The following is a 72,089-nucleotide window of genomic DNA, read 5'->3' as shown; positions in this document are numbered from 1 at the left end:
ACTAGGCTTTGTTGCTGTCTGTATACAATTCTTACCTAAGAGAAGACATTTTTCCCAGACTGCTGGAAAATAGCACATCTAAAAATATTTAAACAAAGATGAAGATGTCAGGGACATCAAGTCCTACTGCACTACTATTCGTGCTTGACAAAGCATTCGAGAGAATGCTAGTGCATAGAAAAGCATCGGAGGGATTGGCATCCCAAGACAGTATGGCTTTAAACAAGGCAGATCGGCCGAAAATGCCTTCTCTGGTGTGCTGAGATGTGGCAAGTACAGCATGATTAAAAACGTGCTTGGTGTATTTGTCAATCTACAAATGTACTTTCTATGGTAGAAAAGTGTTGACAAGATTGAGAAAAATGAAATGCCCTGGAAATCTGTACAAGATGTAGAGCTATTTCTCAGACAGAAAAATGTTAGTAAGAAAATCACCTCCTTAAGACGAAAGGTGGGAGTACCACAGGTTGCTTTTCGGCCCTGTGATCTGGAATATTGTTTTGAGATCTTGAATGATAACTGGGCCAACGTTGAGATTACAGTTTGCGCAGATTGATGTTCCTGATTTATGGTGATTCAAGCTTGCCTTGGAAGAGCTGGGTGGCAGAAATCCTACTGCGAATATGGGGTGATCCCAATGTACAACACGCAGGTAAGTATCTGGGAATTATCAGATGGAAAACTGTTTGGTTCCCCATGCAAAGACCAGCGTGAGAAAATAAAGATCTATGGTCGAATTAGGAGTAATACATTGTGAATGAGGCTTAAGGGAAAGGCCCTTAAACTAAAGGGCCTGTGAGATAATCTTGTATTTGGAATTATTTTAAACGGATAGGCTAATTGCAGGTGTAACCACAGGTGTTCTTTTGAGGTAGAACGCTGATTAACTGTCAATGGGACAGTACGGACTTAAAACGGAACTATTAAAGTATGTCAGTGAAAGACTAGTCTTGTTTACTTAAAATTGTAGTAATTCTGCAATAATGGCCGTAAGGATAAGTTGGAGATGGAAAAAACGCGCTCCCCCCGATTTGCTCCTTAAACTCTGTATCGATTTATAATTCGTGGTATGGTAAAGATAAAAGGTGGATATTTCAGAATTGACTGCAGAACGCTTCTGCCAGAATTTCGAAGCTTCAGGGTAATGGAAGGTAACTTAAGCTACAAAAGTGACCGATCCAGGGATGCAGTTGAAAATTGCAGGGCGGCTAGGTCTGGCGAAGAGCTAGCAAAAAGGATTAAAAGAATGGCCATTAAGGAAAGTCAATGAAAACAGTTCCACCACCAACGTTGTACGTCTGGGGAAGGATGACTTGAACATACAGGACGCGTCAAGGACAACGTCGAGAGCGAATTAGAATAAAGATGCAGAAAGAAATTGGAGATTGGTCAAAAAAGAGTGAATAAAAGGGAGAAACAATACTAAGCAATTCAGGGAGAAATTGAGGTGTGATGAAGTGGAGAGAAAGATTTGAGGGAATGAGAAAAGGGCCACAGCAGTTCAGTGGGTAAGTAGTAGTAAAAGTATGGGAAAGGTTAAGAAATGTTAGGAGGGAAAGTGTTTAGGTGTAAAGTGAGGAGAAGCGATGCTAGTAAGTCTAAATGGATGGCCAGAGGAATTTTGCCGAAGCAAGAGCTTTGTTTTATTGAGACAACTAAAGAATGCAGAACATAGCTTACCCGACTTCCCTAAACTCCAGAGATGTACGCCTACTTGGGCCAGTAAGCCAAAAGACCATGAAAGGCAGCCGCGTAGAAAAGACCAAAAGCGAAGGATCGCAAACAGGAGGAAGTCCCTAGTAATGAATGTGCAGAAATCAAAGTATGAATAGGACTGATGGACTTAACTGCATCGAGAGACATGTTTCTGATTCAAAAGCATTGAGAACAAAGGTTAAGTTTTGTTTACAAAAAGGAATTTTAGGAAGAGTGGGATTTAAGTTCTAATTTAATGTTGATGTGGTCAAGGTTATTTAATGGTACATATTTATTTAACTCTTACATTATGCAAATGAATTTTCCAGGATTCAAGGAGAGCTCAGCATGTGAGGATATGCTCAGGTCGAAAGGAATATGCATAAGTGCTCATTATATTACGTATAGCAATGTGTGAGCAAGAAAAATTAATGTTGGTAGTTTAGCCTGAGGTCATTAAAGTATAAGGTTATGAATAACCTGTCTTAAAGGATTGAATAGATATTTGCAATACCTTTTCAATCAAGAAATACGGTGTTCGATGGCCATCTAATACTGGGCTTTCTCCAAAAAAGCTAACGAAATGTTTTACCCTCCCATATTTTGGACACTAATACACCCATTACTTTGAAATTCTATTTCTCTTCTGATTAAAATATACCGAACCTCGAAGCAGATCACTTTCAGGAGAATTGTTCCATCGGTGATCTTTCAAATACTGTATCCGATGACTGTCCAGAATGCCAAGCAACACTAGTCTTTCTTCAAAGAAAGCAGGTCAATGAAATGCTTTGTGCACACGGACTTAAACCAATCCTTTACTTTGAAAAGCGATTATCTTTTCTCCACAGATAATATTATTTCGATCATGATTTTAAAAAATCATAAGCCTCTTACCAGGTATCACGTTCACAACAATCTTGTTTCATCAAAGTGATCTCATTCGAATACGATGTTCAATGGCCAAGCAATACTGATCTACACAAAGTTAGAATTTTTATATTCTTTACTTTGAACATACTCTTGTCCATATATTCTAATATTTCAGTTAAGAAAATCTCCTAAAAGGCACTATCAGAACAATTTGTTCCATCAAAGTGATCTCATTCGAATGCGGTATTCGATGAATTGTCCAGAATACAAATTTCCATTGCCTTGTCCATGTACAAGGCAATGAATAGACCTCAATCTTGAGTCCTACAAACGGGTCGGGAGGCTTTCATTTTATGATGATCTGCTTGTAGAGATGAGCAATAAGATTAGTGATGGAAACTAAAAGGTGATCGCATCAAAAAAGTTGCAGTTCTTGAAATTAAGATCTGAAGACAAGACATCTGAGATGTTTAAGGCCTTGAATGAATTGAGCAAGCTCATTGCTGATGGAATTCCTTGCTCAGACTACACATGGAGCGTACATTCAAACTGTGGAAGGATGGTTGCAGAATACATCTTCTGCCAGCGGGTTTCTTATTGTTGGAACAATCTTCCAACTGCTCTGGAAGTGGTAGTTTGAATAAAATTCAAGGAAGAATTAAACTATTGAAGGGACTGGAAGGTGATGGGAAACGTTTTCGCAAGGTTTAGTGGCTTTTTCTTGTATCATCTGCCGCTAATACAAGGTCGTAGTCTGAAAAGTTGAACTGGAGAAGCTGTACTTCGGGTTCATCATTCTAATGCACTATTACAAACATAAGAATAAGGGAATGAACAAACATTCGTCCAGATAATATTTGGAGTTATCTAACTTCAATCTTTGTGGCCATATAAACAGCACTAAAATGACTATCTTGAGCATGATTTTTCAGGTTCTTCCTGAATGGATTTACAAGAGATGGAAGAATGATCAACACCATATTGCGTAAAAGTATATGGCCCTTCTTCAGCGAGATTAGTTTCCAAAACAACTTAGATGAAAGTTTTTATTCAATTTTTCTGAAAAAGCATTTTTAAAAGGCTATGCTCTTCAAAGATGTTTTGACCTTATGAAGGAGATTGGGATAGTGCTTAAAGATTTGAGCCAATCGAAATGAAGGCAGAATCAAAGATCCTGGAAGCTACTTTCAGAGTACAGGGGTAAATGCAAGTCTAAAAATCCTATGACAGCTGCAAGTTCCTCGAGTCCGTTCCTTTCAACTGTTCGAAATATTAGTGGCAAAAACTAAGTATTTGTGGCTCTATTAGAAGCAAGAGATCAGTTGCAAAATTGGACACGGAACAAAATAGCTTTTGTTCAACCCCCGTTAGGAAGATTAAATCCTTATTGCAAATGAAGCACGAGGCCTAAGGACTCTTTGGGATTAAATTGCCCTCATTCCAATGAGATGTTCAGAGATATTCCATTCGAATTAGGCAGACAATATTGGCTTTCTACAAAAGGTTACTTTTTTACACTTCGCACATTGAGCAGTAAACCACCCATTTGTCTTGAACAATGCATGACTTGTTCATTTAGAAGTCGCCATATCTGTTTAACTAATAACATTCTGAACCTCAACAATTGGTATCATTTCCACGTACGTTTAAAAAACTAGATCCTGTCATTAATCGACAACTTCACCCAATCAGATTCTTGCAGCAGTTACATATGGTATGGATCATGATATTCCGTTGTGGGCACAGATTTTGGTTAGTTATTCATAGCAACTTGTAGAATATTTCTACGACTTCTTACAAAAACATTCAAACTGCATTTCTGGATAGCTATAAAAATTCTACAATTCAGTTTACATGCTTTATTTAATATTCGCATATTAATACAACTACACCGATTTAACTCTCCATAGAAGTTGGCCTTGTAGAGAAAATAAAAAGTTCAATTTCGAATTGAAATTGAGTTCTAGACCGCAAGGAACAATAAATATTGCTTTTGGACTTTCCACGGCCAAATGAACCTCAAGTATAAAATTTGAGGATGAAGTCAGCGCTTGAATATCATTCAAATAGTCATTGAAAGTTGCTGCTGTAGACAAAAAGGAATAGTTGAGTGGGAGAAGAGTTTACCAATTGACTATCTTTGTGGAGTAATCTTATTAGTCAGTGATTTGATAATATCACCATCTTGGGATAGAATACTTGTACCTGCGATGGTTGAACTGGATCACAAGGAAGCCTTTACAATCTTTGGCTGTACTGTTTTCAAACCTGAACATATCACCATGGAAACAATCTTTAAATGGAATATAATTAGTCAGCTGTTTACACTTTGAATACCTCTGACGAGGAACATTCTATGCAGCAAGAAGAGAAATTACAAGTTCAGTATCTACTGAAATGCACTTCAAAGCCTATCATGCATGTTCACCTCTAATACTTAAATTCTGCAACATCCTTGAAATAGACCTAAGTAAAGTGTTTTGAAAAGAAATACAGAAAACAAATCTTGGTTGAAATCTTCTCCATGCTTAAATTATGACGCAGCAAGTGATTCCAGAAACTAGTCTGATCATCTCTAAAAACCTGAAACCTTACGTCGGCGGCTGCCAATTCCAGGACATCTAATGAAGTTAGTCCTATGCAGCATCTATGATAGCAGGGAGAAAGCGATTATCCACCTTAAAAGGCAAGGAATAGGCTTCATCTTGAGTCCTACAAACGGTCCGAAATCTTTCATTTTAGGATGATCTGCTTGCAGAGGTGAGCAACGAGATTAGTGATGGAAACTAAAGGGCGATCTCATCAAAAGCTTGTTCTTGAAATTAAGATCTGAAAACTAGGCGTCTGAGATGTTTAAGGCTTTGAATAAATTGAGCAAACTAACTGCTAATGGAATTCCTTGCTCATACTACACATGGAGCAAACAGTGAAATTGTGGAAGGACGGTTTCAGAATAGATTGTCTTCAGCCAGCGAGTTTGTTCCAACAATAATCTTCCATCTGTTGTGGAAGTGGGTAGTTTGAATAAATTCAAGGAACTAAAAATAGTACGGGAGATGGGCAGATGACGTGAAAAATTTGCTCGATTTTGGCAAGCTATAGAAGCTTACTCGTATCATCTGCCATTAATACTAAAGGTCAGTCTGAAAAGTTGAAATGGGGAAGCTCTCCTCAGTCAATCATTCTTATGCACTATTACAAATAAGATTAATGGAAAAAGCAAACTTTCATCCAAATACTTGCAGTTAACTAACCTTAATCTTTGTGGTCGATTTGAACAGCAATAAAATGACAACTTATTTGCATTGGAATGATTTTCAGGGTCTTCCTGAATGGATTTAGGAGAGATGGAATGATCTGCTTTTAGTAGTGATTGTTGGCTATACGGAAATGCACAAACGCGTGCGGGTTTGAGCTTATATTATTAGACAACCCTGGAAACATACCATCTTATCAAATTCTTGAAATAAGTCCTAAATAACGCATCCGCGTTTTCTGAATATGCTATTTAACACCATGTTCAGTGAAAGTATGGCCATAGTTCATTGGGATTATCATCTAAGTTGGTTTGAAAAACTTAAATTTTCCGCAAAAAATTGAATAGTTTTTCAAGAGGTGTTGGCCTTATGAAGGAAGACAGGGATGGAGTGCTTATAGATAAGAGCCAACAGAATTGAAGGCAGAATCAAATATAATGAACTAATTTCAGAGTGCAAGGGTAAATTCACGCCTCAAAATCGTATGAGAGCTGTAAGTTCCTGCGTCCATTCTTTTCCACTGTTCTAAGTATTAATTCATCTACACTAACTGAGCTGTGTTCATAGATTTTGTTCCAATTTCGGGTTGAAATTAAGTTCTCGCAGACAGCAAATGAAAAGTCAGAGCAATAATCTTGCTAACTGGACTTTCTACGACCAAACGAACCTCAAGTGTAAAATTTCAAAGATGAAGTAAGAGCTTGAATATCATTGAAATGGAGAAGAGTTCAATAAGTCTGCTGGAAGTGCATTAGTTTCCAACAAACTTAAATCCCAATATCCTTATGATTGGGACAATCCGAGTTGGAAAAGTTGATGGATTTCTTGTGCGTCAATCGTTGAGCGCAACGGCACTAAAGAGTCACGATTTGGTGATACGGGGGAAGCATTTTAGTTGCTCTCGATTTTAGACTGAAGAATAAGATTGACAGCTATTATATCTACAAATAAGAACAATAAAATCGCCTGATTAAAATCAGACAACGACAATCAAACATCTCGGAAAATTCGTTTTAGTTCAGTATATATAGATGTGCATTTACACTGAATCTATCTAGTACATCCCTGCAATGGACGTTAGACAAATTGTAAGGAAATGAAGAAAAATGTTAATAAAGAATGACACGGTGAAAATGAAATGGCTATTTAGTTTACGGCCAATTTGCGATTTCAGCGTACTTTTCCAAAGACTTCATATTTTTCCAACTAGGTAGAATTAAGTTCAGAATATTTTCTGCTGTTTTGAAATGAGTATTGTACATAAAGAGCAAGTTCTATGTTTTCACGATTAACAAAACAATTTATATCGCTGCGATTTTTCCAACACCATCTTTTCATGACAAATACGACAGCACATTCATCATACAATATCTGTAGGTTGCAAATTGAAATTCATTTTGAAAAAGCTGTAAAAATACTGAGGTTTCAGTTAACTAATTACATAAATGGATACAGTAATCCAAGAATAATTAGTCCTATTAGCTTTTAAAGCTAAGTAGAATAAATCTAAGCTATTACTTCTGCTTTTTCATAGAACGGAAAGATTAGACCCTAGATGCAAGGTTGCCGAATTGAGATTTAAAGTGTAGTGAGTGGAATGTCGTGTAGTGTTATGACCATTTAGTCGTTGGGCCTTTATTAAAACCCACACTTTGCCATGAAGCAGGTTATTTTTTTTTTTTTTGGTTTTTAGGAGCATTAGCAACTAAGGCCATATTGCTCCGGGGATATGCGGTGGTCATTCCCTGACCTTTCCGCATCCTCCGTATTTGGTGGTCACGGGCTTGAACCCCAGTCTAATCAAGAAGCGTGTGCTACGCACTGCTGCTCCTGCCCACCTAGCTACAGAGGCGCCCCCATGAAGCAGGCCTAGCACCCAGTAGGTTAAGTACTCTGGCAGGCCTTGCCACCTAATTTCCAAGGATTTCAGTGACAAGGCCTATATAAAAAGGGATGAACACTAGAATTTGGAAAAACACGAGAGAAAGCGGTTGAATTTAGACGTTGATTAGAATTGTGGCATTGTTAAATGCCACCAAATTGGTGGCATTTAAGTAGGCATCCCAATAGGGATTAAAGTAGGCATCCCAAAGGGGTCATTGTGAACGAGTGACAGTGGCTGGACCTTATAACAAGGTTTAATTAACTATACACTAAGGGGGGAAAAGGCTCGCGTAGCCGCGTGGTCAAGAGTACACGCTACTTGAGTAGACAGGGGTTCAAGCCCCCTACCGCTAAATACGGTTGATTTGCCAACCCGCACTGAACCAGCGTGGCAGATTGTTCCATTTCCCTCAACATGAATTGAGGAGGCTTTCATCCTGCAGTGGGTGATAATGGCTGCAGTTTATTTTTTAACTATGGACGATGGCATCTATGCGCAAAGTAGAAGTGTGGAAATGGTAGCTAGTAGTTCTTGTTCCTTTCCCAACCTATACTTGCACTACTATGAAAGTAGAATAAAAGATAAATTTTCTACAGATATAGACTGTTTCGGTTGTCGATTACAACAAATTCGATTAGTTGGAATTGGAAATATATCTCCAAGATCTGACCATCGAACGCAATAATCCCAATAGGCACTTAGAATCCATCTACCTGGATAGTGAGATTATTATTAAAGAAAATAAAGTCAAGAGACCACTAACTTCCGAAGCACTAAACTGGGACACATTTAGCAAAACAAGAACACAAACAGACTATTAAATAAATCTGATCTTCTTAGTGTATTTATATACTTTACCGCCTAATAAATTTTTTAATGAAATCCTGGCTTTATAATCTGGAGAGTACTTTAAACCAAAACTCGCATAAGTTTTTATTAATCACAATAAGTATAAGTTGAGAAACTTAGTTCTACAGGATTCAAAGGTCTACGAGAGGAGAGGACCAGAATACGCCAAAAACAACGTCGATGATTCGATTCTCCTAAGAGTCAATACAGGCTAGTGGTGGAAGATGTGGAGAGTGTTCGTAATACGCACTAGACCTTTATACCAGTGAAGAACAGTACCACAGATAACCTGGAAATTGTTTCTGACCAGGCGCATACCCAGTGTCCATCTGCAAATAGATATCTAACAGAAAAATGCGAAATACCAACGGCAAGATTTGTACAGAAATCTTCATAGAAACTGAATTCAGCCTACTAGAGTGCCTCTAGTAAGAACAGATCAGCAAACATAAAATTTATAACTGAAAATCATTTGAGTCAGTGTGGACCAACATTTCACACCCGGTGGAATCAGTGCCACATCGAATCTAGGCTTATGATAAACCATGTAAGTTAGCTAATATCAATGGAATGGACCCATTTAAAAAAGTTGAAATTAAAAAAGGCTCACGATGGATTAAGGTCTCACCTTGAAACATTTTGCTAAGGCGGAAACCAACACTCAGCAATGTGGACAATCAGGCAAGACTGCAATAAATTGAATTGCACAACGCAAAGGCTCCCCAATTCTACGGGTTACTTTATCTAACGGATTCAAGAATTAGTCTTTCGCCATATCTGAATCCATTGTGCTCAAACTTAAGTTTGAGATATCGGTGCCCTAGCATAGCTCATACTTCAGTACAATAGATTGTACTTTTCTTTCCTTCATAACACAAGCGATAAGGGTCTGGTCTTTCGTTCTGCATAAGAGCAAGTCAAACAATTTTCCCCGCAAACAGATTTGGTGTCCTTGAAATTGTCTGGGAGATCCCGGCGAGAGACTAAGCAAGCTAATAGAAGTGTCCATAGTTGGAGTATACAAAGCACCATAAACTGCTAAACTTAAGCAATTCTATAAGTTGCTCATTTAAATGAGTCCCTTGTGAAGACGTTACATGCATTTATGCAAACTTTCCAAGCTGATTGACTGTATCGAAGTGATTAATGAATAAACTGATTAAATTTCTTCAGATAAGCTTTAACTCACGGTTAAAATTGGGAAGATGGTGCATACAGGTGCATCTTTACAAGCAGAAGTAATCGGACGTCCAGCTTCCCCACTACTTCACCTTGATTGGAAGTTCAAGACTTGTGCATAATTTGCTGTAGTGCCGTACATAGAAGATTACGGACGGTGGTTTTCGCATGAAAACATCTTGAATGGAGCGTACACTAACCAAATTTTTTCACTAGTCAAAATTAAAGTTAATTTTGAAAAGATCTACTGCAAAACGAAGATTGGGTTTCGTGAATGCCCAGCCAGCTCTAAGCGTTTGTAGAACGGAATTCAATCTAACGAAAAGTTAGTGATTAGCAGTCATGACGAAAGAATGGGCAGAGCTAGATGTGCCGATTACTTCTAGTCGCAAAGATCCATGGATAAGCACAATGTTATGAAGATTAACCAACTAACTCGGGAAGATTTAAATATTGATGTACTAACTTATGATAACAAGTAAAGCTACTTACAATATCTCAATGGTGTCGATGATAATTGGAATCCCAATTATCGTCGACACCATTGAGTAGCACAACAGGTAATTCCTTTACTGGCACATCTTTGAACAAAGTTACTAAAGTGGAATTAACATTATATATAGATATATTTCTTCGTAGACCGGACTCTAAACACTGGTATATTAATTAAATTTGCAAGCGATTATGAACTACGTATAAATAAAGCACTGGCTGTTCAAATTTAAATACTACAAGTCGAATATTCAAAAATTCGCGCGAATTTGTAGATATTTCCAAAAATGGGGAAATGGGGACCCTATTTAAGAGGTCTTGTTCTCTTGAAATAAAGAGCTTTTCTCGTTACACGTGGTTGCAAACGATAATTATTCACAACACCCCTAACACGATAACTGTGAACATACACGAGCCGACACCACGGTACAAAACTTGAGGGGTTTCCAAATATATCAAAAAGCACAGGTGTTGAATCAAAATATTGAATCAATTAAGATGGTTACCAGCAAAAGTCCAAATTCGGTCGTCACTAACACCATGGTGTTAAAAGTTCCACAGAATTCACTGGAAATGAAGAGAGCGTACTTCTCTCGATGGAAGATGATTATGACCACTTCTCGCAGGAAGACCGGCATAGAATCTACTCTAAAAAACTGGAAGGAGGCTGAAGATCTGTCACAAAAGCAATTCCCGATACCTAGCAGAGGCTGGCAGTTCACAGAAGTGACTCAATCACACTTGGTCTAAGCCAATTGGCTCTAAACACTTAGAAATTCTGTCCTTGATGTTAAGTCGATATTTCAGTTCGTGTCTTCAAATCAGGACCTATAATAAATTCTTCAGAAAGATTGTTGTCCAAGAGTTGTTATACTTTGTTACTATTGAAGCTATCATATAAGATGATAAATTACTTCTGCGTCCCATGGAAAACTTCCAAAAAATTGATCCCAAAGTTTATATCATCGTCGACACCATTAAGCAGCTCAACTAACGACTCTGGCATATCCCAAGTTTTTGAACGTGATGAATAAGGATTCTGGAGAAGGCTCGAGTTGTCAACACTGGCTAATTTATCTAGTCTCCTAGAAAACGCAAGATTCAACTTAAAATGGCATTATATTAGGGGAAGACCAGACAACTCCATAACTAAGAATGTTTAAAGAAAACATTTATCAAGACAATTTTAACAAGAAACATGTCTGATTTAAAGTTCTGGAAGGCTTCGCAAATCCTTCCAAAGGATTTAACCACGAATACAAAGATGCAGATCATACGGTACGGTGAATCTGATTATCAGAATCAAAAAGAAATTCTAGAATACGATCTTGAACACAGGAAACCAATCAATCCACTTCCTAGAAATTTGAGTTCTAGTTTGCATAAATTCGATATAAAGGAAAAAAAGTGGTGAAAAGTAAACGCTATCCTGAGGAATGCTGAACATATCACACCCGATTCATCATTAGAATAATCCTTCGCTGAAATAGTTCCTCTAGAAGAGGAAAAACAGAACTGCTTATGTCAATTATGGAATGCAAAATCCATACGACAGAAGTGGAAAGTTCCTCCCGGCATTCCAAGCATAACAGGAATTTGTGATGGATTCACTGTTGCAAACAGGGAGTTTGATCGTCTGTTGAAGTGGAGAAAATTTGCATAATCCCACGTCTGAACACGACCTTCTTTAGAAGGTTTAGGAGGTGGGGAAACAGATTGAAGTCTTCAAGCCTTCCACCTGTGAAGGTTAGAAATAAGCCTCAAAGTTAGAGGCTAGAAAAATATTAAGAATAGTAAAACATTTAAAATTAAAAACAAATTGTGAATTTCAACAAATCAGATAGCTGATATATCAATACCACTTATTTAAATTCCTCTGGAAAAGAAATTAAATTAAGGGAGCCGGTGTGAAATACAACAGTATCAGGAATATTTAAATCGAAGAAAATTTACACAAGTCTGTCTAGGATAAAAGTAACATTGAAGGGCAATAATTAAGTAGTCTCTGAAGATACTTAAGTTTTATTCAAATTTTGAGATACACAAATCTCAATCACCAAGTTTCGAGAATTGAGACTTTACCGGACTCAAGACATGACAGAAGTAAAGGAAATCCATTTAGAGAAACAGAAATCATAATAGTCCACTGGAAGTTGTTCTATATTTGATCCAGGAAATTAATACTATCAAAGTTCCAGCTAAGTATATTCCTCGAGAAGTTAGAATCTCAGAATTAGCGCAATTTGTACATTCGTAAATAGACAAAAACAAGAATTTCTGTACGAGTTCCAAATTAACAAGAGAAGCAATAAAAGCCGCTACAATAACACCATTAAGGGCCAGGGGAATGTGCAACTCAGACAGCTAAAGCTCCAGTTTGAACAAATCGAGTCCACCTCATTCTTAGTGGCCAAGAACCACCTTTCTGTAGAACTGAAAACATTTGTCCTAATTATCAAAGTAAAGTAATTCAATTTGCACGAGTCTTCAGATACCATACATTTTTAAAAAATGTTTGCCAAAGGGACCTTCCTATCACGAAAAATCATACCAAATATTATTTAAAGGGAAGATCTTCCAGCAAAACTACAATCGAATGACTTAACTGAGCCACATTTGCCACTATGAAGCCGACGTAAAATTCCAAAACTTTTAAGACGCTTAATAAGTTTTACATCTAAGAAATGGTGAGAGCAAAAACCAACCTGAAGAAATTTGCTGCAAAAGTACCAACAGCACTGAAAAACTACCACACTTCATTATGGACAAACACAACCAATAAAAAACTAAACAAAGCGCAGGTCTTATATACCAGTGCTTTGTCCGCGCCATCTGCATTGTATGACGTCACCATTCCATGTATTTTGAGTTCACACCCCTTTCAACAAGTATACTTCTTCATACGCGATAGCTTATCTTTATTTCTTTTTATTTAACTCAGTACATCACTCATGATCCAAAGCATCATGACCACCCATCTAACAGCGTGTTTGGCCGCGTTTCGCAGTGATAACTTCTTACACCTGGATGGCATCAACTCAACAAGACCGCGAAAGATGTCCTCAGGTATCCTAGACCAGTTGGACAGAAGGACGTTCCAGAGTTCGGCAATGGAGTGGGGCACTGCCATTGACTAGCGAATGCTGCGTTCCAGCACATCCCACAAATGCACGATGGGATTGATGTGGGGGAAATTTGGCAGCTAGGAGAGCACGCGAAAAGCTCGGATATGATCCACGAGTCATTCCTGCAAGATGCCTTGTCTTGTTGGAAGAATCCAATACCATCTGGATTGGATGTAGGGAGAAACGTGATCCGAAACAATGTCTCGGTAGACATGTCGACATATATAGTATGTTATGCAGAGCGGCTCAGGGACGCTAGTTCAACAATGCCGAGGTGAAGTGATGAGGATCTAAAGGCACCGAGGGCTTCCCAACTCCGCGTTTGTGTCACTGTTTGTGTATCAAAGACTCAGTAAATGCCAGAATGAAAAAGCTTACGAGAGAGTTTCTGAAAGTGCAATGTAGGACTGTGTTGTTCATCTGGCCGGCCGTTTAGCCGTTGGACATCTGGTGGGACACCCGTTGTCCATCCACAGCCACTAGGAGGCAAGCCAGTCATAGGGCTCGCATAGACTCTGGCAGGTCTGTCACCTAATCGCCTGGGCTTTCAGAGTCAGGGTCTGAAAAATGTAGTTAGAGTGGGAGTTCAAGAGGTAAGAGAGAGAGGAAAAAGATAGTAGTATGAGGATGATAGGGAAGGTATCCCCAAAGGATAAAGCGGGGAAAAACGCCACTAAGCGAAAAATGGGAATGGGGTTAGGAATGAAAGACACCAGACTAGAGTGTTCAGTGTGAGATCGCCTTGATCTCTGTCCTAAGGGGTTTCCGAGGCAATGTCTGATCCAGTTCAGGAGCCAGTGTGACAATATCCTGTTCGGTGGTTTTGATTTTGGTTAATGATCAGTCTTTCCATTGAGACATTACCATCACGTCCCGTAATCCATCAAAGGTCAGGTGCCAAGAGGTCGGTCTAGGTTGTTGTTCTGTGGTTTGTGCTCTTTAGAAGGGGTCTGAGTCAGAATCTTGTTCGTTCTTCCGTGGTGGGGTGCAATCCGAGCAGTGCGGTGGTACACAAGCCAGAGGTCTGGTGTTAGCCACTTCAGGATCACCTGGTCAAGGTTCTCTTGGGGGTACTTGTCTGTTATTGGGTTGGGGAAAAGTTCTTCTGTTGAAGAGTTCTTGCGCAGACCGCTGAGAGTGCAGAAAATTCCTCTCTAGAGTCCAAGAGGTGAGACTCCTGGTCCTTCGGCGAGTTGGCAATAGTGGTAATGAGAATTCTTTTGAGATCCTCATATAACAGGCAATCGTGAAAGAGGTGGGACCAGGTTTCCTGGTCTTCGCAGGCACATAAGGGGTTATCCACTGTCCCTAGGGATGTGAGTTTTTCTTTTATGGGGCCATCGGGAGATCCTGGATGTACCCCGTCAATATTAGGAATAAATTTGTGGGTAATTTCTCCTTTGGTAGACTGGGACCATTGCGCCTGCCATTCCAGCCGTAGGTGCGCTAGGATGCGCTTCTTTTCAACTGCACAGTTATTGTTTGCATCCGTGGTTAGTTGAAGAACCGTCTGTGCGGAGAATTTCGAGAGGTAGAAGAGAATACTAACTCGAACAACTTCCAGGTCCAATAGTAGGGTTGCTGCAAGGACTGCAACGCGTGCGTGCTTACGGTGGAACAGACATGGGTTATGGTGAAGGAGAATCACTCTCTGGATTGTGTCCAATGCCTTTTTACCTGTGACTGTAGTAACTTTAGAGAACCATATTCCTGGTGCAAACCTAATTAAACAGTTCACGCCAATTTCTCATTCTTCCAGCCTCTTGAAGCTCATGGAGAAGACATTATTTTCCACCATCATCAATCAAATCATGCCTCACAAACTCCCACAGATTCACTATGGCATTCCAGGTAGATCCACAGTCACCAATTTAACATCGATAACCAACGCCATTCTCAGTGCACTATAAGCTAAAGCAGAACTTTCTGTCGCCTACATCGACCTGAAAGCTGCTTTCGACTCCATCAGTATCCCCTCACTTGTTCACCTCCTAGAAAACTACTTCTACATAAAAGGTGACATGTTGTGGTTTATCACAGCCCTGCTCTCTGACAGAACCATTCTTCTTAAAGTGGATCAACACACAATCCGGAGAAAGATCACTGCGGGAGTTCCCCAAGGCGGAGTTCTCTCCGGAGCATTATTCACCGCAGTTATTATTCCGTTTGTGCAACAGAGAGAAGACATACTCTGCTATGCCGATGATATTAAAATATATACTCAGATTAACCCTAGCGAACATCTCTCAAACATCAATAAAAAGATCTCTGAAAAGTTACACGACTTAGGATCCTATCTCCATCAATTTGGCCTCCTCATTAACCCTGCCAAATCAGCCCAAATTGTCTTTTCTCTGAAGCGCCAACCCACTGAAATCCAAGCTTCTCTAGACGGCATTCCATTCCCAGTGGTCAAGATGCATAGAGACTTGGGAGTCGTCTTCGACTATAAACTGAGCTTCAACCCCCACATTGACAAGCTCATAGCAAAATTTTGTCAAATGCGCTGGACCACAAAATAACAACTGCTCCACGTTAGGGATCTGGATGTGACCCGTCGATACGTATACACCTCAGTATACTCCGTCGTACTGTATGCCTCGGAAATTTGGGGGTCCGCGGCCCCTATCAAGATCAAGCGCGTGTACTCCGCCGAATACTGACTCCTTCGTTGGATCACGCAAAAACATCGTCGTCCACCCCAGCAAAGGACAACTGCGATGGCGCTCTCACTAAATTTTGCCCGACTTCCAGATCTTGTATTTGAAAAACGCCTCGTTCTCACTGTCAAGATGACAACCGGAATGGTCTCGGAGCCAAGCATCTGGGAACTGTGTGGCTGGAGGATCCCTCTACCCGGACTGAGGTCAGCTCCCACGCTCACAGCTCACTATAACAGACTATCGCTCAGTGACCGCTTTCTCCCCAGGGAGATGCTCCCCACAATTGTTTCAATTGACGGCGACCTCTGTAGGTTTGTGAAGGATCGGAGATACCGAAGACAGATCCTTAAGAGCCTGACCTTGGCCAGGCAAAGTGCACATTGATAAGGGCAGCATAATAATGCCCAATATATTGTAAATAATGTTGAAAGCACGATGTCTTTATGAATGTGTTGTAAATAAAGTCAACAATATCTTTTTGAATATAAATATCAATATAACATAATGTAAATCTGAATATCTTTATTATTTCATTGTAAATATTGTGAAAAGCATAATATCCTGTAAATAATCTGACACTGATTCTATTTTATTGTTGGCTCTGGGGGATGAGCCCGAACTTCGATGTGGGCCCCGTCTCCCCAAGGCTATTATTGTCCACCATCCAATGTAAAACCCCTGGCATTGCTGCTGTGAAGGGTCTATTGTATATACCATGTTTGTATACAATAAAGATTATATATATGTGTGTGACTACGCGAACGAAGACTGCTTTATATAATAAGAACAGTGTACGTTGATGAAGGCCTCAGTCATGTCGCGAGTCCCTGGCAACCAAGGCAGTATAATTCCTAATCTTCTTCTTGAGGTTGTTTTAAGTGTGGTCGAAAGGTTAGCTTGTTATCAAGGATTACTCCAAGATATTTGATTTCAGTGTAGAATCTGATTGTTTTTCCATTTATTTCTATTCATGGCGGCCTGACTTTCTTTAGGCTTCCTTTCAGGAGTATCGAATCCGTTTTGGAGGAGGAAATATTTACGTTATGGTGTTTTACATATTCCTGCAATTTATTAAGTGCATTTTTAGCCAGAGGCTCCAAACCGGCCCTACATAGTCAAGATAAGGTCGACCGCGTACGCGTATTCCTGGGCCGAACCTCCCCTAGGTCCGTGCTGAAGAAGTCGTCAAGGCCGAAGTATGATCTCACAATCAGGTTGTATTGAATGGAGATGTAGAGATCCAGTGATGTCCATGAAAACATTCCCCAAACCATGATACCACCGTCGCCGGCCTGTTTTCATCCAACAATCCAGTCTGATTGCAGCTTTTCACCTTCTCGCCGTAGACTAAGCATCCGCCCATCATCAGTTTGGAGCTGAACCCTTGATTCGTGAAACCAGGCGACTCTTTTCCAGGTGTCTGTTCAGGAATGGTAAAATAATGCTTCCCTGTCCAGTACAGGCAGAAGTGTTGATGATAGTCGGTCGACACAGGCACATGAACAGGTTGCCTACTCTGTAGGCCTATCCGAAAGAGCATCCGCTGGATGATATGCTCGGAAACATTTCTCTGTCCGTCCTGGTTGTAGCCTGCTGTTTACTGAGTGACTGTGAGCCTGGGCCTGTTGTCTCCCACAACCTCCGTTCATCTCGACTGTCAACCAGTGATGGTCTCCTCCTCCAGGTATGTTGGGTGGTTGTGTCTCTCTGTTCGGACCATTCCAGCGACACCTTCACTACGGGGACAATGCCTGGGGTTGCTGAGATGCTGGTGCTCGCCTTCCGTGGGCCGAAAATGTTTCTCCGTTCGCATTCCCTAAGTTCCTTTTCTCATTGCTCGGGCTTCGTACGTACGGATTGACAGGCACTATTCGTGGGACCAATCCTAGGTGTGGGATAAGTGGATACAGGGGTGGTCATAATGTTTTGGCTCATGGATATACTGCATTTTTCGTCCTGGTACAGTTTAAATACTGTTTATAATTGACTCCACTTTTCACTTGATTCCACTTATGTTTAATTGATTAAGTTCCCAGAAGGAGAGAAGGAGGTGGTGATCCCTTCCCCTTACAGTAACATTGCATAAGCATCATACTTGTATTTTCTGTTTTGTAAAACTGCATGAATGCCTTTCTGTGCTATTTTGGTGACCGGTCGTGCACAGTGTTATGGCGTACAGAACGGTTTTGGTTCGTTACATTCTGGTCCTGCCACCAGAGGAAACAGAGATTCATCAGAACGTTTTTTTCAATGCTCCACTGCACAGTGAGTGTATTCCTAACAGAAATTGAATCCGGTTCGATCGTAGGCTGTGATATCTCATCCATGACAAGGCACGAAAAGTTGTGGGTTCTAAAATTCCTCTTCGGTTTACAACTATGTGTTCTGAAATTTCTCATCGAACTATGTGTTGTATTGGGTTGTTATTTGACTGATTGTAGCTTTTGTTTTACCCCTCACAAGTTACCCTCCGTTGACCTCTCGCATCAAAGAGCTGTTCCGGCTACAGGATTTTCGTTGGCTGGATATAATTACGTTAATGGGCCAAGCTCGATGCATTGGGGACACTGCTGTAAGATAAAATCCAGCATGTTTTGCAGTTTTCGAGATACTCATACCAACGCATCTGTCGAAAACTACTATGGGATGTTGAAGTCAAGTGAACTGAATTTCACACATACATCCTGCATCAGCCATGCAATGACTTTGTCAAAATGCCTAACAAGGTTAGTCAAACATGATTTTCCTTTATCCTTTATCAAAACCATGACGTTCCATTAAAAATTGCATTTCTATCTAAATGATTCTGTGCTGTACTCTTTATCATTGCTTTCATGAATTGTTCTAAAACTAAAGTCACACTGATAGGTCAGGAAATACCAAGTTTACTCTTAGAATTACCTTTATGCACTGGCGAAATATGGACATTTCTCCAATAGAGGGGAATCACTCCCGAGTCCAGTGAAGCCTCCATAATTAACCTTAATGATTCAATGTACCCTCTAGCTTCCTCCCTCAAACTTCAGGGTGTATGTGACCAACTCCAAGAGCCTTACTCGCTATTAGACTCCAAAGACTAAATAATCTTCGGAAATTTCAATATTGCTAATATCAAAATTTCCAGCTTCGCTCGCAGTTTCTCCTTGCCATGAAGGATGTTTCTAGTGTAAATATTGATGCGAATTACCGGTTCAATTCATATGCAACCTCAGCTGGGTTATCTAAGACTTTCCTGCATACATTAACAACATCCCGATGCCATCTGTGCCTTTCTTCTTTTTATTCGTTGACTTTAAAAATTCCTTGAACCCGCTCTTTGCTCCCTTAGCCAGCGATTTTTCATAATCCGCCTGTTTTTGTTTTTGTAATAGGGTTTTAGCAGCATCAGCGACTAAGGTCATATTGCTCCGTGTATACTGTTTGTAAACTGCGTGTTGATTTTCTGTTTGCTGGACGAAGAACCCGAGTTTCCAGGAGAAAAATCCATGCTAGCCTCGCTTCAGGTCGATGATCTCAGCCACGTTGTGAAAAAGGCTGAGAACGATTCCTCACGTCATTGATGGGACTCGAACTCTGGCTTTTCCAAAAGGTGTGAGGAGGCCAACCGTCCTACTAACTATGTTACACGCGAGGGCATACTCCACCTGTGCAAGCCTAACCTATCTTCTTGTACTATTTCAGATTGGTGGGTAGCTGTTATAACCTTCAGTACTTTTTATCGTCCTCGAACCATTGCCAGTCTTCTTTCTCTGCTCTGTTAAACTCGCTAGTTCATTATTGATCCATCTCGGACTCCTCCTTAGTGGTAGTTACGCATTTAACGCTTTTGTGATTACATCTTTAAAAGTACCATAATTCTAATGTATCTCTCTCTCTCTCTCTCTCTCTCTCTCTCTCTCCATCTTTCAACTTCGTGGTCACTCTCTTCTAATGGTTCTTGTACTGTCTGCCCTATGATGTCATCTAGTTCATGAGTGATGACCGGGTATAGAATATTTTTGCTCTAAGTACTTTCTGTGACATGCTGATTTAAAAAGTTTGCTCCTCATGGCGAGCTGCCCTTCCTGGTGTTACACTTAATTAGGGGCAAAATGAAATCGCCCATAATAAGACACTCACACTTGCTCGCCTATCCCATTTGCACGTAGAGGCTTTCACTAGAATTCTCACAATCTTCTGATCCGAAGATTACCCCACTCTCATTATATCTTTACTCTCAACTAACTTACACTACACGGATTCTATACTACCATGCCGAACTACGAATATGGAAGAGCATTTGTCGCGCTCAAGCTTCCTTGATAAGAAACATGACCACACCACCCCATCTATCTTTCCAGTTCTTCCTAAATACATTGTACATATCATAGTGAAACTCATATAGTCCCTAATTATCCGGTTACACTTCGTTTGTGGTAACTTTATCGTATCAGCGTTAGTAGTAACCAAGAGATTGAATTCACGCATTTATTAACGAAACTCCGAACGGAACTCTTAAGAGGTGTGCAAGCGCTAATTTGACCCATATCATCAGTTAAAAGGGCATCTGTATTACTGCTGTTCCCGTAGCTATCAGTTTCCTGGACCCTTAAGGTACCATCAATGCTATTGGTAAAAACCCTTATACCACCTGAGTTGAAATGTACAGGGTATCCATAAAATCCTGTTCCTATTTTAAAATTTAATTACGTCAGAAAGAAAAGTTATAGAGCAATGCATTCTTATGCAAATTACTATGAAATTCCAAAACTTTATGTTCTTCAACACACCTCAAAGTGGTCCTCAGAGCATCAAGGTGAAATTCCACTTCTTGCCATGTACGGGCCAGCATATCAACATTCTTTTTTGATCTATCCTTGAACGAAGAGTTTCAATGTTAGTAATGGATGTTCTCTGTACTCTAAATCCTTGAGGTATCCCCATAGGAAGAAGTCGACGGGTGTGATATCAGCGGAGCTTGAAGGCTAGACAATTGTTGCATCACGGTCCATCAATCTACCAGGAAATGTTTCATCGGGAAAAAATGTTTAATTTTTCTGGATGAAACATTTTTCTCCACACTGGAGTGCGAATGAAGCATTTTACGAAATGTTTTATTCTCACTCCAGTGTGGAGTGCTCCATCCTGTTGAAAAATGATGAATGGCTGTTAACTCTTCTAGCTGAGTGATCAAAAACTGCTGTAGCATGTTAGATAAATGTTTCCTGTGATGTTCTTCTCACAAAGGAAAAAATTGGACCTATAAATCTAACGTGCATGAGCCCACACCAAACGTTTAACTTGGGCTATCGCTTGTGCAAAACTTTATGGATTGTTGATTTTGGTAACTGCAGTTAACGTGAAGCACGACGAATCAACTATTGACGACTGCACTGGAATGATGCTTGAACACTTTTAGTGGTATCTTAAAGACACATATGGAAGTCCGCTTCGAGACAGGTCAGTCGCACATCCTATTGCTCAAAATTCTGAACCCAACTTCCTGATAAATAATTTTTAGGATTATCCACGGTGATAATTTGTTTGCAACGTAATTACAGATTTTCACAACGCAAACACATGACACATTAAGCCTTCTATTGTGGTTTCGCCATTTTCATGCATTATACCCTATAAAAAGGAAAAAAACGTTTTGGAGTTTTGTAATATTTTGCAAAAAAACCTTTTGAGTTTCATAATAACTCGCATAAGACCTTATAGTTCTATGTCTTTTGGTTGACATAATTGCAGTTCAAAATAGGAACAGAACTTCATGGACACCCTGTTCTCCATCTGTACAAAATAGATTCCTTCTATCTATAAGTGCAGGCCATGCTGATTAAAATTTTCCCCAAATGTCTTTCCGAGTCCTTCTTAAGTTAATCCATAAAGCTTTCAGCATTTAGTCCCTCTTATTTGGCTTGAGCAGAATTGTAATTTTGAGGTTTTCAGGCGCCCCTTGAACGTTGGTGCCCTGGTGCAGTGCACACCTTGTTGGTACGCTTCCTCAAAAAGTGCACAATTCTTTGATAATTATATCGCCTGTCGAAAACAATGGTAATGGTCTCCTTTGGCCACTCTGGAACTATATCAAAGCGTGAAAAATATAAATAAAACAAAAAAGAGAAATATTTGTAGATTAAATAATTTTTATTATACCTTGAGCAACTTATCACATAAAGAGCATTTTATGGCTTGTAGCTCTTATACTCTTGTTGAATGTCTTGCCATCTATCGGTTGAAGATTCAAGCAGAATTCATACTAGTGGTTTGTTTTTCAAGTGCTGCCATCTTTTAGACGATATTAGAAACCTTAATCACTGAGAACTAAGAAATCTGTATTGAAACTCGCCAATGTGCGATTTTGCATCTTTAAAGTAAATTTATATTCGTCCGTATGGTATGAGTTACTAAAATCTAATGTCAATCATAAATTCCAATTGTCTGTTTTATGTATGCGCATCCGATTTTTTAATTTAATTAAGAAAAATGTATACCATATTGCCAAAAGTACCCAGACCCCTTTGGGATTAGGGAATTAAGAAGCATATGTGTAATCCGTGCGTCAGAAATAAGCATAAAAATAACTGCATTAACACTGTAGCAGATAAACAAAACACAATAAATGCGTCAAGAAGCTGAGGAGTCATCATAGGATTCCGTGTTATCAATCAATATGGATTTTACGGACAGCTGCATCATACAAACCGAGAATCATAGCCAGAAAGGCACAGCGTCCACTAGCTTGTGCACAACCTGTCGCATATGTTCCCCTGGAACAATTGAAACTATGATATAGAGTGAAGAATTACAGTACACGGTTTTCCGATCCGATGGCTCTGTTTGGGTTTATTGAATTCCTGGAGGACATTATTTACAAGGGTGTAAATCATGTTTGTTCCAACTGTGCAAATAAATAAGATATCGTCTCAACTGTGAATTTGGCGAAAGTGCTGTCACCGTATGGAGTTAATATTCTCATGGGCTTGGTGATGATGTTTTCTTTGATGGTGATGGACTTGCTGATGTTCATAGATTTCATTCCCTGATGTTTATGGATCTGTGAATACAAGCAGGTAGACTGAAATTCTAGACAATTCCGCTCGTCGTACAATGAGCTGAACCACTCATAATGGGGCTTGGTAAACTCAAAAAGGCGTTCACTCTTAGGTTTTGCTTCAAAGGAGTTTCCTATCAAGCACCCGTCCCCTCCCCCACTGAAGACCCTAAGAAATTTACCCTCTCCCAAACGAAGATGCGCAAACTGTGAGACTGGGGAAACAGATAAAGCGAATAATGACAAAAAGAGAGATAAGAAAAGATTCGCCTGACTAGTTCCATAGAGAAAAGGTTCGAAATGATTTGCAGCACAAATCACTATTGGAATGCCAAAAACAGTCACCTTAACCCAGTGGTTTCCAAACTTTATGTTACTACGCCCCCTTTTAAAAAAATCTAATCTTGGCGCCTCCCCCCTTTTAAAAAAAAATCTAATTTTGGCGCCTCCCCACCCCCTTTATTTCATAAAATAATACAGAAACATTTTTAAATGGTAAAAAATGTATTAATAGAAAAAATGGAAAAAAAAAACGTAATTGACAGAATAATAACAAGGTTTTACTATATATATAAAATATTGAGGATAATAATAGAAAATAATAGAAAAAGTAAATCAATCAAATAATACCATTCAGGAATTTAGGAACGCTAAGGATTTAAAAAAAAATATATTATGGTAAGTAATTTAAATCTAAACCAAATATAAACTAAATACGTGTATAGTAATTAAAAATGGTTAGGAAATTTTAGAAATTTTAGGATTAGAAGTAAGAAAATTATAACGGGTTTTCGATCCCGGGCAGATTTTTATTTTCCGAAATTATTAGGGCAATCCGAGGACGTAGGAGAAACTATTTCTTATCTATACCACTATTTTTCGCCTTTATGAAGTTCAGGTTCTATTATTCCTGCTCCTTTAGTTTCTCTTTGCGTTAACTTAAATTTGATTGGTTAATTAATTAATTAATTATTTATTTTTACCATATCCATCACATAGGGGGCACCACATGTTATCTTGACGACTATTATCGTTACAATATTATGTCCTGGATACGGCAAATATGTAGTATGTATTATATATTTAATCTTATTTTAATCATTAAATTACGTTCTCTGTCGGGTCAACGATGATTAATATATGCTTACATTTATAATTTCTTACTTATATTTTCTTACTTCTGATTCTAAAATTTCTAAAATTTCGTAACCATTTTTAATTACTATATTTGGTTTAGATTTAAATTACTTAGCATATATTGATCATTACAGAAACGGAAAACTTCTTGTTTTTTGCCTACTTGTCGGTTAAAAACGATAATAATTTTTTTTTTTTAAATCCTTAGCGTTCCTAAATCCCTGAATTAATTTTCCATTTCTATTATTTTCTATTATTATCCTCAATATTTTATAGACATTATGGTTGTAATGCATGATTGCTCTGCAACTGCATTGACCCATAAATATTAGTTACAGTCGTTATAATTATTAATTTTTATTACTTATATATATATATTCATTTTTAAATTATTTTGTTTTTAATGCGATGGATGTGCTTGTTTATTAGCACAAAGTTTATCGAATCTAGGTGTCATTGAAGACCTGCCTTGTGTCCTGACATTGACTGAGTCAAAAATTTATCCATTCGTCTAAAAATATTAGGATTAACTTTATATTCTTAAAAAATACTTCTAAATTACTAACGATTATTATCAGAAAGTAATCACGCCAAAAACAATAAAAAACACAATCGCACACGGCTGAAACCGTATTTTCAATTAGGATTTCCCTTCCCAATTTCCACTCAGATGTACCGAAGCTTCAAGATGCCGTGCATCTGCGATAAAAGAGAATATAGCTCTCTTATCCAAACTCTACTACTTTCAGAAATAGCCATTTCCGAACATCAAAACTACTGCAACACTTTCTAGAACTAATGAACCAGTCAAATGTGCCTCACAAAATTGTACAGACGCAAAAATAACACGCCAGCACTTCAACTAATGAACCAACATAGAACTGACTACCCCAAATTTCTGCTAGCAGAATCTCATGACAATATCTTATCAGCCATATGTCAGTTCCATGACAGCCAGAACTCAATCACATCTCTCCGTTTCCTCAGCTCTCTCTCTCTCAGCCAACGATATCCATAGCCTCAATCAAATAATCAAAAACTATAATTCTCCATCTTTCTCTCGGTCTCTTGCCCATCACATTTCCTTCAATTACAACTCTTAATAAACTCACTTCCGCTCAGTACATGTCGAATTCAGTTTTTCTTTTCTTTCCTGATGGTCATACTTCGATTTTCTCCTGCCTTTCACAATACCTCATTCTAACCCTATAAACTCTCCATCTCATTCTTTCAAGCAGCCTCCTCCTGACCGCCTTTCTTGGTAAGATTGTTCCCCCATAACAAGCTCGTTTCCCTTCTTTGTGCTCGTTCCAACAGTTCTAAATCTTTCCTGAAATGAGGTCTCCAGACCAGACTGCAGTACTCAAGATATAGCCTGATATAGACAAGATATAGCCTGACAAAATATAGTCTTCCATGTGCAACAGTATCAAAAGCTTTCCTTAAATCCAAGTACAGGACATCAAAATTATTTTTTGAATCCAGTTTCTTTGTAGCCGCATCGTAGATCAAATCACATTGGATATTACGATGATCGCCCTTTAACAAACCCATGATGTGTCCGAAGTATAACTACGGCTGTGTATAGATGATCCTGCATTACTTCTTTTACCACTGACTCCATTTTTCCCTCCAACAAAAGTTAAACTAACAGGTCTGTAATTGCTGATGTCACTCTGATGAATCGCACATCTCCATTCCACCAGGACTTCCCCTGAATGCAAAGATGCTCTCATAATTATGTCTATGGGTTTGTTTACGTCCTTCCATTAATATAACCGGATAGATCCCATCCACCAAAGGTGCCTTTCTTACATTTAATTTCAGCTATTTCTCTTCCACTTTCCTCTGTTATTGCAAAATGATTTAGATCTCTGGTAGAGTCTAATAAACTTCTGGCTCCTTTCACATAAAGAATTCCTCATGTGCAAATATAGATACAAAATACTTATTTAGCTTGTCGGCAACCAGAGCAGTAATATCAACAGTTAAGCTATTAGTTTGTGTATTCCCAAAAGCTAGCAGTTTTCCTACCCACCTATCACTGCCCCCATAGCAACAGCAAATATTCTTGCACCCCTTCTATTCAAGTGTACTTCACCCCTGTAAAACAGTCCTTCCTGTTAACAGGCACAGACCACGCTACGAAAAATTCCACCTATACCACCTCTCACTCCTTGTACAATATGTTTCCTGTTTACCAGATAGTACAGTCATCAAAGATGGATACTTCCTGTGGGATCAGTGATAATAATATGCAATTAAACCACTACTCAAATTCACCAATTATGCAGCAATAACACGTAGTAGCTGTACCGTTACGTTTATAAAGTAGTAAGTTAATTATAATGGATAATTAACTTAGCTTAACTTATTATTAAATTAAATTATGAATTAATAAAAGTTATAAATTTATTGTAACGGATAATAAAATATTTACGAAAAGCAAAATGTTTTTTCATGAATATTTTATTGTGAACAACGTGGCCGAAGGCGAATATTTGACATAATAGACATCCTGGAATTCAAATTCCGAGTATCCAATAGGAATTTATCTACCACTTCAACACTTCATTTCCGTTTTTTGGCTTTCTCAGTGGGATATCTCCAGTACTCAAGATCCGGCTACCGTATTATCCTCCGGAGGTAGCTGTAAATAAGATGCCACACCATCTTCGCCAGCCTGAATCCTGTCTCTCGGACCATGAGCGTAAGAGTATGGCATTGACACGGTTTTCCCTTTCAAGAGAAACCTTTAACCCAGGGGTTCTCAACCAGGGAGGAATTCCCTCCCAGGGGGGAATTTTAGGGTTTCAGGAGGGGAAGTGGGACCACAGATTGACAGACTCAAACTGTTGGAATATTGATCTTTCTACAAACTAGAATTCTACAGTTTGTGCATAATCTACAGGACATCACACGTTATTGGATGTCACATATTAAATTAAAAACAAAGATAAATATTTCGCTTTTTTATCTTTTTGGAATGCACCTTTAAAGTCAGACAATCTTGGGAAAGTGGGAGAATGACATTCTGACATATGGTGAAAAGGGTGCATGGGGCAAAAAAGGTTGAGAACCACTGCTCTAAACTATTGATTCTGGGAGAGCCATCCCAAGATCACCTGTCCTGTCGAAGCGGGAACCTTCAACCACTATGATCCCCCCTCCCTACCTTTTCAAGTTTCCAAGGGTCACAGCACACGGCAAACACGTCGAATTTCTATGGTGTTATCATGAAACTTAGGTTGTGGGTGTTGGATCCCAGTGATGGTAATTGCCAGGCTGGGCGATAGTGAAATTTAAAATTCGAATTTCCTTTTTGGATTTTTAACTATTCGCCTTTCCTAAAATTTGAAAAGAGTGGGCAAAGCCAGAATGAATTTAAAAACAACGGCTTAAAGCATCACCTTTACTATTTCCAGTTCTCCTTAAACTAGCAAACAAAATGAATGGGTCGGCCATTACTGATTTGTAATAAACAGATGCGAAGGATAGTTTGTTGAAACGTCAATCACAAATGCAAATAGGGTCACCTAGAAACCTGCCCATGACTTTTGTATTGCAAAAATACTCTGAAACGTTTTCGAATAAAGACCATACAAGGTTAAACATATAAACTGAGCCTATTTAATATGGCGAAACGCTTGTATTAATACATTCGGCGATTTCTTTTTGTTTTACTGCTCTCTCTCTCTCTGCAGAGGTTTTGAAGGGGGGAGTGATAATTGGGTGTTTTCGTGGTGAACCGAATGGTAGATGAACGAAGTACGTAAGTTGTACACTCACTATTCTATATAACTGATATGCATCAAGGAAACTGTAATGATGTGTTGCATTGGAGAATCCTCAGTATGAATGCATAATAAATGACATACCAATTGTTCTGTAATCTGTATGGACAGATCATTTGGTACCGAGCCAACTTTCTTATTGCTGTAAACGTTTGTCGCTTTCTGACGGAGAAAATTAAGCACAACTGTCGCTGAGCTCCTATTTGTTGGCGTTTTACTCCAAAAGGATAAGTTCCCACATAAAGTCCGTTCACTTCTTGGTAACACCTCCATCCTACTATCTACGCGACGTACAGAAGACCGAAAACACGGGGGCTCTCCATTCCTCTGCCTTTGAGAGACTCTTCACCAATTTACCATCAGCTTCACGTCACAGCAGAGAAGCTGCTCACTAGATATCAAAGGCGAATTTCAGCACGCGTCGACCCTTCAGTCAGCTGATCGCTTTGTAAGGTCGTGACAGTTAAAACATTTGTACGCTTCCATCTTCTCTTTTTGGAGATACAAGACAGACTTACGAAGTTATTATTTAACAACAAAGGTAAGCTTCGATGCAATTGTGGTGGGAATTTTATTCTGAATTAATTTACAAGTTCTGTGGACCAATAATTGTATCATTAGTTAATTATATATTAATATTGTAATATGCAATATTGCCATCAGTAGCCAATCATAAATTGTTCAACAAATGTCCTAAAAAGGAGAGGGGGGATTTTGACAATTTCTATGGCTTTCGTTAGCACATTCATTTCGCTTCCCAAAATGGATTCATTTTAATCGATGATCAAAATTTACTAAAGAATATCGAAGTTCCTTGTCTCGAAGTGACTATGATATAACTTGTTGATTAGGATTTGTGAAATGATAATTTATGTAGCAGTTATTTATTTTTATTTATTTTTAACATATGATATACACAACAGGCATTCGCCCAGTTAAAGTGTATAACAGTTAAAGAGAGTAAGAAGAGAATAGAATCCAGTGCATACACTGCACTCATGGAACCAGTGTACATTACGTCACTACCATTATGGAAAGTTTTAATATTCTTTGAGGCTGAGTTTATTGCATATAATTCTGTTTAAGAGTTAAGTTAGTGTAACTTGAAGAGTTAAGTTAGTGTCTTCAAAGAAAAAGGCTACAGGATTATATTGCGAGATCAAATCGTCGATAGAAGTATTACTACGCAAGCCACCGCAAATCCATTGCACAATGTGCTGCATTATATGGTTTTCAAGAAGGAAGGCGAGTCTGTCTGGTTCTTGTGAACAGTTTGCTTTTGAGTCATATTTGGTCTTATTTTTTCTAGGAAAAAAAGGCGTCCTTAACTTGTACTCTCTTCTATATCATCTGTTCCAATGGCTAAACATCCGGTCTCTGTCATCTTGTGCATGAAGATCAAGTACTGTTTCATCTTGAGCATTTTCACTGTCCGTTCTGCCTGAATTGGACTGCGGCAATTCAGTGGCCTTTGTGGTTTTCTTGATGCGTTATCACTTGGTGAAATTTTAGGTGGATTGACACCTGTTTGGGTCGCAACAGCTTGACGGTTTTTGTTAGTAGATGCACAGCTACTTTTTGGTAGGGTTACCTTGACTTGTTTCTTGGTATGATACTTTATTTTCGATCTTATACTTTGGTATCTTTTGTTTTTCCATTTTCCACAGGTCCCATGATTTCGAATAAGCTGAATGATCCCTCTTGCAACTTGGACATTCTGGACACTTGCTGTGCACTCCGCTGGTGAATGATTTTTTTTTACCCACAATTAGGCACATGTTCTAATTGTGGGTCAAAAAATCTTGGAACGCATGAACGGACTTTGCAGTGCAGATAGTCTGCCTTAACTGAGGTTGGCAAATTAGGTGTACTAAAAGTCAATAAGATATTTAAATAAATCTTTAACGTGAGGTGCAGAGTTACAGCAAAATATCCCATCACGGCAACGAGCACCAGGGGTTCACATATAGCAGTTTGAGAAAAACAGAATAAAATACAGCATACATATACAAAAACGCTACAAAATACAGCATACATATACAAAAACGCTACAAAATACAGCGTACAAATTCAAAAAGAAATACACATACAGCATAAAATTACAGAGCTGAATACAAATACAGAAAACAACTTGGCAATGATTCAGTAAGGCTCCAGTGGTGATAGTTTTGAACATGGGGATGGGAGCGTCGTGATCCTCTTTCAGTATGTCAGGGCTCAAGGGATTTGATAAAGTTGTATCTGTCCTTCTTGTTACTCATTAGCCTGTCAAAGTCGGCGTCCACACAGTTCAGGGCGTCGAGCATCTGCTTGGGGGGAAACCTCTCAGTGAGTGCAAGCCTCTTGTGGTGAGCCACAAGTGCAGGTTACGATCTTAGGCTTGGCTGTGGGATCTTCCAAGAGCAAGCCTTCCAAATATTCGGAGATAATATCTGGCCTGTGTTGAGTTTGGCTGTGAAAACCAGTCTCTTTTCCACGATCAGGAACTTTACCCTCGGTATTTTTTGGTGCTTGTGCCATCATGATGGTTTTAGAGGCTGGAGGCAGACGAAGTTTGTTAATGGCCCATTTCAATAACCGGTATTCAGTGGCGTACACCCGCTTAAGGTTTGTAGGTGCAGCTGAGACCATATTTCTGCACCACAGAGGGACTGATCTTTGAGGTGAAGAACTTTTTTACAGTGAAGGTATGTCGGACGTGTAGCAGCTGCTACTTTGAGATCCACCTCAGACGAGAAAATTTGGTACTGATTTTGTCGATCTGGTTGACAAAAGACATCTTTTGATCAAATAGAACGCTAAGGTCTGTGTGCGGGAGTACGTTTGGTATTGGTACCCCTCTGAGTGACACGATGAGTAGTGTTAGCACGGATTTAAGGGAGAATATAACCTGGGCAGACTTCTGTGGATTGATTTTTAGATGGACGCTTGCCAGGTACAATTGAAGATCCTTAAGTTGCTGAGCTGAACGGGGTTTTCGCAAGGATTGATTTGCGTCAGCAGTTTGAGGTCATCAGCATAGCATAAGAGACCGTTAATGGAGGCAATAATGGGCACGATGATAGCCATTAACAGGACTCAGGACACCTCCATGACTGGAGGTGTCCTGAGTTGTCGAGCTAACGGCACGACTTCCTAACGTAAGATGGACCGGAATTTGTTGAGGACCATCACACAGGGGACTCAGGATACTGTTATCATCGCAGGGTAGAGCTTTAACCGTGGGGCTTGGCAGAGTAGTGGGACGAAAGGAAGACTGCCGAGATCGTTGGAAGTTGTCTGGGAATGAATCGAGTCAGCTGTGGATACTGGTGTTGCAGACTAGGTTTTGGTGCAGAGGTAGAGGTTGAAGAAGGTGACTGGTTCTCCTATTATAGAAGGGTCTAATAATGGTGCTGATAGGCCAGATAGATTCAGTTCCAATTAAATTGAACAGGTCTTGTGCGCATTCAACCCTGAAAGATTCGCAGTGTGAGTTCCCGGTGTGAAGTTGCAGTACCTTTAGTCGGAGGTTTAGTTCATCATGTAGAACCTCAGCCACTTGATTTGGCGTGGTATTTGGGGCTAAACGAGATATGAAAAGCCCACTAGACGGTCTGGACTTCTGCCGTCTGGGAAGGCTACAGTCTGGAGTTAGTCGATGTACCAATCTTAAGCCAATTACGTGAAGCTTGTTCGTTGGCCCACTCTAAAGGTCGTACGTGTACTCGCCTCTGGTTGCATGCGATATGATGGACTTTCAGTGGGATGAACTGGGAGTGGAAATTGTAATGTGAAAGAATCCACTGGTTCGAATATTGAAATCGTGCCGACACTGAATCCCAAGCCTTGTGAAGATGAGAAGTGCAAATTTCGTGGTGGAACTAGTTTATCCTCCTTCCGGATCATAATTCGTCTTGCTTGTGTTACTTTTTATTCCTGAATTTCCATATCCATCTCACCTTCGGTGACGTTGAATAAATCCCACTTACTCCTTTTGAAGAATTCAGCGTGTTATGTGGTGGGATTTTGATTGGGATTCCGCTTATAGAGGACATTTTGTTTTATTATTAGTTCAGAATGCCTTGCTTGTGTGGTTTCGATTAATAGATTTGACTGGAGTTGTTTTACCATATTTGGTATACTTGCCGCATTTTCGAGACATCTCTGTATGACCAAAGGATAGAGTTTGCTTATCGGCCGAGCCTATAAAGAATGTATTATCAGAAAGGCTAGTGGTTCTAAATTATTCGAATCCATTCTCATTCTTTTCGGAAGCCTCTGATCATGATCCATTCTGCAGGTATGTGAGAACTTGGCTGTAGTGGTGGATATGCATCAGTCCATGGTTGCTCCTTTCAGCCCTGGGAAAAAGACTTTCTTCTCCCAGATTACTGGCTCCGCCACGTGGAGGCAGGAGCGGTGCCAACCAGTGACCTAAGCGATCAGAAGAATAGAGCAGTGATGTTGCTATCGAGGGAGGCAGTAACGTTGCGAGCGGTGGACGCTTTCTGAAAAAAGTTAGTACCCTCCCTAGGGAAGCACTAGAAATCGATTGCCACTCGGAGCTTCAACAGTATCGAGAAAAAGAGTCAAGACAACTTTGAAATTCTACGCCGGATGAATCAGTAATTCCGTTCTTCAGTCACCTGCGACCAATAACCACTGGATGTTGGCAGAGTAGAATACGAATCCTTTAGGTGTAATGTAAGCTGCGGAGAACCTAAAGAGCATCCTTCTGAGACGCTTCGTGATACAATAAAAAGAACTGGAATCTCACCTTCAGCTACAGCTGAAAAATGACGATTATTGTGTAGTGTTCAAGTGATTTCATTTCAAAAGACATATAGGCAGAAACATTAAAGAAGTAAATATTTGACTCGTTTTGGGACCTCTCCAAACGAATGAAATTGGTAAACCCACTGCACTGTCACAGAAGACATTTATCATTCTTAACTTTTATCTAACTCTGAGTAGGTCAAGATTAGATGTGAAGAATGTTTATAAAGGTCATGCCTTTTAGCAGTTGAGCGATCGAATAATTAAATACGCCAATAAATTTAGTATAAACGCAATCTACTTCTTATCAAAGTGTACCTTAGACGCTGACGTAAAGTATCAGGAAATGAAAGTAGAGATCACGACCCAGCAGTATATTCACTTTGAGGCTGAATGAAACTTTGATATCAGGTATCTTTGAGTATCCAGGATTACCAAACTTGAGGATTTTCAACGTCAATATCGACGTAGGATTGCACTGTTATGACAGATTTAAGAAAATATAAACTAGGATACTGCAGAAACGTTAAATTTTAATCCGGACTACAGTTCATCAAAGGCTATCTTCGCTGATTTACATTAAAGTGTCCAATATTCTGTTTCACCTTGGTTCACTGTATCTATTGTTATTTAGGTTCGAATTCCTGCTTTCTAAATATTACACTTCGGGTTTTGTTCTTGCCTCTGTTGCACGAATCTTTCGAGAGAGTACTCTCGAAAGATTCGAGCAATAATATGATCTAGTGATGTTGGTTCTTGCAGTTTATTCAGAGAAAGCAGAACTGATGTTCTGTCTTGGTTATATTCTTGCCCGTGCACGTACCACTTCTTCCCTTCTAGTTGGTTGGATGCTTGAGTGCCAAAATTTTGGTTCCTGTTTCAATTGGAAAAGTTTGTTATTAGTCTGGGTGTGCCATAGCTCTTTCCACTGTTCAAGGCATGCTGCTTTTATGATGATATCATGGTCAGAGGCTGGAAAAGGACAGAGGTCAAATCTAATGTGGAGGTATTTTTTTCCGATATATCCGCCAATTCATTTCCCTTTATCCCTGAATGTGCTGAAATCCATCAAAAGTTCACTAATTGTTGACGTTGTTCAATTTTCAAGAGCAACTTCCTGATTTGGTTTAAAACAGGGTGATTCGTATGGAATGGATTTTGCATTGCTCTAATTGAGCTGAGAGAGTCTGTGTAAATTAAATATTTTGAAGATGGGAAAAGATTCAAATTTTCTAGAGCTAATTTTATTCCATGTAGTTCTGCGGAAAAGTTGCTATACTCAGGTGGAAGGGAACTGAAATAATAGTGGAGTGAAACACTGCTGCTGCTCCAACGGCTGATTGAGATTTGGACCCATCGGTATATATTGGTAGGAAATATCAACATGGCTCTAAATATGACTTGCATGGAGTTGTTTCAGGTTGAGGGTCGGTAGAAGATTCTTACCCCATCGAAGAAAATAAGTATCAAATTTCAATTGAGGAGGGGTAGTCCAAGGTGGATAAAAGCAATTCATTACCTGTTGACTATTGTGAAGAGGAACTTTCCAACTCTGTGATATTTCAAAAAGCCGTAGGCCTACTGGCCTTATTTTATTAGGTTTATTTCTGTAGAGATTAGTTAGTTGATGATTGAAGAGGTATGGGTGAATAGGATGCAAACAGCAACTTTTTATTTTGGCTGCATACTTCAGTAGTAACATGTTTCTGCTGAGGTGCAAAGGGGGTTCGTGAGCTTCAATGTATAGACTGTGAGTTGGAGATGTCCTGAAGGCTCCAAGTGCAATCCGTAATGCACTGTGTTGTAAAAGATCCAGCCAGCGTAGTACACTCTTTGGCAGAATCGTAGACTGGAGCACCATAATCCAAAAGTGATCTAATCAATGCTCTATATAGTCGAAGCAACGAGGTACGATCTGCTCCCCAAGACAGGGCGGATAAAACTCTTAGTATATTGAGCTTTTTGAGACAGGTATTACGTACGAATTTAATATGTTCAAGAAAATTTAACTTCTTGTCAAGGGTTAACCCCAAGAATCTGATGCTGTTGCCAATCGGAATGGTAAAGTCTGATACGTGAAGTTCGGGATCTGGATGTAATTTGCGTTGATTGCAAAAATGTATAGCGACAGTTTTCTGTTGTGAAAGACGATAACCATTGAGCACTGCCCACTTTAGTATTTTATTTAGTGATATCTGCAATTGACGTTCAATAGATCTCATGTTCTGAGAATGGCAAGAAAGAGAAAGATCGTCAGCATAAAGGTAAGCCTCAACAGTATTTGGAAGTTCTTTAGTAATGCAGTCAATTCTAATGGCAAAAAGAGTTGCACTCAGTACAGACCGTTGCGGAACTCCTTCTTCCTGCAAGAATGTCGTAGAAAGGGAGTTAAAATATCGTACTTAATAAGAACGACTCCATAAAAAGTTCTTAATGAATATAGGCAGGTTGCCTCACAGACCAAGGGCATAAAGGTCTCTAAGAATGCCGTGACGCCAGGTGGTATCAAATGCCTTCTCTATGTCGATGGAGACCATAACAAGGTGTTCATTTCTGACAAAGGCATTGCGAACTGCGGACTCGGCCTTGATCATAGGATCTAAAGCAGACCTGTTTTGGAGAAAGCCATGTTGATTATTACTCATTAGATTTTGGTCTTCAATTATCCAAACGAGTCGTCTGTGGATCATTTTCTCAAGTATTTTACCCAGGCAACTGGAAAGGGAAATTGGGCGGTAACTAAAAGGACTGGAGGGATCTTTACCGGGTTTCAAAAAGGCCAAAACTGTGGCATGGTGCCAAGACATAGGATAGATGTTTTCCAGAAATATTCGATTATAAAATAACAACAGCAGCTGGAATTATTTGTCATCATGGTGCTGTAACATGATATAATATATTCCATCGGGCCCTGCTACACTGTTGCGTGCTGGCTTGTAGAAGTTCCAAATACTGAAGAGTCTGGTTATATAGTAAGATTACAGAGGTGCGAAAGCTAATGGGTCGCTGTTCAGTGATGTTCTTGATTTACTGGAATTCCAGGGAATAGCTTGATGCCGCTGAGACTTGAGCAAAGATTTTGCCCAAGGCTTTTTGCTATAATCAGAGCAGCAGAGAGCTCTTGCCCATTCCAGGAAAGGATTGTTGAAGGGATGGTCGAAAACTTTCCAGAAAGCTGTCTAATTTTTTTCCATATTAATTTGCAGTCAGTGTTTCTATTTACAGTGGACGCAAACCGAGTCCAGGAATCCTTCTTGGCTTGTTTTTGAATGAGATGCGCTCTTGCCCTTAGTTTCTTATAGTTGATGAGATTAGCTGTGGTTGGGGATCGTCTGAATAAATTCCACGCTTTATTTTTTTTCCTCTTTATTTTCGTCCATTCATCATTCCACCAATAGTTAAAATGACGCCGTTCCACGGGATTCGTCAATGGAATTGAGTTTTTAGCAGCTGATAAAAATTGGGATGTGATATATTCTGTCACTTCATCTATGGGTTTTAATCGGATAATTTCCTCAATCAGTTTAATTGCTGACTGAAATTTCACCCAGTTAGCACGAGAAAATTTCCATTTCCGACAGGGTTCGGCTAATGGTGGTTGTGCAATGAGCATATTACAAATAATTGGGAAATGATCGCTGCCCATGGGATCATTCATAAAAGACCATTCCATGACTGGAAACAGTACCGGGGAGCATATTGAGAGGTCAGTTTTTTTTTTTTTTTTTTTTTTATGAGAACCCCAAACATGAGAGGTATTATAACCTATAGTACTTAGTACCGTGTTTGGGTTGGAGGTTGAGAAGACGAAAGAAGATATTTGTTGATATTGGACTTGAACTTCTGTAGATTGTAATTTTCAGGAAATACGTATGAAGGAAGGTTGTTCCAGAAAACGGCAGTTGAATGAATAAATGAGGAAGATGAAAAGTTGGTTCTGTGGGTTTGAAGTTGGACAGTAAATGGATGTTGGCTGGTGGCGGCACGTGTTCGGACTGTTTTGAAAGAGAGAGCGGGAATTATAGAAGCCAATTCAGAAGAACAGTGCCATGGAAGTATCTGTAGAAGAGGCATGCAGCAGAAACAGTGCGTCTATGAGTATGAGAAAGCGAGTGGAGAGACTCTGTTAGAGATGAATCATTAATTAACCTAACTGCCCTCTTCTGAATGGAATCAAGAAGCCTGAGAGAGATTTTGGGGGCACCACCCCAGATGTGGGAACAATATTCCATGGCAGGGCGGATTTGCGATTTATACAGAGTGAGCAGCTGTTTGGGAGAAAAGTAACGCCGAGAGCGAAAGAGAAAACCAACTTTTTTAGATGCAGAGGAAGCAATATTTGTAATGTGCTTGTGCCAAGAGAGATTAGAAGTCAGGGTAATCCCCAAAAGAGATATATCATTTTGCCTAGAAATCGGAGTGTCACTAAAGATAAGCATAGGAGCAGAAGAATCCTTTTTGCGAGATATAAGACAAGACTGAGTTTTAGAAGGGTTGAAATCAACTAAGTTGTCTTTGCCCCACTGGAGAATTACCTGAAGATCGGCATTTAAGGAATTGGCAGCAGATTTTCGAGAACTTGAAGCTGATTGAGCTGGACAAGGTTTCTCAAAATGGAAAGTTGAATGCAATGTGCTATCATCGGCAAAACTATAGATAGGATTTCAGGTCAATGGAAGAAGGTCATTGATATACAAGAGGAAAAGAGTGGGGGAAAGAACTGAACCTTGGGGGGACACCGGCATTAGTGGAGAAGTTAGAAGACAGAGAGCCATCTACCATCACCCTCAGTGAGCGATCAGAGAGAAAACTGGATAACCAATTACTAAACATTCGAGGTTGGCAGTCGAGGTGAGTGGACGCGCTTAGACAGGGCTCCTCAGTTAAGTGGTTTACTTTTGGATAGTGCTTTTAAATATTTGATTTATTTAGATATTGTTGGATTATTTTGTTATAGGTTTTCCTGTAACTGTTTGATTTTAATAATATTATAGATATAATTTTTTAAAAGTTACTTTCATTGATATTTATTTAATTTTATAATGGTAGTTACGAGATCTGCCTTAAACACGTCACAGGGTATCGTGACTCACACGGAAATAGCAGATGGCGATTTACGGGTGAGTCATGATTTAATCCGTTGTGGAACCTGTGGAATGTTTTCCAAGGTCGACCTGGTGACTAATCCTACCTCACCTGGGGATTCTTTTCTTTGTGATCGATGTAAGGAGTGCACCTATCTTAAATTACAATTTGGTGCACTGATGGAACAATTTGAGTCCCTGAAAAAACGAGTGCTTGCCCTCGAAAATAATGCTTCTGGGAGCTCGTCAGGGACTCAAAACTCCAGCAATCTACCAAGTGATGCACACCCGATTCGAGCCTCAAAACAGAAAAACCAAGTGCAAACTACTCTGGTTAAAAAGGACATTGTTTTATTAGGAGACTCCATTGTCAGGGAAACGGGGAATATTTTTTGTAATAAAGATAGGTGGAGCAGAACCAGGGTATGTCTGCCGGGAGCAACTATTGATGATGTCACCAACAGACTGTCAGATTTTAAAGGGGGTTAAGAAAATATTATTATTCATGTGGGGACAAACGATATTAAACGTACACGATCTGACGATTTGCTGGAAAAATACAGGACCATGCTGAGGAAATGTCGCGAGCTAGGCCATAATGTCTATGTGTCTGCAATTCTGCCCAGACACGATAAGAGGGATTATATGTTAAGAGCCTTGTGGATTAACTCAAGACTTGAAGGAATCTGCAAGGCTTTAGGGGGTAAATTTCTATCAGCATGGCCCACACTTGTAGGTAGAAGGAATTTGTTTTGTAGAGACGGGATACACTTAAACAAAGGTGGTGCAAAAGTTTTTGCCAGTATTATTGAGGATACCTTAAAGGCTCAGGGAAACTGCTAGTTAGGGGGGATGTGGGTAATACTGACACGCGTTTATCTGATAATATTGGTCAATGTAACTCTTGCACATACCTTAAGAGTTCTTATCTGTTACCCCAACTGGACGTATTATCTAGATGTTCTGGGGCCAAAGACGTTTCACGTGAGCGGGTGGCTAATATAAGGGAAGAAAGCCTAAAAAACTTCAAGGGTTGTGTTAGGGTTGTTAAATATACAAGAACAGTAAATCTTAATTGTTTATACAGTAACGTTAGAAGTGTCGTCAATAAAATGAGCGAATTCGAACTGCTGGTTAAAACAAGTAACGCGGACATAATAGGGCTTACAGAGACGTGGTGCCACCCGGAAATTGGGGATGATGAGTTTCAGTACGGCTTGTATAATGTATTTAGGAAGGATAGAGTAGATAGAAGGGGTGGTGGGGTAATGCTTCTTATCAGAAGCAGCCTGAGTGCGACGATAGCTTTCCCGGATTCAGACATTTCACATGCTAGTATAGAGTCTGTATGGTGTGAGATAGTTGGAAACAAAGGTACAATGCGAGTAGGAGTAATCTACAGACCAGGTGATTGTGAAGACTATGACAAAAGCCTCTACATGCAAATGGAATGGGCAAGTAAGCGTCAATGTCTTATTATGGGTGATTTCAATTTGCCTCTAATTGATTGGAGTAAATGGGAAGGAAACTCGACATGGGGAACAAAATTTTTAAATCAACTAGATGACTGTTATTTGTATCAACATGTCAGGGAAAGTACTAGAGAAAAGAATATCCTAGACCTCATCATCACACATGAATCAGATGACATAACAGGGCTGACAGTAGAGGAACCAGTAGCAGGAAGTGATCACGGAGTTCTACGGTGGATGATGACGAGAGAGGTAGCAGAAGTAAAAGGCAAAGGAATGGGTTTTAATTTCAGAAAAGGAAATTACGATGCCTTAAGGTACTACATGGCCTCTATTAACTGGGTAGATATCGCGCAGAGAATGAATACAATTGAACTGTGGTACGCTTTTAAAACATTAATCACAGATGCCTTGAATGCGTATATACCATTAAAAAAATACTCCACGAGAAGGGTTCCAAGTTGGATGAATAGTGAAGTTGCCACATTACTTGAGCAGAAAAAGGTGGCATGGAAGGGTTACAGAGCAATAAAAAGTACTGAAGCCTATAACAGCTACAAGGTGATGTGTAATAGAGCCACAGAAAAGGTTCGACAGGCAAAGGCAGTTTATGAGAAATCACTAGCAAACAGAGCAAAGAGGGGGGGGATAAAGAATTCTTCACATATATAAATGCCAAGAAGAGCAGGACAAACCAGATCGGACCTTTACGTAAGGGAAAGGGGATAGTAATAAATACACCAGCTGCCGTTGCACATGAACTCAACAGTTATTTTGCATCGATATTTACAAATGAAAAGCCTTTTGTGGCAATGGGAAATTTTGGGAGCGAAGTTAAAAAATATGTAATTAATGATATTGAAATTTCGCAAGATTATTTAATGAAAAAACTTTCAAGCCTACAGACCAGTAAGGCTCCTGGAGTTGATGGAATATACCCTATAATCTTGAGAGAGGCGGCAAGCGAGTGCATTGAACCACTGAGGCTGGTTATGCGAGCATCACTAGACTCTGGGGAGATTCCCTTGGATTGGAAAAGTGCAAATGTATCTCCCATACATAAGGCTGGCTCTAAAAGTGAAGTGGGAAATTATCGACCTGTCAGTCTGACTTCAGTAGTAGGGAAAATCATGGAGGCAATGATCAAGGGTGGAATTCAGGATCATTTGGATCGAATTGAAATTCTCAAGGATACTCAGCATGGTTTTGTAAAGGGAAAATCATGTTTAACAAATCTGGTTCGCTATTTCGAAAGGGTCACTCACGAGCTGGATTTAGGGAATAATTTCGACATTGTTTATTTAGATTTCAGCAAAGCTTTTGACTCAGTCCCACATGAGCGGTTGCTTTATAAGTTGGAACAGGTTGGAATCACTGGGAAAATCCTTAGATGGATAGAAGGATGGCTTCAGGGCAGGAGGCAGAGGGTTGTGATAAATGGCTATTCCTCAGATTGGGTTGATGTAAGAAGTGGGGTTCCCCAAGGATCAGTATTAGGACCACTGTTGTTTTTAATTTTCATAAACGACATTGATGAAGGGATAGAGGGCGTGATGTCTAAATTTGCAGATGATGTTAAAATTGGTAGAGTAGTTAATGATCACTGTCAAGCTGAGCTTCTTCAGAGAGACCTAGATAGACTTCAGGAATGGTCAGAAAAATGGCAGCTGTGCTTTAATCCAACAAAGTGTAAGGTATTACACCTGGGAAACAGTAATCCCAAAATAACTTATTCACTTGGTGGAGTTCAACTAAACCCAGTACTGGAGGAAAGGGACTTGGGTGTTACGATACGGTCAGACATGAAATTCTCTGAGCATTGTAAACAGGTTGCAAGAAAGGCCCATGGTGTCCTATCGATGATCTATCGAACTTTTGCAAGTAGAGATAGGGACGTGATATTCCCATTATATAAGGCCTATGTTAGACCACACTTGGAATACTGTGTTCAAGTATGGAGACCGCACCTAAAGAAAGACATCGAGCTTCTTGAAAGGGTGCAAAGAAGGGTAACTCGCCTGGTGAGATCGGCAAAAGGGCGTCCTTATGAAGAAAGACTTCGAATATGTGGGTTGCAGAGTTTGGAAACTAGACACCTTAGAGGAGATTTGATTGAGGTGTTTAAGGCTCTGAGAGGCATCAGTAAAATGAATGAGGACAAAATTTTCAAGATTATAAATGATGCTAGAACTAGGGGACATAAATTCAAGTTACGGGGGGAAATGTTTAGATTGGACTGCAGGAAGTTTTATTTTAGCCAGCGAGTTATAAAGTACTGGAATAAGTTGCCTTCATGGGTGGTAGAGGCCGACAGTTTGGGGAAATTCAAAGGTCATCTGGATAGTACTTTCGGGTAAGGGAAGCGCATAGGATGATAGGATTAATTTCCTTTTTATTTATTTTTTTATTTCATTTTATTATTTTTATTTATTTATTAATTATTATTATTTATTTATTTATTTAATTTTTGTTTTTATCATTGTTTTGTTCGGATTTTTTTTTTTGGCTGGTGCAGCATAAGCCATAGGCTTTCTTGCACCATACGGCCGTTACTAATACTAATACTAAAAACAGTTGGCAAACCATAAGATGGAAGCTTGTTTAGAAGACCTTTATGCCAAACACGATCAAAAGTCTTTGAGATGTCAAGAGCAACTACTTGTGTTTCACCGAACCTTTCCATTGAATTAGTCCATAAATGGGTAACATAAGCCAGAATATCACCAGTGGATCGACACTGACGGAATCCATACTGGCGATCGTTGATCAGACGGAAGGTTTCTAGGTAGTTTAAGAGTTGGCGGTTAATTGATTTCTCCATTACTTTAGAAAGAGTAGAAGTAATTGCAATGGGACGATAACTGGATGGGAGGGATTTGTCACCCTTTTTAGGAACTGGCTGGATAGGCTGGATATCCAAGCAGAAGGAAAAACACCTTTGGAATAAGAAAGTGAAAAAAAGGCGGCAAAGAATAGGAGTAAGTGCAGGAGCACAGGTTTTGAGAACAAGTGGAGAAATACCATCAGGACCTGGAGCTTTCTTAGCATAAAGATTCATCAAAATCCTTCTGATATCCTTTTGACGGAAGACCACAGGAGGCATTGAATGGAGCGTGTTAGGAATGGTGGGAGGTGTTTTACCAAGATCATTAATACATGAGCTCGAAGAAAAATGGGATGCTAGCAGGTCAGCTTTATCCTTGGCTGAAGTGACAACAGAACCATCTGGTTTGGACAGAGGTGGGAGCAGAGATGGGCAAAAGTTGCGGCCAATAGCTTTGGCAAGAGACCAGAATGCTCGGCTACCATTAGGGCAAGAAGCAAGTTTTCTACTCTTAGCCTGTTCAAACTCTAGTTTGGACTGATTAATAACTGCTTTACAATTGTTGCGAGCTTTGGTGTAGGCAGAAAATGAAACCGAAGAATTAGAAACAAGCCAATTACGATATGCAACGTTCTTCTCTTGGACAGCCTTAGCACATTTATTGGAAAACCAAGGTTTAGATATAGGACGAGATTTTAAAGTGGAGTGTGGGATAAAGGATTCCATTCCTGCAAGAATAATTTCACTGACACGATCTGAGCAAACGTTGACATCAGAAGTTTTGAAACAGTAATCAGACCAAGGAAAAGAAGAAAAGAAGTCTCGCAGGTCATCCCATTTTGCATTCTTGTAATGCCAAACAATACGAGGTTGGGAATAGCCATGAGATAAAGGTTCCATTGGAGAAGAGACAATCACCAAGTTGTGATCTGAAGTGCCTAAAGGACCTCTCACTTCAACCTTGTACTTAGAAGGGTTGTTTGTGAGAAAAAGATCAAGCGTATTGGCTGTATGATTAGGATTGTCCGGTATTCTTGTAGGTAAATGAACAATCTGTGCTAGGTCATTAGTAATTGCAAAAGCCTCAGCATCTCGACCTGCTGGGTCGGTGTGACTAGAAAACGGAAGCCAGCTGGAGTTGTGAACGTTAAAATCACCAAGGAAAATTACCTCACTGTTAGGAAAGTTGGACTGGAGAAAGTCAAGTTGCAAAGAGAGGAAGTCAAAGAGCTCCAAGTGATTAGTGGAGTTGGGAGAACGGTAGAGACAACAGATGAATTTTACACAATGAGGTAGAGAGATTTTAAGCCAGAGAAGATCAAAGAGAGGAGATTCCAAATTGCCAAGTCTCTGACAGGGAATATCAGAACGGACATATGCACAAGTACCACCTTTGAGGCGAAAGGAATCATACAGCAAATAATTTGGACATCTGAGATGAGCAGTAGTTGAATCAACTGATAACTGAGATTCAGTCAGAAAACGTACATGGGGTTTGGAAGACTGCAAGTGGAAATGGACATCGTTGAGATTAGAATTGAGACCACGTATATTTGTGAAATGAATTAGGAAGTCCTTGGGAGGTTTAGATCTTTTCGCAGATAAGCTTGCTCTATTATTTTGACATTGCAGAAGTTTGTCCAGTTGGCAATTGTATGTACATGGGTTCACCTGTATTAAGAATGGTAAGATTTGCCTATCTAGAAAGGTTTCAATTAGTCGGCAATGTGTATCTAATTTGGAAGATCCCCATAAAGGGTGGTGACCATTGAAAACCCCCAAAAGACAGATAGGGGAAGGTAACTGCAGTAGAAGATTTTCCAGATCTTGGTAAGAGAAGGTATGATTTGGTGGAAGATAGATTTAAACTAGTGTTATCGCAATAAGAGTAATGAAACGTACAGCGACAGCTTCAATTTCTGTTTGAAGAACAATTTGCTTTGCTGGGATCTGCGAGATGATCAAGATGGCCACACCGCCACGGGCAGCATTTGATGTATTGCGATCCTTTCGATATATAGAGTAGTTCTTTATGGAGGTGGAAATTTGGGAAGTTAAATAGGTTTCTTGCAAGGAGAAATCCACTGGAGAGTAGCGAAGAATAAGGTAATGGATATCGTCGATGTTGCTACGAAGTCCTCTACAATTCCACTGTAAAATATAAGGCATTACTTGAGATGAGAACAAGGAGCTGTATCTGACTGCCTTTTCAGTATGGTAGTTTTATGGCGGTCAGATTTCTGTTTGTCTTTTTTTGAAAATGTAGGCCGACCAGTGTCCATTTCTTCCTCCACATATATTTCTAAAATCGGATCTTCCTGGTTGGATGAGTAATTAGTATCCATGGAGGTGTCTTGAATATTTTTTTTTTTGAAACTTTTACTATGTGATACAGTAGCAATCACGGGTGGGGAAGGACATGTCACCGATACGGTAAGAGGTGTGTTACGTGCCTGGTCTGATTGCTTAGGGACACTGGACTGTTGCTGAGAGAGGACAACTTGAGCCCTGTCAGAGATTGATGTGTTTAAGGGGACTGTAACATCAGTTTGGGTGGACACTGTTTTTTGTTTTTGTGCAATATTAGCATAGGTACGTTTGCAATTATTTTTCCTGCTTCTTGATAGGTTACCTTGTTCTCAACCTTATATTTAACAATTTTTTTTCTCCGCCTTCCATCTGTCACACGTTTTTGAGTACGCAGGATGGTTGCCTTTGCAGTTGGGGCAAGTCTTTTCTGTCGCCAAACATTCAGATTGTGTGTGATTAGAAGATCCGCAGTTGGGACTTACTTGGTTTCCTCTACATGTCGTTTGAGAGTGGCCATACTTTTGGCACTTGTAACATCTCAGAGGATTGGGTATGTATGGACGAATACGGCAAAGAAGATAACCTGCTTTCACTGATGATAGTAGGTTTGAGGAATTAAATAACCTTGGGTGTAAGGTTATTGTCTTTTTTTAATCATGATTATTTTAGCCGCAACCACATTTTGATCATGAAGTTCTTGAGTTATTTCGTCCTCCGTCACATTCAACAGATCCCAGCTAGATATCACACCTTTAGATGTATTTAGTGTTTTATGGGGATATACACTCACTGGTATTAGGTCAGAATGTCTGTGTCTGCAATTCTGCCAAGGCAGGATAGGAGGAATTATATGCTGAAACCCTCGTGGATTAACTCAAGATTTGAAGGACACTGCAAGGCTTTTGGGAGGAAATGTTTATTCAGTTGAACTTAAAGTCATGAAAGCATGTCTAAGGTTCTACATGCTATAAAATACACCAATATTATGGTTGTAACATATGCAGTGGTCTTGAGGGGATTGGTGTGCTTCTTGGTTTGCAGGGGCGGTTTCAAAAAATACTGTTGTTTTTTTGTGTTTGTGTTTGTGGGACAGCCGTGCGACAGAAGAATATTGTTGTGCAACATTGGAACAAGCGGGACGAGTTCATACCAGGACGTTGTATGTAAAATATATATTTCTCTAGTGCAATCAAACAAGGTTCTTCTTCCACCCCTCCACATCAACCTTGGATTGATGAAAAATTTCGTGAAGTGACTAGATAAAGGAGGTAACGGATTTGCATACTTGAGAAGTGTTTCATAATTTAACATCTGCCAAACTTAAGGAATTTTCGTAGGACCCCAAATTACGAAACTCCTGAAAGACAATATCTTTGAAACCCAGTTAAAGGAGGCTGAACTGGCACTTTACGATCATTTAAGGCGGTAGTACAAGAAAGGCCTCTGTAGCCGAGTGGCCAGGAGCAGGAGTGCAATAGCACACGCTCTTTGAGTAGACCGGGGTTCAAGCCCCTGACTACTGAATACGGTCGATCTGCCAACCCGCACTGGACCAGCGTGGCGGATTATGGTCCATTTCCCTCAGCATGAATTGTTGAGGAGGCTCCCATCCTGCAGTGGGTTGATAATGGCTGCACTTTACCTTTTACAAGATGTTTTGAGTAATAGGAAAGAAGAAAACTATGGAATGTTGGTGTTTCATTTACTTCAGTGCTACAAAAACATGAATGTCGTTGAAATATTCATTTTCTTTGTTCCCGTCTTGAATTTTCCCCCGAAAATCTGGACGTTTGAGTGATGAACAAGGTGAGCGGTTTCAACAAGATATTTCCACGATGGAAAAGCGGTACCAAGGTCGTTGGAATCCTGTAATAATGGGGAATTACTGCTGGTTCCTTGTGAGGGAGAGTAAGCAGGAATACAAGAGAAACTCCTTTAGTAGCAAACATTTTACGGAAAATTACAGGTATACTGATTACATATTATTGAAATACACTAAGTGATCACTGAATTATGACCACCCTATGAAAACTGAATGCGACCCGTTGACCACGTGAGTCCGAGAGTGCACAATTATTCGACTTACGTAGCATAAATAAGGTGTCAGTGGTTCAGTAGGTAGTAAAATTCCGAACGTGATGGGTAAAAGGAAGAATTTATCGGACTTTGATAAAGGACAGACTGTGGAAGCTCAACGAGCTGGTGCCTCGATTTCCCAAACGGCTGAACTGGTGGGGTGTTCAAGTGCCGCTGTAGTTAAAGTGTACCAGGACTGGCGTCAAAATGGTCAAACAACGATCCGACGGCAAAATTGCAAAGTTCAGCGAAAGGTTGATGTTATAGGGAGGTGAGCGCCGGGTCCGACGACTCGTACAGGCGCAGCACTGTTGAAGAGTTGACTACCCAATACAACATGGGCCAACCAGGAGCAATATCGCATGACCATGCGTCGCACGCATGGGCTATACCAGCAGACGACCCCTACGGCATCCTCTCCCAACCAAGGTTCGTCGGCGTAAAACACTCGCGTGGTGCAAAGAGCATGCAAGTTGGACGTTAGCAGACTGGAAGAAGGTGTGCTGGTCGGATGAGTCACGTTATTTACTGCACACCGGTGATGGTCGTGTACGGATTTGGCGTCAACGACATGAGGCTCTTCATCGATCATGCATGGTATCAAAAGTGCGGGCGGTTGTATGGTGTGGGGCATGTTTCACTGGCAGGAAATTGGACCTCTCGTGCATGTGGAACAAGGCATCAGTGGTCTCCGCTATCGTCAATGCTTGCTGACTGTGTACACCCCGCTATGTTACACTTTTTCCCGAATGGCGATCGTGTCTTCCAAGATGACACTGCGCCGAGCCATTGGGAACTTGAATTGTTTGAGGAACACAGTTCTGACTTCCAGCATATCCATTGGCTTCCGAACTTCCCCCGATATCAATCCCATAGAGCACTTGTGGGACACCATGGAAAGGCATATCAGGCGTCTGGATACACCAATCACCTCCATACCTGCATTTCTGACCGCATTACACACAGCTTGGTTGACCATACCTCCCGACATCTTGTTGAATCAATGCCACGTCGCATAGCTGCTGTACTGAGGGCAAAAGGAGGACTTTTGCCCTCCAGTAGGTGGTCATAGTGAAGTGATCACTCAGTATATAACTATTTCGCTATGTTTTATGTTTTTTACAGAAGTTAAATGAGTTATAGAGAATGTATGTTACAAACTTGAATTATACGTATATATCCCTTTATTTCAACATTAAACGTTGGTACATCTTTTGATGTAGACGTGATAGACTTTTTAATGGTGATTTTCGGAATCAGCGCGTTTATGTCCTCCAGAACCACATTTTCATTGTTCAAGTATGACAAAAAATATATTTTTTGTTGGCTATTGTTTTGAGAGCATCATTGGAAACAATAGAGAATCCGTTGGATTGGAAAAGTGCCAAAGTATCGCCAATATATAACGGTTGTTCTAAGAATGTAGTGGGAAATTACTGACCGGTCAGTCTAACATCAGTAGTAGGGAAAATGGAGATGATGATGATAATCATGGAGACGATGATAAACGGTGGAATTCAAGATCATTTAGATAGAAATGGAATTCTGAAGAATACGCAGCACGGTTTTGTAAAGGGAAAATCATGTTTAACAAATCTGGCTAGTTATTTTGACAGGATCATTCATGAACTGGATTTAGAGAATAATTTCGACATTATTTAGATTTCAGCAAATGATTTGACTCAGCCCAAAGTGAGCGGTTACTTTATAAGCTGGAACAGGTTGGAATCACAGGAAAAATCCTTAGCTGGATGGCTTCAGCGCAGGAGGAAGACGGTTATGGTAAACTTTCCCGGAAGTTTCGGGAGGCTGTAAAAATGTAGACCCCTGGCTTTTTGGCCGTGAAGGGCATTAAAGATTATCTCTCTCTCTCTCGGTTATTCCTCAGATGGGTTAATGTAAGAAGTGGGGTTCCCCAAGGATCAGTATTGGGACCACTGTTAGTATAGTAATAAATAAAACTGACTTGGAGATCACACGTATTTCAAGTTTTCTTTATTGACACCTGCGAAAGCGCAATATACATAGACTGTCGAAATAACGGCACCTTGAATCCCCGAAGGTGCCGTTATTCTGAAAGTGTACTGTGTATAATTTATTGCAAATGTATTTCCAAAGATGTTTTCAGCTTAGAGCCCTGAACCTGTGAAATACTCCGCAGGTGATGATTAATATCATTAAATGATTATTCTGAAAGGTCAAATATATTTTCAACCTTTCTTCTTTTCACCATTATTAATTTCTCAAATAAATATTAATGCACTTTTTTTTCATCTTTAGATGAAACGGCTGTTTCCAGTTTTCACCTGTTGGGCCATAATTAGTTCAACGTACTGCAAAAACTACAAATTTCCAATTGTCCAAACAACTACAGGTCCAGTAAATGGGAAAGAGTTAGAAGTACATGGAAAGACTGTTCGAGCTTTTCTTGGCATTCCTTTTGCCAATCCTCCTACAGGGGCAAAACGTTTCAGAAAACCCGAACCAGTAACGCCGTGGAAAGATGTATATAACGCTGAAACGCTACAACCACCTTGTTTCCAGACGAATCTTAGGGATTTTCCTTGGAAAGACCACAGACCCGCAAGTGAAGACTGTTTGTATCTTAATCTTTGGGTTCCACAACATGATATTAAATGCAAAAACACAAAACCAATGGCAGTCATGATTTGGATACATGGTGGAGCGTTTTCTTTGGGTTCTTCATCAATGGATTTGTATGACGGAAAAGTCTTAGCGAGTTTAAATGATGTTCTTATTGTTACAGTGAACTACAGACTGGGGGTCTTGGGATTTTTGAGCACTGACAGTGATGACGCCCCTGGAAATATGGCTATGTATGATCAAGTTCTTGCTATTAAATGGATTGCAGATAATGCAGCGGCTTTTTCTGGAGACCCTTCGCTGATAACGATATTCGGTGAAAGTATAGGTGCTGTCGCAACGGGCTATCATCTTCTCTCACCACTCGTCAACCAAATGTTTCAAAGAATCATTTTACAGAGTGGGACTCCTTACCTGGGTCTCACTGCTACTGATAAGCAAACAAGCATTTTGAAAAGCGATGCCTTTGCCAAGATGTGTGGATGCAGCAGTGATGAAAGTAATCTGTTTAATGACACAGAGAGCGTTATTGAGTGCTTAAGAAATAAAGATCCTGCTGAACTGGTTGTGATAGAATCACAGATCTTGGAAACTAATTTAATTTATTTTACTACCGAGTACGGTGATCAGTATCTACCTCAAAATCCTATAGAGGCTATAAATTCTGGGCCGTTTCCACCAGTCGAAATGTTTGTGGGAAACAACAAAGATGAAGGCACAGTTTTCCTCTATTACTTTAGGCCAGATCTCTTTCCTAATAACAGCTCACCAGTTTTGAATAAAACGCAAGGAATAGAAGTGTCGCGCAAAATCCTCACGGGTTTCCCAAATCAAATCATTGAAGAAATAATAAACTATTATTTTCAGGATGTCGATGAATCTGATTCACCAGCAGTTGTTAAAGCAGCGCAAAACTTAGTTGGTGATATATTAATGGTTTGTCCAACAGTATACTTCACCGAAATCTTTGCGAAAAGCAATCCAGAGGCCTATTATTATTTTTATACCCATCGGCCCAGCAATACACCTTGGCCCCAGTGGATGGGTGTGGCACATTTTGAAGAGGTTCAATTCGTATTCGGATTGCCTATTAGAAAGTACTCAAATTCCTACACCACTTCAGAGAAGATGCTCTCTCGGGATATGATGAGCAAATGGATTTCTTTTGTAAAGACAGGGTAAGTTATGAAACGTTCATTAAAACAACTTTAATATTCAAAGATTACTGAATTATTATTAATTTTATTCTACAGAAACTGTCAAACATTGTATCGTCTTGATCCACGCTGCCCTAGTAGGTTATTTAAGAATCGGACAACACGATATTCTGGCAGGTCCTAGAGACAACCTGCCATTTATTGATGTATGGCAATGAGCTTCCGCTGAGAATAAGTAACAATAGTCTTCTCCTTATTCGAGGTGGTGCAATATCAAGGCGACTCGTTGTGAACGTATTCACAATATGAGATATACTTTGATGCTAATTTATAACTACTTACAAATGTAGTTCGCTATGTACAGAAATGATGCAAATGCACTAACTTGTACATTAGTTAAATTATTTACGTAACTTGAGGCTTTGGCCGTAAACTATACCGTAACCTAGTATATCTTTATTCTATTGTTCTGTTTCCAAAGTGAATGCATCCTAAGTTGAATCACATCTCTTATGTAGCATCATCATCAGAGGGAATATCTTATATCTTAAGAAATATGTGGACTGGTTGTACTCCCCAAATTCCAATTCTGCATTCCGTATATCTGAGTGACACCACATCTGATGTCTTGACAAGCACCTCAAATTCATCAAATTTATTTACTACACTCCTAGCATTGGTGAACATGCAAATATACAATGAGTGCACAGAAATCACGGAACGCCTAACTAGTAACGGAGAGGCCCACCTTTCGCCCGGAAAAGGGCAGCCACACTGCTAGGCATTGAGTCCACTAGTTCACGTTCCATCCATGCTTGTTACATCGCTGTCCATAATTCCGTCGCATTTCTGGGTGGAGGATCCAAAGCTCGAATGGACCTTTCCACAGCATCTTAAAGATGTTCCGTAGAGTTAATTTACGGGGAGGGGCATTCCATGGTGATAAAATCTGCGCAATGCTTTTCGAGCCATGTTCTAGCCACCACGGCTCTGTAGGGTGGTGCATTGTGCTGCTAGAAGAGTTCATTGCCCTGTCGTTGTACGATGACCATGAACGGATGCAGATGGTCTGCAAGGATAGACACGTAATCTGGACCGTTTACAGATGACTCTAGACGTACCAGAGGTCCCAATGTGTGCAGTTGAACATGCCCCAGACCATTATCGACCGTCCACTTGCCTGAACGTCTCCTTGTTGACATGACGGATGCATAGCTAGTGCGGTTTCAGCCAGATACGCAGCCTCTTGTCCGCTCGAAATAACGGTACTTATTGGACCAGGAGACCCGTCTCCAATCATCCAAAGTCTAGTGCCTATGTTCTTTCGCCCAGCTGAGGCATAGATTCCTGTGTCCTGGTGTTAGCAATGGGACTCTGGTGGGTCGGTGGCTCGCATAACCTATTGCGGCTAATGATTGCCTGATGGTCTTGGAGAAGGTTCTGGAAACTCCATCGTTGAGGTCTGCGGTTTGTTCCACTGTCTCACTCCAGTTGGCTGAAACAATGCGAGACAGACGTCGACGGCCATGTTCATCCATCACCTTTTTCCGCCCACAGCGCTGTCCACGACGAGATGTTATTCCGGAAATGGCATATTCCCGATACACTCTTGATGCTGTCGAACGGGGATAGTGCAATTTCTGCACCACTCCCGCGATAGAGTGATCCATGATTCGGGCACCCACTATCATCCCTCTTTCAATGTCGGTTAACTCACGACGTTTAGCCATACTGACATGGAAATACCATCTACATGGAACGATGCAGTATACCTGCCAAGCCGTGGATTCGCCCACTAGCGAGATTTACTTACTATCAGTTTATTAACACAAGGTTCACCCCTTGTGCAGCAAGTGGGCTAGGAGGGTGTACAGAAATGTTAAAATATACATTAAAAATTTTTGTACAAATTTTCAGATCTTTACAATATAATTATTGTATAATAATAACTATTAAATAGATATATACATTTTCTTAATTGTATTCAGTTTGAAATAACATAGATCTTGATAATTGAACAGTTAAAAACATAGGTTGACTTCTTTATCAGCAACTAACATAACAGATTTATTTATATTCATTATATTATTGCATTTAATTGTTCGTATCATCACATTTCTAATAAAAACTGCTCAATTTTCACAGCAATCCTGGTGATTTAGTCCAGATTTGGTCTATAATTTGGCTTCTGTAGATTTTATTGACTTCAAACTTTACCGGATCAATGGAGAAGGTATTGAAGTGTTCAATGGTGTTACATGGGAACATTCCTTTAGGGAGTCCAAGTTTGATAGCTTCATCCTAAGTGGGTGATGGCTTCTATTTCTTCCTCTTGTTAGTGCGATGATATCTTTTATTGATGGGGCATTAATATGGCGAGTTAGTAGCTTGGTAAGCGTTGACAGTTTTTTTTTTTTTAGGACAATGAGCTTCCAGGAGGTTATGCCTAGGAGAATGGATTTCGAGTTGGTGAAGGGGTTCCCTCCCAGACGGTTCAGCCACCGCAGAATCCAATATTCCATTGACAGAAATTTATTACATCGAGAGATAGATGCAAAGGACCAGATTTCTGAGGCATATAGTGGTATGGGTGTGAGACATCTATTAATGTATTGTCCAATCAGTTTGTTGTTGTGACAGCCTGCGATCTCCTGGCGGATAGCCCAGAAAGCAGGGCAGCATAGGTCTTCTTTGCCTTTAGGAAGATGCTAACAGCGTCGCGTTGCCCAGTAACCAGGTATCCCATGAATTCTCTCCTTTCAATGTACAGGCACCTCTTCTTACTTTTAGTTATCCTAACGCAGCGCATGTATTTACTTGTTCCATGACTCCGAAACAATCCCTTGTCTTTGAAATCCCCATCGCCTTGTTTTCCAGGCTGCTGCTCATTCCAATAGAAGCAGTACTAGAATCACTTTCACCTCTGCCTGCATCTACTGCTAATCTATTATTCTGTGAATCCCAAGCTAGCAGTTTTCCGACCCACGTAACACTACCACGATAGCATCAGCAAATATTCTTGCACCCTTTTCTATTTATGTGTACCCCCATCCCTGTAGAAGTAGTCTCTCCTGTTGACAAGCACAGACCACGCTGTGAATAATTCTACCCCATGAGCTTTGCACAATCTCTCCTGGTGCGAATTGATTGACAAAGGCTTTCATCATATACTCCCTCCTATCGTGTCTGTGCAGAATTGCAGACACTTTCAAATTTAACCAACTCGCGACTTCTTTTTCAATATTGACTTGTACTGGTTAAATAAGTCCGCAGAACTTCTGCTCTTAATATTAATAGTGAAAACGTATACAACAGTATCACCCTTTGTGCCCTTAAAAGATGATATCTGCTCTACGTCATCAGCTTTTGCCCGTGGAAGACATACCCTGGTCATATTCCACCTATCCTTCTTGCACAATATATTTCCCGTCTCCCTGACAATAGTCACCAAGAATAACTCGCTAATGTGCGACCAGCACATTCTGCCCTGAGGTTGCCTGATGCACATAAGTGAGCTTTGGTGTTGAGTTGGACAACTGAGGGCTTGATGGGTCCCCCATTTTAATTCCTTTGAGGGTATCTACCATACTCTTCAAACTCTTATAGACACTCATCAGAACGCTGAGTTGGTGGCCAATTTCTTGACACTCTGCATCTACCACAGACAAAGATATCCTCCGTGGCTAGATCATGTTCTGTTCCAGATAGTTCGGCAAACATTTTACAACTTGCAATTTTTTTAGGCTGTGAAGCGTTGGTATGTTTGTTCGTTTTTAGGCTTAACGGTGCAAGCGCAACATGGGCACAGCGATGCGCTGGAGTATTGCCCCATTCGGTTCTCATTCTTCAGCACTCACGCTACGTTGTGCTTGTTGCTTTACTGCTCTAGTCTGGAGCGTGATTACCATTTAATACTATTTTATTGATTAACAATGAAAATTAATAAGGTTAATAAGTTTAATTGACAATACTACGCTAAGCTAATGCAGGTGATACGTATTACGCTATCCAGACGTATCTAAATACAAAAGATATACGCCCAACGAGTGATTAAAACCTTCGAACTATTTATTTATCACGAGTTTTAGACATTTTATAAGAAATTCCTGAATTTCATAGCGAGATATTGTGATTCCGAGTAGCAAATTACTCTGCTCCATTCGGCAAATCAGTTCGTCTTTAAGGCGTATCCATCGATAGGATTCCTTCCACAGTAGCATCTTATTCTTTTTTTTCATTTATTAACAGATCACTGGTTCACTCTGTTACCTTAAGGGTATCTGGGGCATGATCATCAATATGAAGACTCTTTTATTGCAGCTCCATCCAACAGCTGAGCTTCATGACATCATAAATCTCTAGCATAATTCATCAACAATTTTCTTCTTTTTAAATACCCTAAATCCAGTAAAATCACCTTCATCAAAGAACATCGATGCTATCCGCAGATAAGGTCAACCATGTTCAAAGCGTCTTTAGCAATCCTGTACCAGGCTTTCGCAGCAATCCAAATTGCATTCTTGACATTAAAATCTCTGGAATTTCATTATTCCAACGCGTTTATTACATTCTGTGAGAATTCTTTACAAGAATTCACCTTATTGATACACTTAAGTGAACTCAGTGTCCCTTGATCCATTGGCTGAATCAGATTCTTACAGTAAGGTGGCAAATACACTATCTTTGATAAGGAGCTTAGTAGCAGGGTGTGCTGAACAAATAGCAAGAATTAACACTATCTTGCTGACACTGGGAAGCACACAGACATACAATGTATTGTTTGTTTTTACATGACTATGGGTAGCAGTGACCAGGACTGCTGAAAAGACACTAAAAAGTATTTTAACATTCAGCAGCACCATAAACAAAATGGACCAATTAGAAAATTTCGCAAAATGTGATATTTAATTAAATTAACAAACTTTAACGTGATGCACAACTTGGTTAAATAAAAACGAGATGATTTTACAAATCAAGGATTCCATGGTACTTAATCAATACAGAGTTAAGTAGAAGTGTCAATCACGATACATTCTTCAGGTTAAATTGCATATAATTTCCCATATAATTAACGGATTGATTTGGACGTCAGTACATTAAAACATGATCAGTATGTTATTAGCATTCCAGACCATTTATAGTGATGTTGTAAATTATCTGATCTTCTTGGCGTATCCTCAAGTGGTTGATTATAGCAGATGCAATTTCTTTCATTTCACGCACCCTACAGGGCGGGCGCCCTGTAGGTAGGTAAATCGGAAAAGCAGTGCTAATTGAGGAAGGAGAGTATTCACTTGAAGAATACTCTTGCAGCAAGGAGAAATTGATGTATTCCTTAAGCATCTTTGGATTATTACAAAGTAATTACAATACACCAAATTTTCGGAATACTTTTTAAGTCCAGTTTGGGAATGTCATGTAAAGTAGGAATAATGAAAGGACAAGCCATTCTTCCAATTAATATGGAGAAATCACCTTGACCAAGTGCAGCTTCTTTGGAGTATTTATTCTTCGTGGTTTTCTTTTGTGCGATGGCTATGTCAGTTGTTTTAACGTTAATATAGGGCTCTTGTCAGTCGGTTTTTTCTTTTGTTTCCTTCAGTATTCTGTTGACTTGTGGTAGCAAAGGAGTATATTGTCCAAGCAAGGCAGTTGCGTTATCATTTTCATATACTGGGTGGATACTTATTTTGATACACCCTTTCATTTTTATGAAATGGGAGTAGTCCTTTAGTAACAGCATCACGTGATAGTATAATGCGATATTTTTGCAGGTACATAGTGTTATGTGAACAATTCGAGGGGGGTACATGAGCGCCGATGTATCTCAAAATGTAGCCTTGCTGGGGTTTCCACTTAACTGTCGCGAAATTGTTCCAATATTCAAGTACCATCCAGGTAGTGGCGATCTTGTGGTAGGAAACAACTCGTTAGGGGAAGAGGCCAACAGAAGTTGCAGAAAAACAGAAAGGCCGCAGTCAGTCAAATAACCCACTACAACAGTAGTAACTAAAGAGGCTTATCAGAATATACAACTCATTTACTTTGTCACGGATGGAGTAGTCGTGCACTAGAACATTCCTTGACCTTCCAGATATCTTGGACAGAATTCCGTTACGTTGATTCGTTTCGGCCAAAAATCAATCGCTCTCAGGGTAATCAACTCAGCAATAGCAGCTTCCTTAGAGAAATCTCATCTCACTTTCTAATTCATTGACTAACTATATGTGCATGGTACTCCCAAAAAAAAAAAAAAAAAAAAAAAAAAAACTCTGGTTTTGGCCGAAAGCGACTAAATCTACGCGTTGTCAGGGTATACTTTTCTTTAGCTTCGTTTCATGTCGGTTTGTATATTTTACTAGATGAAAAACCAGTTCACAGAGGATAGAACCTACAACCCTCATTCAAGAGGAACTTGACCACTATGTGGAAAAAATTTAAATTTTTATCTTCAAATCTAGGTCTGCTGTATACAGTGTAGAGTTTTAGTAAGGCAGTGCTCAAATCGCGCTGAAAGAAGACTGTTAGACCAAGCTTTGAACCATTTGAGTGTTTGTAACTTATAAAAATGATTTTTCCAGTTTCATGTTATAACTGAAAGAATTTAATTTCTATTTAAGTTTTAAGCCTATATAAGTTGGAATAAACTAATATTTGTGTATTGTTGATTCATTTTTTACTTTTTCAGTGAACCGAGCCTTGGAGGAAACGAATCGTGGCCCAGATACAGCCAAGATGATCCAAGGTACGTAGAATTGAATACGATGCCAAACTCCATTGGAATTGGTCCCCGTCAGGATGCGTGCAATTTCCTAAGGACATTTTTTGTTCCATCGAAGTGATCGCATTCAAATGTGATAGTCTATGGCTCTTTAAAAGGATCATGAATATTGGCCATTCTCCAAAGGAATGATTAAAATATTTTGCAGCTTGCACGGTTTTGGCAATCCAAACGATAAAAATATTTACATTCCACCATTTTTGATATATTCTGAGCTCTCAACAAGTATCACTTTCAGAACCCTGGCGCTGTAACAGCAGGAGCAGTCCTGATTCAGCTCTACCCATAGAGCTCCGTTGGCTGAACTTTTTGGTTGATTATTCAAAGCAAACCACTGAACCACGGTGTAACACCATAAAATAAAATTGTTGCAAACATTTTATCGAGTTTGTCTTTATTTATAGGAATTTTTGGTTAATAGTATTTATTAGTGTTAGCCACAGGTCTTTGCTGGACCTGGAGGATGGGGGGGGAGAGAAAATAACGAGAAAACAAACATTTTCTAAAAAATAAACGACTAATTATGTACTTCTCCCATAGGTAATTATTCAGTTGACTTTTGAATTTCTCCAATCTGTTGGCCTCCTCCAGCCACGGAGGTAACCCTTAACAGCGATTAATTCCACCGAATTGTTCATTTGGTTTGATTAGCTACGCTGAAAGCCCCCCCAAAAAGAAGAATCGTCTTTTTAATGGCACAAGTGAGCAGTTGAATGTATCCTTTAAATACAATTGTATGAAAATCTATTTTGAAAATTACTAGACGTGTAATTGATACTGAATGCTACATCGATGAAACTCCAATCACAACGTTCTTATATTATATAAAGATCATAGTTAATTTGAGTACAAGAAATCTTGTTCAGTCGTTCTCGCATCACGCTGTTCTAAATGACCTTACCGAAAAAGGGTTAAATCACAGAACGAGGCTTTCATTCTGACAGCAGCCTGCACTTAGACTAGGATTGTGGCCTCCCTCGAAATTTCACCTTAACACATTCGACGTGATAGATCAACGAAATACACGAGTCACTTTGCCCCAAGATTTGTTCAGTATAATGGCTCACTAATGGTTAAATTATTCACCTGACTATGAAGCTCCATTACATTATGTTAACAGGTATTGTAAAATGATTTGCTGCACTTAAACAACTCAGAATTTCTCATCACACAACCACACTTAGTCAAACCTCTACGGGGACCTCTGGTTGTATGCAGAATGTCAAGACTGTACTGATTTCATCCCAACTGTTTTGAGAAATTAAAGTTACTGCCTATTTAATCCTGGCGTTTTGAACTATGTGAATTAAGCTAAGCTATACATACGATCTAACTATGTGATGTTAACTTTTTTGCACACCTTATCCTCCAAGTATCTCCATATAAAGAATCCAATGGTGCGGTATTTGGGGAACGAGAAGGCCATGGAATAGAACCATCTCATCTATCGGCAAAGAACTTGTGCATGTGCACGATTTATTGAATAAATCGTGCACGTACCATCTCCAGTGTGATGGTGCCCCATTTGGCTGATAGAACATGTGGCAGCAGTTGAGGTGTAGCACACAATTTGAAAATATCTAGGTAACTTTGAGTTCACGGAAGAGAAATGGCCTGAAACCTAGCTAAAGGAAATTGCGCACCCCACGTTAACCTTAAGACCATCACGTCAGCGTTCTCAAACAAAGTGTGGATTTTCAGATCCACGTGTGACAATTGTTTGTTAACTTTACCAGAGGCGGAATGTCACTTCAACACTGAAAACGACATTTTCAAGGGCTCATCTTCGATGTTTGGTTTTAGGCGCATGAGCAACGTAGACCATACAGTGCCGGATATAGTATTTCCGGCAATTGTTTCCGATGGATTGAGTTTCTGGAAGAAAACTGGGTATTCTTAGAGGAAACTATGGTACCTTCAACTTGAAACCCGCTAATTTCACGTTGTGAAAAAACCTATAAAAATTATTCGCCTCTGACTGGATTCGAACTCCGGTCTTTCCTAGCCGGTGTTGGAGACAGATTATACCAAACGTGCTGCCCGTGAGGGCTATTCATTTGTTTATATGGTTGAGTGTAAAGAACGAATTCTTCGTTGTGAAGCTCCTTGGCTACAGTAATATTCGGAAATGTTATTGCACCAACATGGGTATCGGTTTTAGATGTGTCCGTATAAATTTGCATGTACAGTACTGTATACGCTGGGTTCTCCATGCAGCGTGAATTTGCCGTATATTCTGTTAGGATAAGGTGTTTTCCCAACGCTGTGAATGAAAGGTCGCACAGCAGTAGGTGATATATCCAAGGTAGAACTCAGCCAAAGTCAAATTGCCAGTCAGTGAGCGAAGGCGTATCGCTGTTGATGGAATAGCTATATAAAAGCTCTCCCATTTAGGTGAGAAAAGTCCATTTCGAGCAGAGTTGACCATTAAGTTTTGCTGCGTAGTTTAACAAAAAGAATTTGTAGGCGAATATATACAAGGTTTCATTTGCTTCGGCATGAAAGTTTTGAATTGGAGATGTATGGTATTCCTTAGTGCGAGACGAAGAGAACTATGGATTACGGGATCAACCCAACGTAAATCCCTTGGTCGAGCAGAGCTCGAGACTAGATGTAACTGTTAATGCACGGTACAAATGCAGTAGCGTGCAACGGTCGGCTTTCCATGTTGTGCCATAGTACTCTTAAGATGTTTAGTTTTAAGACAAGTAAACAGGAGCCCTTTTATATGTTCAAGGAAGTTAAGTTTTTGGTCAAAAACCACACCAAGAAATCTGACACTACGATCCCCTGGGATGATTTTCTAGGTGATATTCCGGGTTGATTTGTTACGCTGCCTACAGAAGTGTATCCTGACAGTCTTTTGGGACCATTCAACAACTTTGTTAATGGCACCTTGCGTCTCTTTCTACCATTCCGATATTAGGGGAATGACAGGAAATACTACCGTTATCCGTATACAAGGTAATGGAGACCTTTTAATTTCCGTGTTATTGAATAATGTTAAATAGGGTGACACTTGTACTGAACCTTCTGGAAGGCACCTTATCCCTGGATAAAATTAAGATAAACGGTTGTGGACCAACAATAAAAGGGCGATGGTGTAGAAAGTTCCCTGATAAAGTGTGGCCGGTGCCCGAGGCTTTAATGTCAGAGAACCATGACATGTGCTCTTCGTGCAAAAACGTCCTGGATGCTTATTTCTGCCCCGAGGTCAAGAGTGGCTCTGCCTTCACGGAAACAGCATTACTTGTTTGAGGTAATTTTGAACTAGAAACCAGATAGGCAGGCATTAATATTTCCAGGACCTTACTTATAGTCGCGAATGTAGTGGGTCGGAAATCAGTGGATTTGTAGGATCTTTTCCTGGTTTCAGAAATGAAAAAATAAGCATGACGCCATTTGTCTGGAAAGGTATTTTCTTCAAATAGTATTGTTGCGAAGAAAGTGCCTTAAGGGCTGCTTCAGAAGTTATACTATAACGTATTCCACCTGGCTCCGCTGCAATGAGTTTAATGGTGGCTAGAGCGTGGTGCAATTCTGACATTGTCAAGGGGAAATTGTATTCAGCGGTAGATGCCAATTTGAAGTTGATGAAATGCTTCTCAGCGTGTGTTTTGTGCGCCTGAAAATGAGGTGGTAAATGTAGCTAAAATTTCCATGTACAATATGCCCAATGTATTCACATAATACACACGTATTTTGGCCCATATCGTTGGGGTTTTTGTGATTGTGTAAAATGTGGAGGTGAAACGCCTCCATGCTTCCCTTTTGCTGGTCTGCATAATAAGACTTGCTTTTCGCCGAGCCTGTTTAAAGTGGATGAGCTTTGCATCACTTTATGTTCAATGTTTTGTTGCGCTTCATTAATTATTCTTTCATAATTGGACGTGATGCCTTTTTGGAATCGCTTGTACTACCTGTAATATTTGGCTAGGTAGTCATTCTGCGGCCAAATTTATGGAGGTTTGTTGGTCCTTTCTCTTCATTACTGCTAGCTGCTTGCATATATTCTCTTTGCTTTGAAAATATTCAATTTGGAAGCTCATTTAGAGAAGCTGGGAATGCTATAAATGCAGCATATCACTGGGTAGCGGTCACTATCGAGCTGATTCCTCTGAATAGTATCCAAATAGAAGATATGGCTGCTGAACACAGCATCAATAGATTCTGTAGGAAAATGTATACTGTAAGTGTACATCAGTATACTATACTATGTTTTGTACAACCTTTGCTCTGTTATACACTTTAACTGGGCTAATGCCTGTTGTGTATATTATATGTTAAAAATAAATACATATTGTGCTGGTCAAGTAATTTTTCGATAATTTAACCACGTTTGATTATTCCCCATAAAGGATGGAGGCTGTTGAATTACTTGGGATAAAGGAGGGTTGAGGAGGTAGTACCGCTAAATCTTGTAGGTTGGTGTAGCTTATATTTTGATTAGGGACAAGTATAGTGGGACGATAGTTAAGTCAAAGTTCGCTCGTGCTGCAACTGCCTAAAAGTGTTTTAGTGAGCTTTTCTTTTGACTAGCGATCTAGACTGAAGGATCTATAATAGCGTCAATGTGTGAATATTGAGAAATAATAGCAAAATAAAGAAGCAAACTAAGAATTTTTTATTGATCTTTCATCAGCATATAACGTACAAAAGCATAATACATTAATATTAACAATAAGTAGAATATTATTGCCTGGAACTAATACATACTTCAGGCAATAATCCTGCGATACTAAAGAATAAACATCCTAAATGTCCAGTTAGGAAATTTGGGCAAATCATTGTAAACCAATTTGATAATTTTACCTTTTAAATCCAGCAAAATGTTCACCCTAATAAAAATATTGCATTTACCCCCAGATCAAACTAAGGCTTTCCATATAACTTATCTGCTAGCGCGGTTTCTGAGAGACTTAAATCAGAAAAAAAAGATTTGTCTTCCGTGCACCCAACATTCCTTAACTGTTTAAGTGACATTGTTTCCATTTTTAGAAATGGAAACAAGTTTGTTTTGCAGTTAGACTGCCAGGTGAGCAAAAGAATTTACCTACCTTTCTTTTGGGCAACTAGTTCCATGAAACGTCAGCGACCAATGTTGACGCAAGGGTTTTATTTAGCCAGTTAAACGCGAACAGGACAACAGAAGTCACGTTGTCTGCCAGACACCATGTGAGCGGTGCAGTTTCAATGGGAGGTCAGTGATCTTAAATTGATTTTCGTTCTTTATTTGGTTTGGAAAATAGATAGTTTTCAATTCAGTAAAAAAGCTAAACTTTATTTTAAAAACGGGTGGAATAAACTCCACCGAGTGTCCTTGATGCAACTGAAGGTTTGAGTGAGTGCAGGTCATTGCTGCATAAGAAATTTGTTTCAGCCGAAACAGTCTACTCCTTAGGCCTAGGGCCGTTGAAAATATACCAACCTGTCTTGTAAATTTGGCCTATTTTAAATACCCAACGTTCAATATCCAAGATTGTGAATGGTGCTATTATATTCAAGGCTGCAGAGGACTAGACCACCAAGGTCTAAGTTAAAACAATGATATACAGATTGCTACTAATAAATTTAGTAACATCCATAACATTTTAAACAGCAATAATCTTCCAAAGCTTTTTTGCACATTAAATTATATCGGAAATAATTGTATCGCATTAATTTAAGACATTTGGTTTAATGCTGCCTTTAATATCTCTAAAAGCTTAAGCAATCGCTTACCAATTACAATTATCCGAACACTTCGGATTGAGATAGAAAGTAATGGCACTAAAGCACTAGATGGCGCTGCACATCTGATTGTACCAGACCCCGCAGGAAAGCTCGGCTTACTCTGCCGTGGTTGGCGACTCAGTTTTGCTTGTCTCCCTTCTGGCTGAGAGGGTCTCCAATAGGGACTTTACAACCAAGACTGGTCGTGGATTGTACCTGTGCCGCGTCACTCCGAAGAGGCCAACTGCAGAATTGTCTCGCGCTCGAGCACGTTGGTCTACTGCTTAGTAGATGGGAATGCAACTTAAAGGCCTCAAATCCGCCCGATATCAAACAGACTGCAGTCTTTCCCCATCGAAAAGTGGATGCTATTAAAGGCACGCGTAACATGAAGTCTCTTGCATGAGTTGTCACCCACTCCTCTCGGTTCTGGTTCTCCAAGCCGCTATCTTACTCCATGAGCTCTCCTCAACCTGTAGGTCCTTCTCCAAGTGTTCCTTTTCTGCTTCATGAGCTTCCTCCTTTCTGTCCGAATTCCCATAATCCTTTCGGATGTCTCCTTGCTTGCTGGATTTCAAACCATTGAACTTTGTAGGTCTTTCGTCAACCCTGATTTTATTGTATAGTTGATTTTTAAATCATACAATACTAACAGTCTTCATTCCATATCTAATGGGAGAAGAGTTGATGACTGCAACTTCTGAAGTAACAGAAGATGAGCGTGAAGAAATAACTCTAGATACTATCACAGGTAGAGACTATGGCCGAAATAGTATTCTCGAGGAATTTATCCCAAGAACACCTGTTAAAGCAAAATCGTTGTCTCTCCATGGCCTATAGAGGAGACTTCTGGCCCATCACGGAAAGTGTAAAGAGAAAGCAAACGAAGTGAAGAGACTAATAAGTGAATTCAGACACAGGAAAGGACACGAGATGTAAACTAAGAAGATAGTGTAGTTTCAGACCATGAATGTCCTAAGAAAATAAAGGACATAAGGAATAGACTGAGGGCATACCTGCGAGATGCTCATTAGTCTCAACATCTTCAATCCGCATCATCCTAGATCTCTGGGACAATCCGCTGGAAAAAAACTTGGTGTCTACACCGAAAACGGTTAAGGACAAGTTTTTCAAAAGTTGAAAGGATCAGCTCCAAAAATGATTCAAGCTGTAGCAGAGAAGTATAAATCAAGCAATGAGGTAAAGGAACAATTAAAGTGCGCCCGATGTGGTCTACAGTAAAAGTGAGGCCAATACGTGACCGAGCAGTCATCGAGGGTGAGGGGGACAATACTGTAAAACTAAGGGTGCTCGAGAATACAGAAATCAGGACTAAAACTTTGCCAAAACTGATGCGCCAAGAAATTTGATAGTGGTTCTTATTTAAGTGCTATACGGCCAAGATTTCGTTCAAAATTTGAGTGGTGTAAATGTAAACTCAGGCGGAATGAGTGTTAATATGCACAACAAGATCTATTGTAGACCCAGGTCCGACTCCATGTGCCAGGCACTAGCTGCTTCCTGGTGGCAAAGTTGGCCTGAATACCATACATACTAACATGTACACTATAACATGCATTCAGGCCTCTACACTGTATTATAGACAAAATTACAAAATGGATTTGAACGAGTCTTTGGGCCACCAAAGAACAAACAGATATGTATGCAAATTCTTTATCAGAAGAAACTGAATGTTTGTCGAGATGGTATGAAGAAAACTGTTAATGAATAATCCTGTTTGTGGACGAGTGAGTTGACAAGCTTGAGAAAAACATTTAAGTTGAGGAAAAATTGTCAGCAACATCATAGAATGGTAATGATTGCATGTATGAAATGTATAAAGTGTTTAAAGCTCAGAGGAAAGTTTATATTAATGCAGTTAGAGGAACGTTTTGGCATGGATACATCATGTTGAGGAGCAGGGTCCCGTGTGTACTATTTCTAATAAATTAACTAACAGAAATATTTAATTTTTCCAGTACTGTCCGGGATGAAAATAACCAAACAGTTACTTGGTGTCTTAGCACAATCGTAGATGATTTGGTTCCAAAAAAAGTGGAGGAAGATGAAACCGAACAAATGAATATTGTAATATCAATGAGCGATTAGTTCTGAAGAGTTGGAACAATTTTCGCTATAGGTCTAGGCCATAGACCAGGCGAAGAATGGGAAATCTCCGGGCCTTGATAAAGTTGAAGTGTTAGTTATGAAGAGAACATGTCAGATAAAATTGGAGTTGTTAATTTGAAAAACTTTTCAAATTAACAACTCCAATTCAGCGAGTTAATTTGAAAAGTTTAGAGAATTGTTTTTCTTCACAACTGGAAGAGGCTCGGAGAGATCAAGAGTAAAATTGAACTGAGACTGCTAAATGAAACCGGCTAATGCCTACCGGTTGCTCTGCTCGGCAAGATTTATGTACGATTATTAATTAATCGCTTGATCATTAAATATCAAACTAAAAATTTATCCTCTAGAAACCAATTCAGTTTCAAGAAAGGAGTCTACAGAGGATGCGATCTATCGCCTGGTGTAGATAGAGTAGAGTAATGCTGGTCATATCAATTTTGAAGGAGCCTCCGACCGCTGCGGTGGAACAGCATCCTTGTTCGGATACACAAGACAAATTGTCCATATAATCTGTATTCGGTTTAGAGATTACGTCAAGAACAGAAGTAATATTGTGAAGACTATGTATACAATGGTTGAGAAAAATCTTTGAATGTGGGCGCCCACAGTGCTCAGTGATTGGCTCTTTCGACTGAAAGTAGTCTGATTAATTCCTTAACGAGCATGTGCCCAACGTAGAATATAGCCTATACAAAATTAGAAAAGACCAGGATTGGAGAGATGGAGTTTATGGCAGACTAATTGGAGTAATGTTTACAAAGGAGGACAACTATCCTTCCCAGAGGTCACAACAGTCAGTCAGGAAAGCCATGGCCATTGGCGCAGGATAGTAGCTTGGTTGAGGAAATCTTGTTAGCCCTATTTGCGTGCCATTGGGCAGATTTCTCCCGGACGTACCACTCATTGAACTTGGGCGGTGGAGGTTTTAGATGGTGGTTAATTTATTAACCCATTTTGAGATTGGATCCTTGGAATTAACGGCTACTTGCTCTTTTACTGAATTATATACGGTTAACTGACATTTGTTTCCTTTAAATTGTTTTATTTATAGAAATGTCTAGTTCTAGTGAATTAGACTCCATTGGTGAGGAATTAATGAAGACAACCTCAGAAGTAAGAGGATGAAAGAAGAAATTAACCAAGAAATTCACAAGTCCAGGAGATGACCGAGGTGGAAATCTTCTCGCCGTATTTTGGCTAGAACGCCGGTGAAAATGCAGATCATTGTCGCTCCCTAGTCCTTCACAAGGAACTCAGGAGATCCAAAGTCAAAAGAGTGATGCAAGCATTACCAAGGAAGTCCAAAGTAGGAAAAGGATGGTAATATCAAAATAAGATCTGAACATAAGGGATTTCAAAGTTAAAGAGGTGCGAAATCATCAAAACATTTGTGGGATACTTAGTAAGATACCAACGGCTTCAATACGTATAATATTTGATTTATGGGATCAGGTGGGGTCCAAGGCACATGTCTATATCGAGAATATCCTTTGAAAGATATTGAAGAGAAAAGAGATTAAAGTTAAAAATTATGCTGGTGTCGATAAGAAAAAATTTTAAAAGAAAAGTCGTCCAAAACGTTGATTCTGAAAGACTACAGAAATTTCGGACGAGTGAAGAAGTGAAAGATTAAGAGATCAGCCCAATGTTTACAGATGTGAAGCTGAAGTCAGACCAATATGGGATCGTGGAGTCGTTATGGAGGCGGCGACCGACGATGTTATAGCTAAGATCAAAGGATGTTCTAAGCTGAATGAGCTGGAACTAAAATACTGTACCAAGATAGATATTGTCCAAGGTAGTGTTTTTTAATAAAGCATGGGTACCAAAAAAAGACTTGCCTAAAGAACTGTAGTTAAAGTTTAAAGACCTAGGACTAAGTGAGAAAGTGCTGAGGGCATCGAAGTGCTATCCATAAAGAAAAGGATAAACAGAATTGAATACTGCAATTGGTTCCAAATTTATGGAAGTAAGTCAAAAATGGACTACTAGGGTGCTGCTGGTCTACTTGCAGATTCAAAGAAATTCACGGTAACGCAATGTTTTAAGTGCTTAATGTGTGGTCATTTGGCAAAATATTGTAGGAAGGAAATGCATTGTGGGCACTGGCGAGGTTGGACACTTTCAGAAAGTGCAATAAGCCTACCTGCTGCAACTGTGCGAGAAATAAATTAGAGGGCCATGTTACCGTGAGTAAAGAACGTCCAGAATGCAATAAGGCGCTGGAAACTTAAGAGAATTATGGGTAAGTATGAAACCATATAATTTAATGCCGAAAAATCTAGAAGTGTGGCTACAAATAAATTACTTAATGGAAAGACTTGCGGGGGCTCTCCTCGCGGAACCATATGCTGTTATTGTTCGAGCAAGAGACTTGATTGTAACAGAACGGTGTTGACTGCGCAAAAAGAATGCAGTTTGTGGTGAACTGATTGGCGACATTGGTCGGATCTACCTAGTGATATTTTACTGTCAACATTCTGAAATCAGTGAACAGGATGGGGAGTACCTTGAGAAATGTAGTCTCACATCTGGTCCCGCAATGAGTCCAGCTGCTCTCCTGGTCACTACGGCCTTATGAAAAGTGGGAATGTTCCAAAAAATCGCCTAAATGCCTTATTCAACACAATTAACAGAACTATTGTGATAAAATTTGTTCTGCGATAACGAGCAGGATCATCCAAGATTTAGAATCCGAGGGATTTGTCACCGTTTCCCGAAGGGTGGTGGCAAATCCTATCGCACTTCTACTTTTCTAAAGTAGGGAAATCACTTTACCGCCCACTATCTTAAAACCTTTAATCTGATTATCGCCAGTACGAATTTCGTCAGCGTCGATCCACTAATGATATACTGGCTTATGTTACCCGGCTATGGACAAATTCATTGGAAAAGTTTGTTAAACTAAAGTTTCACTTAATTTCCAAAGCTTTTGATAATGTCTGGCATAAAGGTATAAATAAAATGGAGGTTTAGGGTTTAACAATTTTTGTTAGTGTATCTAGTTGTCTGACTGATCACTGCGAGGATTGGTACATTGCTCAGTCTAACTTCAATGCTGGAGTCACCAAGATTCAGTTTTCTGCCACTCTTACTCTATATCAAGAGCCTTCCATTAAACAAATCCTATCCATAGGTTTGCTGATAGCACATTGCATTCCACTTTCCAGTTGGACGAAAGTTTCCCTGCACAAACAGCTTCAACTTCTCGAATATCCACCATCAATTCGCTAAATGCTGATCTCAGTCCTTTAATATTATCCAACTTAAAGTTCTCAGAACCAAATTTCTTCCCCATTGATTCCTTCAACTTCCGTTTTCTGGATCAACCTCCCTTCATACGTATTTCCTGAAAATTATAATCTACAGAAATTGAAGTCCGTCAACACGTTGTTTCGTTTTCGACCCTTGAGTAAGTACCAAAGGGTAACACTTCACGTTGAGATTTCATAATAGATCTGAAAGAACTTTGATAACTGTCTCATTATGCCTTAACACAAACGGAACATTAAAGTCCACTTCAATTAAACGTTTCCTTTTGGGAAATTCTTTTATCGAAATTTATTTACTTACATTGATCAATAGCGCTAGATTTAGTTCTAAGATGTTTACAACGAATAACATTCCTCATATGAGATTTGTATTCTGACACCGAAGCTCCACGTTGAGGAAATAGGTTTATTCATGTAGGTATGTCTTCAAAGACTAGACTCAAGGGTGAGAAGACCTTAGCAACCAAATAACGAATATTGTCCACAAGGGGATGCACAAGAAATTAAGTGATCAAGTGTACCTGCTTCCAATTTTATTTTGGCGCACCCTCACATTAAGTTATATAATGCTACGTTAGAATTTTTGGCCATCACTAAAAATATAAAGAATTAACTATTATGCTGTTTAGACAGCTTCTGTTTAAGCTTATAGATGTAGGACTATTATGTTGTAGCTACAAGTGTCACGGTATGCTGATCCATCTGAACGGTATTAAATTCTTAGCGTTTATTTTTGAAGTCACTGTCCTTGCCCACTAGGATTTGCACCAGGGTGGAGGCATTCAGGTTTGTGTGTGATGATTAGAGATGGGAAAAGACGTTCCTGAAACCAAGTTCAGGATGCGGTATTTTAGGCTCTAGTTATATGGAACTCCAAACAGACGAATCATGAGTGGCTCGCTTTGACTAGCAAAACTAAACTTTAAATACTTAACAGTTCACTCAAGCAGATTTACTAAAATTGCTAGAAACTATCCTGGACTTTCCAAAAACTTACGACTTCCTGACTTATTCTTGGGTGATACAATCAAGAGCCACTGCCACATGCGTTCACGCAGCTGGAGAATTTATAGCGGGTTTTCCGTCAAACGCTGAATATATACAGCAATCTGCACGTAGACATTATGCAAAAGCAAAGTACAGGACGGTGATTTTGAAAATCACCTCTTTAAAAACTCGTGTTAAGTCCTCATTTTGCATTAAACTCTACTTTCAATGCTATTGAATTGTTTTACTCTAACCAGAGAAATCAACCACATCAGGTACAATGAAAGCAAAGAAAACTCCGAATAGGTTTTGGAAAACCTGGTAAAAGTCAAGGTTTTGAATGTCAGGCAACACCTGGTCGATAGGAATCGACAAGGGAAAGTATTCGTGTTCACTACTAAAAAAGCAACCAGAAAGGATTGGAGCATTCTCGCAAATGCAATAATCACAGAACCTTTCATATTCTACGTGAAAGGTTCTGTGATTAGACAGTCAACATCTGAACGGAGGAGACGAATCTGTTGCTCAAGAGAAGACAGGAAATTGCATAACACAGGGTATGGCCATCTGTCATGGCGACTTACTGGGGTAAGTTAAGTTCCATAACTCATTTCAGAAGATACTGAAATGAAGTCGTTTCACTATACGGAAAGAAAGCCTGAACCATACAGAACGGGAAGAGAAGAGCATTTCACATGAACATATTACGCTCAACAGAAGACTAGTAAATCTTGCGAGTGGGTCAACATGAAAATCTGAGGGTCGAAAATGACTCGCAGATCAGAATGAGATGAAGTTATTTGAGAAATCAGACCTGAACAACGAAGCATTTGCCATCGATCTAAATGGATCGTCGTAAATATAACATCGCACCGCCTCTGTTCCAGACATTGATTTTATATGGAGAAGTTGCTTTCAACACATCAATTGGTTTTTATCAGAAAGTTGGACATCGGATCAATAACGTCTGTACATAGACGTTGAATATAGAGTTTAATCAACAGGATACAATCAAGGTATGATTGTATCCTGTTGATTAAAACCGGTTTCGATGTATAGCAAGATACCGGACATATTTATAAATAGGCAATCAAAATTAAACTGGTGATACACATTTAATTCTTAAATGTGCAGTTCTCAACAATTTTATTATTTAATCCTTTTGCAAAGGACTTGTCCTTGCAATAGAAAGGCCTATTGCTATCTGTAGCAATCGGCAGACCTATACGCCTTGCAAGAAAGGGTATACGATGCATTAAGAGGTACAGTTCGTTTTCAGGTTTCTGCTTAGATAGGGTATTTCTACACTACAGACCATGCATACTCAAATATAAGCAGATTCATTTCTGCTGAACAGAATTTTGTAATATTAATTGAAACTAATTTACTGAACAGCAAATTAGTTTATTTCCCTGTAATGAAGTTAGAACCCTTCGAGGTATGCAAGTCTACAGCTGGCAAAAAGCAAAAACATTAAACTTAATTGAAAACTAGAATCGAATTTTCATAGGCATTCCTAATGCATATTTTCTTCATTTCTTTTTGTCTGACCAGTTAAAAATGGATGTTTCAAATAATCATTCCTAAGAGTGGAAGTCGTTTTCTACGTCTGATAAGCATTGTGGTATTTTACTAAATGGTAATGACTTTGCAAGATGTGCAAATGTAGCAATGATGAAAATAAATTGTTTAAAAAAGTAGTGATAAATTGCTTAAGAAATAAAGATCTTGTTCAATTGGTTACCTTAATTAGTATCGAGGGAAAGCGTAGGAGTTTGGGTGTTAAGGTTTCATATTCAGCTTCCACAAACCCAAAGTATGTAGTTCGGTAAATGGGCGCTGTATGTAATGCTAATTCATACAGTTCAAAGTTTAATGATAGTTAAAAATATGAACAAGAATTTGAAAAGTGCTTCCGTATTACAGAGAAACCTGATGAGATTTGCAATGCCTGTTTATTATTGAAAACATGGGAAACTTTATCCTGGAACAAATAGAGACTGGCATGTTGATGCTCGTGCAGGACCTGGAATTAAGTAGATTAAGAAACAGACAAACAAGTGTGAAGCAAGCTTAGAAGCATAAACCCAAAATGCCTACTGGAAATAAAGGATCAAGTCAGTGTGGTTGTTTGTCACATGATCAGTTGTAGAAGATGGCCGAGTGAATGTTCCAGCTTTTCTGTGTCACATTGAAAGGCTCCGTTCCATCAGCAAGCAAGTCTTCTGAAGTTTCTTGAAGTCTTGCAGAGCAGGATGCATTAAATACCAAAGGTCAGAGTAAAAAAGAAGTTTAAATTATGTGCAGCTAAACTGCATTCATCTCTGGCTTATCTTATCATTTCTGGATAAGAGCTTCTGGCAAAAGGAAAAAATGCCGTGGTATCATTTAAAGGTTCAAATGAAGTAATTTGAACCAATTTGTTGCATCCTTGCGTTGGAGAAATAATAAAAAATGTTTCTAGCAAGGAATGGAATCACATTTTGGAAATTGGGAACTTTAAGTGAGACTTCAAGAGAAGTCAAAGTTTCGTGACGATAAAGGCAGCAATGAAGAGGATTGTGTCAAACCATTCAGATATTTGAGAAATTAAGACTTTAGGCTCCGTTAACGCTATAGCCAAATCGGCCATGGCCTCATTTTCAGTGTAAAAATTTTCTAAAGTAGTGATGAAAATCAGTTTTTACGGACGACGGAAAAATGTTTCAATGTGCATAAATAAAGTTTTCCATCATGCAATAAATTAAATGAAGGAGTGGTGTAAGATCAATTGAACATTCGGTTTCTTTTCAATTAGGAAAGAAAAATTGCAGACCACCTACAAAACCTCTGGCAAGAAACTTGGGACAACGCCGAAAGGAGCAATCACCAAAAGGTTTATTCCCTCAATAAGTCGTACTTCCCCAAAGTCTCCTCCCTGGTACTCGCCTGGATTGC

General features: G+C 39.6%; 1 protein-coding gene across 1 annotated transcript; it reads left to right on the top strand.

Annotated features, from left to right (window-relative positions):
- The first annotated feature begins 28,167 nt into the window (after positions 1 to 28,167).
- Positions 28,168 to 57,390, top strand: LOC150075242 (acetylcholinesterase-1-like). Its single transcript, XM_090388225.1, has 3 exons — positions 28,168 to 28,526; positions 48,790 to 50,291; positions 56,959 to 57,390. Exons 2-3 carry the CDS (start codon positions 48,790 to 48,792, stop codon positions 57,110 to 57,112), a joined length of 1,656 nt encoding a protein of 551 aa, XP_090244351.1. The 5' UTR covers positions 28,168 to 28,526; the 3' UTR covers positions 57,113 to 57,390.
- Positions 57,391 to 72,089: the final 14,699 nt, after the last annotated feature.

The sequence above is a fragment of the Mastigoproctus giganteus genome, chromosome 14 (assembly GCF_048544385.1).
Source record: "Mastigoproctus giganteus isolate SK-2022 chromosome 14, ASM4854438v1, whole genome shotgun sequence".
Taxonomy (NCBI): Eukaryota; Metazoa; Arthropoda; class Arachnida; order Uropygi; family Thelyphonidae; genus Mastigoproctus; species Mastigoproctus giganteus.
This window is presented reverse-complemented; position numbering and strand designations above follow the sequence as displayed.

Bases quoted from the DNA above. Each gene is read 5' to 3' on its own strand.
- LOC150075242 (XM_090388225.1), top strand. From the start codon at position 48,790: ATGAAACGGCTGTTTCCAGTTTTCACCTGTTGGGCCATAATTAGTTCA. The intron at 50,292-56,958 runs GTAAGTTATGAA...TTACTTTTTCAG, and splicing joins ATTTCTTTTGTAAAGACAGG to TGAACCGAGCCTTGGAGGAA.